The sequence below is a fragment of the Oncorhynchus clarkii genome, chromosome 1 (genome assembly GCF_045791955.1).
Source record: "Oncorhynchus clarkii lewisi isolate Uvic-CL-2024 chromosome 1, UVic_Ocla_1.0, whole genome shotgun sequence".
Lineage (NCBI taxonomy): Eukaryota > Metazoa > Chordata > Actinopteri > Salmoniformes > Salmonidae > Oncorhynchus > Oncorhynchus clarkii.
This window is the reverse complement of record NC_092147.1, coordinates 82,967,087-83,029,558: the sequence shown is the minus strand read 5'-3', so window position 1 is coordinate 83,029,558 and position 62,472 is coordinate 82,967,087. Positions and strand designations below refer to the sequence as shown.

At 43.4% G+C, this 62,472-nt stretch overlaps 1 protein-coding gene across 2 annotated transcripts; it reads right to left on the bottom strand.

The window, feature by feature from the left end:
* Positions 1-3,321: 3,321 nt before the first annotated feature.
* LOC139413404 (secreted frizzled-related protein 5-like) lies at positions 3,322-40,123 on the bottom strand. Of its 2 annotated transcripts, XR_011634795.1 has the most exons (4): positions 39,060-40,109; positions 11,831-11,908; positions 3,457-5,735; positions 3,322-3,382 (listed from the first exon to the last, which is right to left on the bottom strand). XR_011634795.1 is itself a non-coding variant. In XM_071160745.1 (3 exons), the coding sequence occupies exons 1-3, from the start codon at positions 39,643-39,645 to the stop codon at positions 5,407-5,409; spliced, it is 993 nt and encodes a 330-aa protein (XP_071016846.1). In that variant the 5' UTR covers positions 39,646-40,123; the 3' UTR covers positions 3,322-5,406. The 2 variants fall into 2 exon arrangements, 1 of the variants encoding a protein (XP_071016846.1); XM_071160745.1 differs by having other exon boundaries at positions 3,322-5,735; positions 39,060-40,123.
* Positions 40,124-62,472: the final 22,349 nt, after the last annotated feature.

Genomic DNA, 62,472 nt, shown 5'->3' with positions numbered 1-62,472 from the left:
ATTTTTAAGTAATTAATTTGCATTTTCTTGCATGACATAAGTATTTGATCACCTACCAACCAGTAAGAATTCCGGGCTCTCACAGACCTGTTAGTTTTTCTTTAAGAATCCCTCCTGTTCTCCACTCATTACCTGTATTAACTGCACCTGTTTGAACTCGTTACCTGTATAAAAGACACCTGTCCACACACTCAATCAAACAGACTCCAACCTCTCCACAATGGCCAAGACCTGAGAGCTGTGTAAGGACATCAGGTATAAGATTGTAGATCTGCACAAGGCTGGGATGGGCTACAGGACATAACTGTTGGCGCAAATATTAGAAAATGAAAGAAGTTCAAGATGACGATCAATCACCCTCGGTCTGGGGCTCCATGCAAGATCTCACCTCGTGGGGCATCAATGATCATGAGGAAGGTGAGGGATCAGCCCAGAACTACATGGCAGGACCTGGTCAATGACCTGAAGAGAGCTGGGACCACAGTCTCAAAGAAAACCATTAGTAACACACTACGCCGTCATGGATTAAAATCCTTGCAGCGAACGCAAGGTCCCCCTGCTCAAGCCAGCGCATGTCCAGGAATGAGGAATGGGAGAAGGTCATGTGGTCTGATGAGACAAAAATATAGCTTTTTGGTCTAAACTCCACTTACCGTGTTTGGAGGAAGAAGAAGGATGAGTACAACCCCAAGAACACCATCCCAACCGTGAAGAAGTGGCTCCGTGAGAAACATCTCAAGGTCTCAAGGTCAAGGTCCTAGCCAGTCTCCAGACCTGAACCCAATGGAAAATCTTTGGAGGGAGCTGAAAGTCCGTATTGCCCAGCGACAGCCCCGAAACCTGAAGGATCTGGAGAAGGTCTGTATGGAGGAGTGGGCCAAAATCCCTGCTGCAGTGTGTCCAAACCTTGTCAATAACTACAGGAAACGTATGATCTCTGTAATTTCAAACAAAGGTTTCTATACCAAATATTAAGTTCTGCTTTTCTGATGTATCAAATACTTATGTCATGCAATAAAATGCAAATTAATTACTTAAAAATCATACAATATGATTTTCTGGATTTTTACAGACCTCTACATGCTTTGTAAGTAGGAAAACCTGCAAAATCGGCAGTGTATCAAATACTTCTCCCCACTGTACATATTGTACAGTATCTTATCATGACAGTAAGTGTTTTACAAAGAGAAACAAACAAAAATGCCTTGGAGTTCCATAGAGTAAACAATCTTAGATAGTGAATGCCAAAATCCCATATATATTTTGGTTTGAAAATAAATGGCACCAATAAGATACTTATTTTAATATACATTTCTAGTATATTTTATTTATTTATTTCTTGCAAAACAATAAAAAGTGTTTCAGTAACAGAACTACTTATAGTTGTATTGGTTAAAAACATAACTGCAGAAGTAAAAAAAAATGAATATTTTTCTGATGAAAGGAAAAGTGAGTTCATGTGCTCTGTCTGCATGTACGATTCCTGGTGTACCATATCATACCATAAAGTATAATTGAAGCAAATTATAACAAATAAAACACTTTCCTTTTTAAAATGGAATTTTTTTTCACTACAGCCATTTTACCACCATTATTTTGTTCAATTATGTTAGATTTGAATACATAAGTAAATACCTGGTAACTAGGGAACCGTACTAAAAAGAGACATATTTCTAAGTGATAGTGAGAACCAGAGATTTTACCACCCGACGGGTAGTTTAGTCCATAGTGTGAGTCTCTCTCTCTGGCTGTTGTTGCGTCCTCAAAGTCCTTTTCCTTCTTGCTTTTCTAAGATGTAGTTTCCTTCTCTCTCTGTTTCTGGTTTTGAGCAGTAGGCTTATTGTCCCAATGCAGGCTGCGCTGTACCACAGTCAGTGGCAGCATCAATCCATCCATAAACATCTTCTTTCAATCAATTCATCCATCCATGTCTTCTTTTTTTATATTTTTCATATCAACAACCTATTTTTTTCCACAATGATTAAAAAATTTCCCCTTTAATCTACACAAAATAAGACGCATGAAAAGACCATGGTAAAGACCATGAAAAGACCATGGTAAAGACCACGAAAAGACCATGGTAAAGACCATGAAAAGACCATGGTAAAGACCATGGTAAAGACCATGGTAAAGACCATGAAAAGACCATGGTAAAGACCATGAAAAGACCATGGTAAAGACCATGGTAAAAACCATGAAAAGACCATGGTAAAGACCATGAAAAGACCATGGTAAAGACCATGAAAAGACCATGGTAAAGACCATGAAAAGACCATGGTAAAGACCACGAAAAGACCATGGTAAAGACCATGAAAAGACCATGGTAAAGACCATGAAAAGACCATGGTAAAGACCATGGTAAAGACCATGGTAAAGACCATGAAAAGACCATGGTAAAGACCACGAAAAGACCATGGTAAAGACCATGAAAAGACCATGGTAAAGACCATGAAAAGACCATGGTAAAGACCATGAAAAGACCATGGTAAAGACCACGAAAAGACCATGGTAAAGACCAGACCATGGTAAAGACCATGAAAAGACCATGGTAAAGACCATGGTAAAGAAAAGACCATGGTAAAGACCACCATGGTAAAGACCACGAAAAGACCATGGTAAAGATGGTAAAGACCATGGAAAAGACCATGGAAAAGACCATGGTAAAGACCATGAAAAGACCATGGTAAAGACCATGAAAAGACCATGGTAAAGACCATGAAAAGACCATGCTAAAGACCATGAAAAGACCATGGTAAAGACCATGAAAAGACCATGGTAAAGACCATGGTAAAGACCATGGTAAAGACCATGAAAAGACCATGGTAAAGACCATGGTAAAGACCATGAAAAGACCATGGTAAAGACCATGAAAAGACCATGGTAAAGACCATGAAAAGACCATGGTAAAGACCATGGTAAAGACCATGGTAAAGACCATGAAAAGACCATGAAAAGACCATGGTAAAGACCATGGTAAAGACCATGGTAAAGACCATGAAAAGACCATGGTAAAGACCATGAAAAGACCATGGTAAAGACCATGGTAAAGACCATGAAAAGACCATGGTAAAGACCATGGTAAAGACCATGAAAAGACCATGGTAAAGACCATGAAAAGACCAGCGTGAGGTGTCATTTGAATATTCCATAATGTTCCTGTGTAGGCTTGCAAAATTCTAGTAGGGCGATTCCATGCCAAGATTTTTGTTATCTCAGATTCTTCTGCCAATTCTCACATAGAAACATAATTTCTCACATAGAAACATCATTTCTCACATAGAAACATCATTGGGAAAATGGATGCTTCACAAGCTTTTCACATTTGTATCACAATTTATTTTTAGGCCATTAAAAAAAATATACATGCCTGTAATCTGTGAACCTTACATGGTCTTTGTGTCATTATCCTCCTTGTGTCTAAAACATAAAAAATATACATGCCTGTAATCTGTGAACCTTACATGGTCTTTGTGTCATTATCCTCCTTGTGTCTAAAACATAAAAAATATACATGTTAATATCTCAAAAGTTTATATCTTTTTATTTAAATTATTTTTTGCCATATAGTTTGGAACAATATACTTTTCAAACACGTGACATTTCCAGAGTGGCTTTCTGGTACTTTTGAAGATATGACCCATTTTATATATTTGAATTTGACATCATAGGTCATTAACCAATCATAGCCCTCCTTTAGGATTGCACATTCAGCAAATCACCAGCAGAATACATTTTCCCCTTCACTGTGTTGTTGATGCTCATAAAATATAGCAGAACTTAAACATTTGCAGAGAGCCCACTCTGGAAATGTGATGTACTTGTAGAGTATATTGTTCCAAACAATATGTCTTAAAATAAACAAAATCTAAAAGGATATTCATATGTTTAATGTTGAATAAATGAATGTGACAAATTGTATTTCAGAATCTAGACAACCTCTATATGCTACAGCACACTATGAGGAGTATGATGACACCAAGGTGTTGTCTGTATCGAGTGCGTTTCACAGGTCACAGGTCACAGGTCATAGTGTCATAGGTCTAAAAAGTTATTCAAATGATAAAAGCATGTCAAACATCCTCCCTCCAATTAAGTTTTTATTTGAGAATTGCAAGAACAATCTGAGAAGCCCAAAATATTTTTGGTCTATCCTGGCGTGAAATCTCCCAGTAACTCCCTAAATTCCCAGCATTTCTGGAAATCCTGGTAGGAAGATTCCTGGGATCAGAAGAAATTTGTGAATCCTCCGATCAGTATTTCTAGAAAACCTGAGATTATTGGGAAAGTTAAAATGATTTTGCAACCTCTGTGTTTTCAGAAAATACCTGATCTAGCTCAGTCATGATTATGAGCAGAATGGCAAACTGTTTTCTATATACACTCTGGACAGACGGAGTTTTCTATTTCAGTGTCTCCTGAATTTACAACCTTTTTTACACATGCTGTGTGGCAAATTTTATCTTACCCCCTTTTCTCACAATCATTCATTCATCACATCTTGAAGCTTGCTCTACTCTAATGGCCGCATCCTCTCGAAGATTTACAAAACTATTCAAAGCACCACACTGCAAGCACTACTGCCATCTGTGCGAAGTCATGCCATCATTTTTACTATGTTCCTCTGCTATCGTCATAATGATCAATTGATTGCTGTAAAATATACATGTGATTGTTTTGTTTATAGGATATAAGAATTGAATAGTGTCTTGGAGGATCCTGTCGCATCGTGTGTGATACACGCTGAGCACAATATGGCAGGGCAGTAACATCAGCACCCCTGTATCCAAAATCTGTAGTAACCATCTCAAAAACAGGAAAGAAAATTAGTAGAAATTATCAGCGAGTTATCTGTTATAAATTCTGAGATTCTTTGGGGCTCTCAGGGCAGGTATAACAGACAGAGAAGGTGCTACTGTAGGGTAGGGTTAGCTAGTGAGTTAGTGAGTTAACAGAATAGGCTACGGGGGGTGGGGTGGGGGGGAGGGAGAGACAACTGACTGGAGGGATAGAGGGGAGAGGGGGAGACAACTGACTGGAGGGATAGAGGGGAGAGGGAGAGACAACTGACTGGAGGGATAGAGGGGAGAGGGAGAGACAACTGACTGGAGGGATAGGGGAGGGGGAAAACAACTGACTGGAGGGATAGAGGGGAGAGGGAGAGACAACTGACTGGAGGGATAGAGGGGAGAGGGAAAGACAACTGACTGGAGGGATAGAGGGGAGGGGGGAGACAACTGACTGGAGGGATAGAGGGGAGGGGGAAAACAACTGACTGGAGGGATAGAGCGGAGGGGGAAAACAACTGACTGGAGGGATAGAGGGGAGACAACTGACTGGAGGGATAGAGGGGAGGGAGGGGGGAGACATTTGGGGAAGACTGGGGTTGTGATAGTTGTATCAGTAAGGTCACTGGAAGACGGTATGATAGGTGGGACACTGCTGACTCTTCATGTACTTGATGGCGAACTTCAACTCTGTACTCTTCTTCTCCCATTTGTGGATGGACATAAGCAGCAGCTGCTGGTCCACTTTCCGGCCCATGATGAGGAAGTTACTGCCAAGGTTGTCCAGCTGAGCACAGGGGCAGTTGGCTCCATTCTTTATGTACAGCGTCAGCTTCTTCAAGTCCTTCTTACGCAGGACACCCATCTTGAGCACCTTCTTCTTCTTCTGAGCGGCGATGAGTTTACGGTCGCCATTCTCTTTCTTCACTTCTTTGATCTTCATCTTGATAGCTATGGGAGAAGGGAGAGAGAGAGGAAGGAGAGAGTGAGAAAGGAGAGAAGAGGAGAGAGTGGGAGGAGAAAGTGATTGAGAGAGCGAGATGGAGAGACAGATTGAGATAAACATTTGGATCAGTGACTTGCATTATAATTTCAAATAGTTTTGCCTTTAAGATGGAATCTATGGCAGAGTAAACAAACATAACTTAAATCCATGCCCTAAACAACAACAAAACTCAGAAAAACATGCAACCCATCCCTTTAGCAAATGGAATCAGTCCAACATTGGACAAAAACATTCAAAAACTATATGAAAGCTACTCATGTGTTTTGTGTTGGGACCTGGACATTGCCTTGATGGCACACGCACACATACACAAAAGCACACACGTACACACAAACACGCAAGCACGCATTCACACACACACACACACACACACGCACACACACACGCACACACACGTACACACAAACATGCATGCACGCATTCACACACACACACACACACACACACACACACACACACACACACACACACACACACACACACACACACACACACACACACACACACACTTTTATTTTTTTATTTTTTATTTCACCTTTATTTAACCAGGTAGGCCAGTTGAGAACAAGTTCTCATTTACAACTGCGACCTGGCCAAGATAAAGCACAGCAGAACGACAAAAACAACAACAGCGTTACACACAAACAAACGCACAGTCAATAACACAGTAGAAAAAAAATCTGTATACATTGTGTGCAAATGAAGTAAGGAGGTAAGGCAATAAATAAGCCGTAGTGGCAAAGTAATTACAATTTAGCAATTAACACGGGAGTGATAGATGTGCAGATGAGGATGTGCAAGTAGAAATACTGGTGGGCAAAAGAGCAGAAAATCTAAAACTAATATGGGGATGAGGTAGGTAGTTGGTTGGATGGGCTATTTACAGATGGGCTGTGTACAGCTGCAGCGATCGGTAAGCTGCTCTGACAGCTGATGCTTAAAGTTAGTGAGGGAGATATAAGTCTCCAACTTCAGTGATTTTTGCAATTCGTTCCAGTCACTGGAAGGAAAGGTGGCCAAAAGAGGTGTTGGCTTTGGGGATGACCAATGAAATATACCTGCAGGAGCACGTGCTACTGGTGGGTGTTGCCATGGTGACCAGTGGGCTGAGATAAGGCGGAGCTTTACCTAGCAAAGACATATAGATGACCTGGAGCGAGTGGGTTTGGCGCCGAATATGTAGCGAGGACCAGCCAACGAGAGCATACAGGACGCAGTGGTGGGTAGTATATGGGGCTTTGGTGACAAAACGGATGGCACTGTGATAGACTACATCCAATTTGCTTAGAGTGTTGGAGGCCATTTTGAAAATGACATCGCCGCAGTCAAGGATCGGTAGGAGAGTCAGTTTTATGAGGGTATGTTTGGCAGCATGAGTGAAGGAGGATTTGTTGCGAAAAAGGAAGCCTATTCTAGGTTTGATTTTGGATTGGAGATATGAGTCTGGAAGGAAGGTTTACAGTCTAACCAGACAACTAGGTATTTATAGTTGTCCACATATTCTAAGTCAGAACCTTCCAGAGTAGTGATGCTAGTCGGGCGGGTGTTGGCAGCGATCGGTTGAAGAGCATGCATTTAGCTTTACTAGTATTTAAGAGCAGTTGGAGGCCACGGAAGGAGAGTTGTATGGAATTGAAGCTCGTTTGGAGGTTTATTAAGTCAGTGTCCAGAGAAGGGCCAGATGTATACCGAATGGTGTCGTCTGCGTAGAGGTGGATCAGAGTATCACCAGCAGCTAGAGCGACATCATTGATATATACAGAGAAAAGAGTCGGCCCGAGAATTGAACCCTGTGGCACCCCCAGAGAGACTGCCAAACACACATACACACACATACACGAACACACACACACACACGCACACACTCACTCACGCACGCACACACACACATACACAAACACGGGTAGACCCCGCCCCAAGCACAGGGGTACTTTACACCTCTCCAGAGGGTCATCATTTACCCTTACACAACTAATCACTATTACCTTGGGACTGCCACAAGACTACATCCTCTGTGTCTGTGTGTTTATGTGTGTCTGTGTTTGTTTCAGAGAGGAATTCTCCATGTAAGCAGACCAAAAGAATCATGTTGAGGATGAAGGACCAACGTTGGTATCAAACATAGTTATGTTCCCAACCACCTGGAATATTGACATGTTACTTCTGGCCTCCTTTCCTCCTGTTTTCTAATGTTTCTTACACACAGACACACACGGGGTCTTAATATGTTCAGGGGGGTATTTGTGTGGTGTGTGTGGGTCCCACCAGCCAGTATTTGACCTGAGACATTGTACAAAATAATGCAAGTAACAGAAAATAAAATTGGAATTGAAAGAGTTGTCTGACAGTTTTCAGAAAGGAAACAGCAGTTTGGATGACTTGGTGGACCTAGTACACGCACACACACGCACACACGCACGCACGCACGCACGCACGCACACACACACACACACACACACACACACACACACACACACACACACACACACACACACACAAAACCTCAGCTGTAGGTAAAATGATTTGCCCTTGCCCTGTGTGCCCACAGGGCACCATTGAGGAAGATAAGTTACTGAGTACCAGAGAGCCTAGAGATGCCTTTCTATCCAAGGTGAAACCCTTCCCATACTGGTCAAATATGTCTCCTCCTTACAGTGACAGGAAAGGAATTGAGTAAGAAACAGTAACAGAGACCCAGTCAATAACAGAGACCCAGTCAGTAACAGAGACCCAGTGATATTCAGGGAGTGGATGGAAGTGAAAGGAGAGGAAAAGAGGAGGACAGACAGACAGAGGCCAATAAAAGAGAGAGAGAGAGAGAGAGAGAGAGAGAGAGAGAGAGAGAGAGAGAGAGAGAGAGAGAGAGAGAGCCTGTCATTTTGAGCAGAAACAGCCCTTCCTGGGGTGAGCGCTTGTCAGCCTCACTAACATGCAGGTGTTGGGTATACAGATTTACACCCAGCAGGTTTACAGCCAGGCCTCTGCAAACAAGTCTCAGGCAAGGATAAGGATATACATCTCATAGATGTTCAGATGATATATTCAAGCCAAGTCATTTATAAATAGGTACAAATGAATTTAAATGTTGAGGCGTTACCAGAAGTTGACACCAAGTGTGAAAATCTTGTATAATAATGCTGTCTTTGCTGCTGAATATTTGCGTCATTCTTGGCTCAATCAAACAATCCAAGTCTCTAAAATCTTTACCTCTGTAATCATCTCTGGATTTCACTCAACTAACTACTAGACACTCAGCTAAAAGAGTTCATGCTTTGAAGTGAACAATGCTCTCCTATGCTTGTCGGTGTGTGTGTGTGCTTTGATTGGCTATCTGCCTTCATACGCAGTCAAATTGCATTCTGAGATAGTTATTGTGTCATGTTATTTCATGCTGTTTTCCACAACTATCCTATTTTATTCTCCTTGGACTATACAGCAGACTATTATTCAATCTCCCAATTAAACAGATGGATAAAAATCTAGATTACTATTGTCTTACCTCATGTTAGATGAAAAGGGAGTGTGTGTGTGTGTGTGTGTGTGTGTGTGTGTGTGTGTGTGTGTTTGTGACCAAGAACTGTGTGGCTGGCTGTTAGTCAGTGTTGGCTGCTTCTCTGAGTGTGAATAAGAATAAAGACACTGGATGTGTCCCAAATGTCACCCTATTAACAATTTGAAACACTCGTTTTGACCAGGACCCATAGGGTAGTGCACCTATGGCTGACGTAGTGCACTGTGCAGGGAATAGGGTTCCATTTGGGTCACGTGGCTTGTATTGTATTGCTCTTGGATTTGAATAATGCCAGTTCCACCATTCTTCAAGCAGAAATACATTCTCAGTAATATCAGTTCTGGCTGGTCTCATGTTAACTGAATGTAAGTTCTGGCTGCTATCATGTTAACTTAATGTAAGTTCTGGCTGGTATCATGTTAACTTAATGTATGTTCTGGCTGGTATCATGTTAACTTAATGTAAGTTCTGGCTGCTATCATGTTCACTTCTCAGTAATATCAGTTATGGCTGCTATCATGTTCACTTCTCAGTAATATCATTTATGGCTGCTATCATGTTCACTTCTCAGTAATATCAGTTATGGCTGCTATCATGTTCACTTCTCAGTAATATCAGTTATGGCTGCTATCATGTTCACTTCTCAGTAATATCAGTCATGGCTGCTATCATGTTCACTTCTCAGTAATATCAGTTATGGCTGCTATCATGTTCACTTCTCAGTAATATCATTTATGGCTGCTATCATGTTCACTTCTCAGTAATATCAGTTATGGCTGCTATCATGTTCACTTCTCAGTAATATCAGTTATGGCTGCTATCATGTTCACTTCTCAGTAATATCATTTATGGCTGCTATCATGTTCACTTCTCAGTAATATCAGTTATGGCTGCTATCATGTTCACTTCTCAATAATATCAGTTATGGCTGCTATCATGTTCACTTCTCAGTAATATCAGTTATGGCTGCTATCATGTTCACTTCTCAGTAATATCAGTTATGGCTGCTATCATGTTCACTTCTCAGTAATATCAGTTATGGCTGCTATCATGTTCACTTCTCAGTAATATCAGTTATGGCTGCTATCATGTTCACTTCTCAGTAATATCAGTTATGGCTGCTATCATGTTCACTTCTCAGTAATATCATTTATGGCTGCTATCATGTTCACTTCTCAGTAATATCAGTTATGGCTGCTATCATGTTCACTGGTGATAAAATGTCATCAAATATATATTGGATATATATTGGATATATACAGTATTGGATAATATCTTACATTTGGAGGTAAGTTTGACTGTGTTTGAACCTCTATTCTATGTGATCAAATGTACCAAAAAAGGAAAGACTGGTTGAATTGTGTTGCTACACTATGCTATTTGGAAAAATGTCTGCCACTAGGGATGTGGACAGCTTGGTCAGTATCCATGATTATCATAATAATTCAATGGAGAGTTTTACTCAATGCTCCAAAGACTGGCTGAGGCTTTTCTCTAAACTTACACCCACACAACAGGATTTCTACACACTACAGCCAATCCAGAACATGATCAACTCTGAAGACTCTGGCAACGTTCGAGGGAGTGTTAAATGTAGACGCTTTTCAGAGTTATAGTCTTACAGGGACCAGCTAAAAGACTTGGCGAACAGAGGACATTCAACTCAGTGTGTCCTGCTGGGACCATAATTACATTCAGGGAACGAGAGACGGAGACGTTACCTCAATGTTGTATGGACCTTATCATTGGGACATTGCCTGAACTGTAACATTCAAAACACGACATGGCACAAAATGAGTAAATAATTACATTGAATTGTTCCAAAATGCACTTAAACTGAGCTTGAACACAGCCTGCTAACTGGACTTCCTAACACAGGACATACTGTTGTCATTCTATCAGAGTTATTGTATGTATCCCACATTGTAATGGATTCTTTATCATGGTTCTCCTCACCAGTTACATGTGGTGGTGATGTGGCGGTTAGCTGATGTAGTCCTTAACAATTTCTGCTTGTCTATGCGTGAGGGAGTTTGCATATCTGTGTGTGTTTGTGTCGTCTCTGTGCATGCTTGCAGTTTGTGTGTGTGTCTGAGAGAGTGTGTGATGGAAAGTTTGTGTGTGTGTGTGAGGAGTACTGTTGTATTGTGGCTGTGAGCCCTCAACATTGTGTTTCTCATTACTGTCATCGTCTCTGGAGTGAGATTTGTGTGTGTGTGTGTGTGTGTGTGTGTGTCTGTTAGTGTGTGCATTAGTGTGTGTGTGTGTGTGTGTGTGTGTGTGTGTGTGTGTGTGTGTGTGTGTGTGTGTGTGTGTGTGTGTGTGTGTGTGTGTGTGTGTGTGTGTGTGTGTGTGTGTGCGTGTGTGTTAGTGTGTGAGAAGATAATCTACTGTACGTAGTCAAACTAGAACCATGGTCTCATTTAACTACACACATCACAAGGCTGCTCCTAGAAACTGACTAGCTCTGTCACATGTTTGAGTGTGTGTGTGTGTGTGTGTGTGTGTGTGTGTGTGTATAGCTCTTACCAAAGTCGCTGGCACAGTAATGCTCCATGATGTTGTCAGCTTTCAGTTGGTTATCACATGGAGGACAGACTTTAGATGCTGGGGAGAAAAGAGAGAGAGAGGAGAATGATTGATATTGTAGCAAAGTCAGAGTGCAGTACCACCTGGGGTTTGAGCCTTGGACCTTCGGACCGTCAACCCAACACCTCAGCTGTTACACCAAGAGATCCGAAGCTCTTGCCAATGACGGTAGGTGTTGGGTTTAGGAGCCTACAATACATGTCATAATTGTAGCTAGGTTAGACTACAGGTACAGTAGAGGATAATTAGATGGTTCATATAATCAGCAGCAAGAAGGGAGTAGAGTAGAGTAGAGTAGTGTATGGAGCAGAGTAGAGTATAGAGCAGAGTATAGTAGAGTATAGAGCAGAGTATAGTAGAGTATAGAGCAGAGTATAGCAGAGTATAGGGCAGAGTATAGCAGAGTATAGGGTATAGAATTGTTGTGTATCGAGTGGGGTAGAGCATAGAACAGTGTAGTAGAGTACAGTGCAGAGTATAGTAGAGTATAAAGCAGAGTACAGTAGAGTATAGAGCAGAGTATAGGGCATGTAATTGTGGTGTATCGGGCGGAGTAGAGCATAGAACAGAGTAGAGCAGAGTATACAGCAGATTAGAATGAAGAATATAGCAGAGTATAGTCGAGTATAGAGCAGAGAAAAGTAGCATATAGAGAGTAGAGCATAGAACAGACTAGAGCAGAGTATAGAGTAGAGTAGAGCATAGAGCTGAGTATAGTAGAGTAGAGTCGAGAAGTGCAGATTAGAACAGAGTAGAGTATAGAGCAGAGTAGAAGCAGAGTAGAGTCGAGTACAGCAGAGTAGAGTAGAGTTTCAAGCAGAGCAGAGCAGAGTAGAGTAGAGCAGAGCAGAGCAGAGTATAGTGTAGATTTTAGAGCAGAGAAGAGTAAAGGAAAGTAGAGTAGCGCAGAGTATAGAGCAGAGTAGACAAGAGTATTATGCAGAACAGAGTACAGAGTAGAGTATTTTGCCGAGTATAGAGCTAAGTAAAGCAGAGTAGAGTCGAGAAGTGCAGATTAGAACAGAGTAGAGTATAGAGCAGAGTAGAAGCAGAGTAGAGTCGAGTACAGCAGAGTAGAGTAGAGTTTCAAGCAGAGCAGAGCAGAGTAGAGTAGAGCAGAGTATAGAGTAGAGCAGAGCAGAGTATAGTGTAGATTTTAGGGCAGAGAAGAGTAAAGGAAAGTAGAGTAGCGCAGAGTATAGAGCAGAGTAGACAAGAGTATTATGCAGAACAGAGTAGAGCAGAATAGAGCAGAGAATAGAGTAGAGTAGAGTAGAGTAGAGAAGAGTATATTAGAGTATAGAGCAGAGTAAAGCAGAGTATAGAGCAGAGGAGAGCAGAGTATAGGGCATACTAGAGTAGAGTGGAGCAGAGCAGAGTAGAGTATAGAGCAGATTAGAGCAGAGCAGAGTATAGTATAGAGAAGATTAGAGCAGAGTATAGGGCAGACAACAGTAGAGTGGAGCAGAGCAGAATATAGCATAGAGCAGAGTAGAGTAGCATAGAGTATAGAGCAGAGTAGAGTAGAGTATATTGCAATATACATATAGCAGAGTATAGCAATAGGGTATAGTAAGGTAGAGTAAAACAGAGTATAGAACAGAGTAGAGCACAGTATAGGGCTAATTAGAGTATTGTAGAGCAGAGTAGAGCATAGAGCAGAGTAGAGCAGACAGCAGTAGAGTATAGAGCAGAGTAGAGTTGAGTAGAGCATAGAGCAGAGTAGAGCATAGAGCAGAGTAGATTATAGAGAAAATTATAGAGTAAAGGAGAGAAGAGTAGAGCAGAGTATAGAACAGAGTAGCGCCGAGTATAGTATAGTATAGAGCAGAGCATAGAGCAGATTAGAGCAGAGTATAGAGCAGCCAACAGTAAAGTGGCAGCAGAGCAGAGTACAGTAAAGTGGCAATAGAGCAGAACAGGATAGTAGAGTAGAGTAGAGTAGAGTAGTGTAGAGTAGAGTAGAGCAGAGGGGAGGTGAGTATTGGAGAGTAGAGTCGAGTAGAGCAGAGCAGAGTAGAGTAGCGAGCAGAGTAGGGTAGTAGAATTGAGTATAGACACGAGTAGAGTGGAGGAGAATATAGAGCAGAATGGGGTAGTAGAGTAGATTAGAGTAGAGTAGAGTAGAGTAGAGTAGAGTAGAGTAGAGTAGAGAAGAGTAGAGTAGAGTAGAGTATAGAGCAGATTTGGGTAGTAGAGTAGAGAACAGTATAGAGCAAGCTAGGGTAGTAAAGTAGAGTAGAGTAGAGTAGACCAGAGTAGAGCAGAGTATAGCACAGAGTGGAGAGCAGTTAAGGGTAATATAGTAGAGTAGAGCAGTGCAGAGTAGAGCAGAGCAGAGTAGAGTATAGAGCAGAGTAGAGCAGAATGCAGAGCAGAGTAGAGTAGAGTTTTGAACAGACTGGAGTAGAGTAGAGCAGAGTATAGGGCAGAGTAGAGTAGAGCAGAGTGTAGGGCAGAGTAGAGTAGAGCAAGCAGAGTAGAACAGGGCAGAGTAGAAAAGAGCAGAGCAGAGTAGAGTAGAGCCATGCAGAGCAGAGCAGAGCATAGAGTAGATAGTAGAGTAGAGCATAGAGTAGAGTAGAGTAGAGTATAGAGCAGAGCAGAGCAGAGTAGAGTGTAGAGTAGAGCAGACTAGAGTAGAGTAGAGCAGAGTACAGAGCAGAGTAGAGTAGAGTAGAGTGGAGTAGAGCAGAGTGGAGTAGATTGGAGTAGAGCAGAGTATAGGTGCAGAGTGGAAAGCAGAGTAGGGTAATAGAGTAGAGTAGAGAGCAGAACAGGATAGTAGAGTAGAGTAGACTGTAGAGCAGAGTAGGGTAGTATAGTAGAGTACAGTATAAAGTAAGCCAGGGTAGTAGAGTAGAGTAGAGTCGAGTAGAGTAGAGTAGAGTATAGAGCAGAGTGGATGAGAGTATAGGAGAGTAGAGTAGAGCAGAATAGACTAGAGTAGAGCATAGTAGAGTAGAGAGCAGAGTAGGGTAGTAAAGTTGAGTATAGACAATAGTAGAGTAGAGTAGAGTAGAGTATAGAGCAAATTTGGGTAGTAGAGTAGAGAACAGTATAGAGCAAGCTAGGGTAGTAGAGTAGAGTAGAGCAGAGTATAGCACAGAGTGGAGAGCAGTTAAGGGTAATAGAGTAGAGTAGAGCAGAGTGCTGAGTAGAGTAGAGTATAGAACAGACTAGAGTAAAGTAGAGTAGAGCAGAGTATATGGCAGAGTAGAGTAGAGCAGAGTGTAGGGCAGAGTAGAAAAGAGCAGAGTAGAGTAGAGTAGAGCAGTGCAAGCAGAGCAGAGCATAGAGTAGATTAGAGTAGAGCAGAGTATAGCGCAGAGTGGAGAGCAGAGTAGGGTAATAGAGTAGAGTAGAGTATAGAGCAGAGCAGGGTAGTAGAATAGAGTACTGTATAGAGCAAGCCAGGTTAGTGGAATAGAGCAGAGTAACTCTACTCTGGGTGTAGGGTAGGGTAGAGCAGAGTAGCAGAGTATAGAGCAGAATGGGAGAGTAGAGTGGAGTAGAGTAGTGTACACAGCAGAGTAGGATAGTAGAGTTGAGTAGAGAACAATATTGAGCAAACTAGGGTAGTAGAGTATATCACAGAGTAGAGAGCAGATTAGGGTAGTAGAGTAGAGTATAATATAGAGCAGAGCAGAGCAGAGTAGAGTAGAGCAGAGCAGAGTATAGCGCAGAGTAGAGAGCATAGTAGGGTAGTAGAGTAGAGTATAATATAGAGCAGAGTAGGGTCGTTGAGTAGAGTATAATATAGAGCAGAGTGGAGTATAGCGCAGAGTAGAGAGTAGGGTAGCAGAGTAGAGTATAATATACAGCAGAGTAGAGTATAGGAGAGCAGAATGGGGTAGTAGAGTACAGTAGAGTATAGACCAGAGTAGGGCAGCAGAGTAGAGTACAGTATAGAGCAAGCTAGGGTAGTAGAGTAGAGTAGAGTAGAGTAGAGTAGAGTAGAGCAGAGCAGAGTAGAGTAGAGTATAGGAGCACAGAGTAGAGTAGAGTAGAGTGGAGCAGAGTATAGCATAGAGTAGAGAGCAGCGAAGGGTAATATAGTAGAGTAGAGAGCAGAACAGGATAGTAGAGTATAGAGCGGGGATATGGTGGTGGAGTAGAGTAGAGTATAGAGCAGAGTAGGGTAGTAGAGTAGAGTATAGCGCAGAATAGAGTAGTGGAGTAGAGTAGAGTATAGAGCAGAATAGGGTAGTAGAGTAGAGTATAGGAGAGCAGAATGGGGTAGTAGAGTACAGTAGAGTATAGACCAGAGTAGGGCAGCAGAGTAGAGTACAGTATAGAGCAAGCTAGGGTAGTAGAGTAGAGTACAGAGCATAATAGAGTAGTAGAGTAGAGTAGAGTATAGAGCAGAATAGGGTAGTGGAGTAGAGTAGAGTATAGCGCAGAATAGAGTAGTGGAGTAGAGTAGAGTAGAGTATAGAGCAGAATAGAGTAGTAGAGTAGAGTAGAGTATAGAGCAGAATAGGGTAGTAGAGTAGAGTAGAGTATAGAGCAGAATAGGGTAGTAGAGTAGAGTAGAGTATAGAGCAGAATAGAGTAGTAGAGTAGAGTAGAGTATAGAGCAGAGTAGGGTAGTAGAGTAGAGTAGAGTATAGAGCATAATAGGGTAGTAGAGTAGAGTAGAGTATAGAGCAGAATAGGGTAGTAGAGTAGAGTAGAGTATAGAGCAGAATAGAGTAGTAGAGTAGAGTAGAGTATAGAGCAGAATAGGGTAGTAGAGTAGAGTATAGCGCAGAATAGAGTAGTGGAGTAGAGTAGAGTAGAGTATAGAGCAGAATAGGGTAGTAGAGTAGAGTATAGAGCAGAATAGGGTAGTAGAGTAGAGTATAGAGCAGAATAGAGTAGTAGAGTAGAGTAGAGTATAGAGCAGAATAGGGTAGTAGAGTAGAGTATAGCGCAGAATAGAGTAGTGGAGTAGAGTAGAGTATAGAGCAGAATAGGGTAGTAGAGTAGAGTATAGCGCAGAATAGAGTAGTGGAGTAGAGTAGAGTAGAGTATAGAGCAGAATAGGGTAGTAGAGTAGAGTATAGCGCAGAATAGAGTAGTGGAGTAGAGTAGAGTAGAGTATAGAGCAGAATAGCGTAGTAGAGTAGAGTATAGCGCAGAATAGGGTAGTAGAGTAGAGTATAGAGCAGAATAGAGTAGTAGAGTAGAGTAGAGTATAGAGCAGAATAGGGTAGTAGAGTAGAGTATAGCGCAGAATAGAGTAGTGGAGTAGAGTAGAGTAGAGTATAGAGCAGAATAGGGTAGTATAGTAGAGTAGAGTATAGAGCAGAGTAGGGTAGTAGAGTAGAGTATAGAGCAGAATATGGTAGTAGAGTAGAGTATAGAGCAGAATAGGGTAGTAGAGTAGAGTATAGAGCAGAATAGGGTAGTAGAGTAGAGAATCAATTGGTTCATTCAGTATACAGGACAGCCTGTTTGAGTCCCTGGTCTAGACTGTAACACTGTGCTGTTTGAATCCCTGGTCTAGACTGTAACACTGTGCTGTTTTAGTCCCTGGTCTAGACTGTAACACTGTGCTGTTTGAGTCCCTGGTCTAGACTGTAACACTGTGCTGTTTGAGTCCCTGGTCTGGTCTGTAGCATTTGTTTAGAAGCAGACTGTCAGAAGTTATTTGCTGTAGAGGGAATATATAGTGCATGATCCTGATTAATGTTTGCACTGCAATTACTCTGGAGAAAATGTTTTAATTTGAGAAGTTGTATATTTTGGTTTTGAGGCATGGTGTGTCTGTTTGTGCGTGTGTGTGTGTGTCTGTGCCTATGAGCATGTCTGTGTGCATGTGCGTGTGCGTGTGTGTGTGTGTGTTTGTGTGTGTGTGTGTCAGTTCATTGATCTACAGAACAAAGGTTTGGGAAAGAGAGAAAGAGAGCAGGAGGGGAGACAGCAGGGGGTAAGGATGTGGTTGTAGGTACGTCTACCAGTGTAACATATAGTATGTTCTTATGTTAGCGCATGGTTAGATATAGTTAGCTCATGGTTAGATATAGTTAGCTCATGGATAGAGTTAGTTAGCTCATGGTTAGATATAGTTAGCTCATGGTTAGATATAGTTAGCTCATGGTTAGATATAGTTAGCTCATGGTTAGATATAGTTAGCTCATGGATAGATTTAGTTAGCTCATGGTTAGATATAGTTAGCTCATGGTTAGATATAGTTAGCTCATGGTTAGATATAGTTAGCTCATGGTTAGATATAGTTAGCTCATGGTTAGATATAGTTAGCTCATGGTTAGATATAGTTAGCTCATGGTTAGATATAGTTAGCTCATGGTTAGATATAGTTAGCTCATGGTTAGATATAGTTAGCTCATGGTTAGATATAGTTAGCTCATGGTTAGATATAGTTAGCTCATGGTTAGATATAGTTAGCTCATGGTTATATATAGTTAGCTCATGGTTAGATATAGTTAGCTCATGGTTAGATATAGTTAGCTCATGGTTAGATATAGTTAGCTCATGGTTAGATATAGTTAGCTCATGGTTAGATATAATTAGCTCATGGTTAGATATAGTTAGCTCATGGTTAGCTCTGCTAGACTTGTGCTTAAAGTTGTGGTAAATACTTTACCATCCTCTCCCCACACAACATCCCTCAGTTGGTAACGTTGAGTTTAGACAACAGTCTTACATTTTTAAAGATAAATCTATGCGTTTGGTATATTTTATGACCTGATCGTTAATTTAAATTCAACTCTAAGAGAGCATCACAAATCAAAATGACAAAATCTTCAAATTCATGATTGCTACGGGAATATCTAAGTAAACGTAAACTTCTTCACTTCACTTACATCACAGTAAAAACAGGCCATGGTATACTGTGATCCCTCATAGACACTGATTGACTCCCAAAGGGCACCCTATTCCCTACATACAGTAGTGCACTATATAGGGAATAGGGTGCCATTGGGGACGCAGTCACTTACTGCAGCCAGCCCAGTCTAATGATTTCCCCTGTTAATGACTAAACGGGACAGAGCAGAGCAGAGTGTTGGTTGTGCTGCATAGAAGGAATACATTTTCTTGACACATACCCTGGCACTGAATAAGACATAACAAACAGCACAACACCACCCCAGTGAAACTATTACCCTACAGACTGAATAAGACATAACAGCCTTCAAGTGAATCATTCAAAACAGGCTGAGCCAAGAGGGAGAAAGAGAGAGTGTGTGTGTGTGTGTGTGTGTGTGTGTGTGTGTGTGTGTGTGTGTGTGTGTGTGTGTGTGTGTGTGTGTGTGTGTGTGTGTCTGAGAGAGATGAGAGAGAAAAGAGAGAGAGATATTAACTGTTGAGTTTTTCCACTGTGAGAGTTCCCATGCATTAACACAGTGAAGCCTGCTAGACAGAGAGGGTCAGGGCTTTAATTGTGTGGTGCTGACAATAAGGCATGAGCTGGACACACACACACACACACACACACACACACACACACACACACACACACACACACACTGAAGGTTTCTGTGTGACTAAGGGGTTCACCTCAATGCGACCCAGTGCAGTGAGGCACGTTGAACTCTGACCCCTGTCATTATCAGGCCAGACGGCTAGTTAGGACCAGGTGATAACCTTTTAACCCTGAGAGGAGAATGGGCTAAGAGCCGACCCTCTCTCTAACCCTCTCTACCCCACTCAATTCAAAGGACCCCCCTCTCTCTCTACCCATCTCTGTCTCTCTCTCTCTCTCTCTACCCCCCTCTCTCTCTCTACCCCTCTCTCTCTCTCTCCCTCTCTCTCTCACTCTCTCTCTCTCTCTCTGAGTACATGCATATATATCTGTACCCTGTAGTCATCCTGGATAGGGCTATGACTGGAGAAAATTATTTATGTTCTGTAGAGGACACACACACACACACACACACACACACACACACACACACACACACACACACACGCACACAGCGGGTATAGAAATCCTACAGATGTGAGAATCGTGTTGTGTTTTAGTGGTCCCGGGGGTCGGCACGCAGTGCGATGTTTAAGCGCTCCTCTGTCAGTGAGCATGCTGCATTTTAACAGATGTTAGCCTCGCTGACATAAATCACAAGCTGTATTTCATGTCTGTGTGTGTGTATATTTCATCCCCATTCACAGCAGCGTTTTATGTCAGAAGTGTCGCTGCTCGTAAATTAAAGGGCCTAAATGAACCATGAGATTATGACCTGTGCATAGTTTCAACTAGACATTCTACACATAAAAGCCTCTGTGATGCTCAGGAGTGTGCGTGTATTTGTGCAAGCATGTGTGTGGTCGTGCATGTGTGTGGTCGTGCATGTGTGTGTGTGTGTGTGAGTGTGTGTGTGAGTGTGTGTGTGTGTGTGTGTGTGTGTGTGCGCGCGTACGCGTGCGTGTGTGTGCGCGCGTGCGTGCGTGTGTGTGTGTGTGTGTGTGGTCGTGCGTGTGTAATATTGTACGGATCTGACAGTAGACAGCAGCCAGTCATCTAAACACACTACACAAGTGAAATAGATCATTAACAAAAGTGAAATAAACAATAAAATGTACGTAAACATTACAATAAACATCCCTCCTCCCTTCCTGTTCTCAGCTTTCACCTCTCTCTCTCTCACTCTCTCTCTCTCTCTCTCTCTCTCTCTCTCTCTCTCTCTCTCTCTCACTCCTTTCTCTCTTGTGTGTGTGTGTGTGTGTGTGTGTGTGTGTGTGTGTGTGTGTGTGTGTGTGTGTGTGTGTGTGTGTGTGTGTGTGTGTGTGTGTGTGTGTGTGTGTGTGCTTTGCTATATCATGTAATAGCAGAATAGCTGGTATCTGGTTCTTCCAGACAGAAAGGACAGAGATCCCTCTGAGTGATTCAGACCTCTGACAGACACTGCAGGGAGAGGAATGTTTTAATCTAGTAGTTTCTAAAGACCAACGATTTAATCGACTTCGATGTGATCTTAGAGCACATAATGAGGAAAAAGTTCAAAATAAACTCAAACGTAAAAATAAACACGTGCTTCGGTTTGTTCCATTTAGGCCAGACCAAGCAGGGTAGGAGTGGGAAACTTCCAGGCTGGTACTCTAGCCTGTTAAACAAAATGATGACTTTACCAGTGGGCAAATACTAAACACTCTTACAGATTGCAACTTTTAGAGGAGTTTGACAGCAGTTGTGTGTTAGAAGGAGTATTATGGTCTGTTTGGAATGCCAGTGTAGTGTAGTCAGCAAAATACATTTAGAAATCTATATTATTTAATTATTGCACCCACACAACGAGCGTCTGTATTGCCAAGGGCTAAAATAGAAGTCAGTTCTATTTCTGACGCAGATCACGCTGCAAGTCCTGCCTCTCCCATCTCCTCATTGGTTTATAGAAGCAGGAACCCACGTGCCATCTCCTCATTGGTTATACCCACGTGGGTGACTGAAAGACGAACGAGGTCAGTGGCAGTAATGTACCTAAATTATGAAAGTTGCCAATCGTAATATAAAGTCAAGAGAAGAAAAAGCCTAAGAGGAAAGATGACTAGAAACGATTCGGTTGACCGTTTATGTGTGGATTAATTGTCGGTGTAGAGGAACTTGTGTGTTTCAGGTAAAATAACAACTCAATGTTTATATCCCAGGACAAATTAGCTAGCAACAGCAAGCTAGCAAAATAGGACAAATAAGCTAGCAAGTGCAAGCTAGCATGCAAAATGACCATAAATGTTTGATGCTTTTCGACCTGTCCACAAATTAATGTAATTGATTACATTTGTTTTGATATTTTAACCTGCGTGTCGTGATCACATTTGGTGTGGGGGGACAAAATACATTTATGCACGATGGCGGACGTGCACAGCCGGTTTGGGATCCGTGTTAGGGTTAATATTATGGTCTGTCTGGAACACTACAGGGTTAGGGTTAATATTATGGTCTGGAACACTACAGGGTTAGGGTTAATATTATGGTCTGGAACACTACAGGGTTAGGGTTAATATTATGGTCTGTCTGGAACACTACGGGGTTAGGATTAGTATTATGGTCTGTCTGGAACACTACAGGGTTAGGGTTAGTGTTATGGTCTGGAACACTACAGGGTTAGAGTTAGTATTATGGTCTGTCTGGAACACTACAGGGTTAGAGTTAGTATTATGGTCTGGAACACTACAGGGTTAGGGTTAGTATTATGGTCTGGAACACTACAGGGTTAGGGTTAGTATTATGGTCTGGAACACTACAGGGTTAGAGTTAGTATTATGGTCTGGAACACTACAGGGTTAGGGTTAGTATTATGGTCTGGAACACTACAGGGTTAGAGTTAGTATTATGGTTTGGAACACTACTGGGTTAGGGTTAGTATTATGGTCTGGAACACTACAGGGTTAGGGTTATATCAGACTAGGAGGCTCTCAGGACATCAGAGAGGTTCTGGTTCATAACAGAATGTCAGAAGCCGCTAACCTGACTGGCTTACACTGATACGGGTTCACACTCAGTTTCATACTCAAGCTCACATGCACACTCACACGCACAGACACGTGCACGTTTACACGGATCAGAAGTGTAAATCACAAACACTCCAGCAGGATGGAGACACACAGGATGGTGCAAAGTTTAAACAAAAGCTTTAAACAGGTTTCCAGAAAAAGTTAACAATTACATTTTCTTTAAAAATTGACCTTGGTACCAGTGTTTTAGTAGATGTATGAATCCTAAAATAAAAGAGTAAATAATTTAAGAATACATTTATTTTAATTGTATGAATTCCACAATCTGGGAATTTCAGAATTCCGTGGTTATCATGGCACCGTTAGGTAGCCTATGCTGATGAGCTGAAATATTGGGTGTTGACCCATGGAATTGCAGGCCTGATTATGGCAGGTTGGTATTTGGCTTGGTTGGTTAGCTAGATCTGAACGATAAAACAACACCAAATCAACAACATTGTTTTTTGAGCCCCCAGACCCAGTTTCTACAGGAAGTGGACCTGTCTGTCTGTTGTCTCTACTTCCCTGTCTGTCTGATGTCTATACCTCCCTGTCTGTCTGATGTCTCTACTTCCCTGTCTGTCTGATGTCTATACCTCCCTGTCTGTCTGATGTCTCTCCCTCCCTGTCTGTCTGATGTCTCTACCTCGCTGTCCGTCTGATGTCTCTACTTCCCTGTCTGTCTGATGTATCTACCTCCCTGTCTGTCTGATGTATCTACCTCTCTGATGTATCTACCTCCCTGTCTGTCTGATGTATCTACCTCCCTGTCAGTCTGATGTATCTACCTCCCTGTCTGTCTGATGTCTCTACCTCCCTGTCTGATGTCTCTACCTCTCTGATGTATCTACCTCCCTGTCTATCTGATGTATCTACCTCCCTGTCAGTCTGATGTATCTACCTCTCTGATGTATCTACCTCCCTGTCTGTCTGATGTCTCTACCTCTCTGATGTATCTACCTCCCTGTCTGTCTGATGTATCTACCTCCCTGTCAGTCTGATGTATCCACCTCCCTGTCTGTCTGATGTCTCTACCTCCCTGTCAGTCTGATGTCTCTACCTCTCTGATGTATCTACCTCCCTGTCTGTCTGTTGTCTCTACCTCCCTGTCTGTCTGTTGTCTCTACCTCCCTGTCTGTCTGTTGTCTCCACCTCCCTGTCAGTCTGATGTATCTACCTCCCTGTCAGTCTGATGTATCTACCTCCCTGTCTGTCTGTTGTCTCTACCTCCCTGTCTGTCTGTTGTCTCTACCTCCCTGTCAGTCTGATGTATCTACCTCCCTGTCAGTCTGATGTATCTACCTCCCTGTCTGTCTGTTGTCTCTACCTCCCTGTCTGTCTGTTGTCTCTACCTCCCTGTCTGTCTGTTGTCTCTACCTCCCTGTCAGTCTGATGTATCTACCTCCCTGTCAGTCTGATGTATCTACCTCCCTGTCTGTCTGTTGTCTCTACCTCCCTGTCTGTCTGTTGTCTCTACCTCCCTGTCTGTCTGTTGTCTCTACCTCCCTGTCAGTCTGATGTATCTACCTCCCTGTCAGTCTGATGTATCTACCTCCCTGTCTGTCTGTTGTCTCTACCTCCCTGTCAGTCTGATGTATCTACCTCCCTGTCTGTCTGATGTATCTACCTCCCTGTCTGTCTGTTGTCTCTACTTCCCTGTCTGTCTGTTGTCTCTACCTCCCTGTCTGTCTGTTGTCTCTACCTCCCTGTCAGTCTGATGTATCTACCTCCCTGTCAGTCTGATGTATCCACCTCCCTGTCTGTCTGTTGTCTCCACCTCCCTGTCTGTCTGTTGTCTCCACCTCCCTGTCTGTCTGTTGTCTCCACCTCCCTGTCTGTCTGTTGTCTCTACCTCCCTGTCTGTCTGTTGTCTCTACCTCCCTGTCTGTCTGTTGTTTCTACCTCCCTGTCTGTCTGATGTATCTACCTCCCTGTCTGTCTGTTGTCTCTACCTCCCTGTCTGTCTGATGTATCTACCTCCCTGTCAGTCTGATGTATCTACCTCCCTGTCTGTCTGATGTATCTACCTCCCTGTCTGTCTGTTGTCTCTACCTCCCTGTCTGTCTGTTGTCTCCACCTCCCTGTCTGTCTGATGTATCTACCTCCCTGTCTGTCTGATGTCTATACCTCCCTGTCTGTCTGATGTCTATACCTCTGTAACGCCCTGACCATAGAAAGCCCTCGGTTCTCTATGGTGTTTAGGTCAGAGCGTGACTAGGGGGGAGTTCTAGTCATTTATTTTCTATGTTGCTGGTTTGTATGGTTCCCAATTAGAGGCAGCTGGTAATCGTTGCCTCTAATTGGGGATCATATTTAGGAAGCCCTTTCTCCCACCTGCTTTGTGGGATATTGTTTGTGTTTGTTGCACCACGTAAGTCACAGTTCGTTGCTTGTTTATTGTTTTATTGATGAGTTTCACTTAATAAAAGGATGTGGAACTCAAATCACGCTGCGCTTTGATCTGTCCATTTTCACGGATGTGACAGAATATCCCACCAAAAGAGGACCAAGCAGCCTGTTCATGAGGTAGAGGAGTTTTGGACATGGGAGGAGATCATGAGTGGATACCAGACCCTTCCTTGGCGGGAGTCGCAGAGGACTCAGGAACGACAGCAACGACGCCGGGGTCCGCGGCCACAGAAACCACAAGATATTTTTTGGGGGGGGCACGATGTGTGGCCGGCTGAGCAGCGGAGAGCGCCAGAGTCAGAATGGGAGTCGATGGAGGAATGCAATGAGGGATACCAGAGAGAAGAGTTAGCGAGGAGTATGCTGCAGTGCAGGCGTGCTGAAGAGCGGGTCATCAGTCCGGTGCCATCTGTGCCAGCTCCTCGCACTCGCCCTGAAGAGCCAGAGACCGTCAGGGAGGCGATGGAGAAGTTGGGAGAGAGAGAGAGAGGAGAGAGATGTTGTGCAGGTGTGTTCTGCTCAACATTCGACCTGAAGAGCCTGTCAGCAGTCTGGTGAAGTCTGTGCCGGCTTCACGCATCTGGCCTCCAGTGCGTGTCCCCAGCCCAGTACGTCCTGTGCCAGCTCCCTGCACTCGCCCTGAAGTGCGTGTCACCAGTGCGAGCCACCTGTGCCGGCTCCACGCATCAGGCCTCCAGTGCGTGTCCCCAGCCCAGTACGTCCTGTGCCAGCTCCCTGCACTCGCCCTGAAGTGCGTGTCACCAGTGCGAGCCACCTGTGCCGGCTCCACGCATCAGGCCTCCAGTGCGTGTCCCCAGCCCAGTACGTCCTGTGCCAGCTCCCTGCACTCGCCCTGAAGTGCGTGTCACCAGTGCGAGCCACCTGTGCCGGCTCCACGCATCAGGCCTCCAGTGCGCCTCCCCACGCCTCCAGGCACAGTGTCCAGTCCCGCTCCATGGCAGGAGCCTTCCTTGGCGCCGGTGCCCAGTCCAGCTCCAAGGCCGGAGCCTTCCTTGGCGCCGGTGCCCAGTCTGGGCGCAGCGTCCAACCCAGCTCCACGGCCGGAGCCTTCCTCTGCGCCGGTGCCCAGTCACAGCACGGCGGCCAACCCAGCTCCATGACCAGAGCCTTCCTCGGCGCCAGTGCCCAGTCCGGGCGCGGCTTCCAACCCAGCTCCATGGCCGGATCCGTGGTCGGGGCGGGGGCTACGACACACACCGGAGCCGCCACCGACACTAGTCACCCCATTTGGTTTCAGGTTTTGCGGCCAGAGTCCGCACCTTTGGGGAGGGGGGGGGGGGGGGGGGGGGGGGGGGTACTGTAACGCCCTGACCATAGAGAGCCCTCGGTTCTCTATGGTGTTTAGGTCAGAGTGTGACTAGGGGGGTGTTCTAGTCATTTATTTCTATGTTGCTGGTTTGTATGGTTCCCAATTAGAGGCAATTGGGGATCATATTTAAGAAGCCCTTTCTCCCACCTGCTTTGTGGGATAATGTTTGTGTTTGTGCTTGTTGCACCACGTAAGTCACGTTTCGTTGCTTGTTGATTGTTTCGTTAAGTTTCACTTAAAACTTCTTGATGCACCCATCCCGTTAGCGGGATCATTTTCGTCAACATCCGCTGAATTGCAGAGCGCCAAATTCAAATTAAATTACTAAAAATATTTAATTTTCTTGAAATCACAAGTGCAATATAGCAAAACACAGCTTAGCTTATTGTTAATCCACCTGGTGTGTCAGATTTCAAAAAAGCTTTACAGCAAAAGCTATCCAAGCGTTTTTGTTAGGACATCTCTCTCAGCAGACAAAACATTAAAAACAGCTGGCAGCAAAGTAGATTGGTCACGAAAGTCAGAAAAGCAATAAAATGAATCGCTTTCCTTTGATCTTCGGATGTTTGCACTCACGAGACTCCCAGTTACACAATAAATGTTCCTTTTGTTCGATAAAGATTCTCTTTATATCCAAAATACCTCCATTTGGTTGGCGCGTTATGTTCAGAAATCCATAGGCTCGAGCGGTCACGACGGGGCAGACAAATTCCAAATAGAATCCGTAAAGTTCAGAGAAACATGTCAAACGTTTTTTTATAATCAATCCTCAGGTTGTTTTTACAATAAATAATTTATATTTTTCAACCGGACCGTAGCTTTTTCAATAGGAGAAAGAGAGAAAATGTCTTCTCCAAGCTGTTGCGCATGCAAAACTCTGCTGGCACCCAGCCATCCACTGACGCAATGTGACCCTTCTCGCTCATTTTTCAGAATAAAAGCCTGAAACTATGTCTAAAGACTGTTCACACCATGTGGAAGCCATAGGGAAAGGAATCTGGTTGATATCCCTTTAAATGGAGGGAAGGCATGCCATGGAACAGGGAGATTTGTTTCTCTTAGGCACTTCCTGGTTGGATTTTCCTCAGGTTTTCGCCTGCAATATCAGTTCTGTTATAATCACAGACAATATTTTGACAGTTTTGGAAGCTTTAGTGTGTTTTCTATCCTAATCAAACAATTATATGCATATTCTAGAGTCTGGGCCTGAGAAATAGGCAGTTTCATTTGGGTACGTTTTTCACCCAAACATTCAACAGTCTGTCTGATGTCTCTACCTTCCTGTCTGTCTGTCTGTCTGTCTGTCTGTCTGTCTGTCTGCCTATCTGTCTGTCTGTCTGATGTATCTACCTCCCTGTCTGTCTGTCTGATGTCTCTACCTACATGTCTGTCTGTCTGATGTCTCTACCTCCCTGTCTGTCTGATGTCTCTACCTCCCTGATGTCTGTCTGTCTGTCTGTCTGATGTCTCTACCTACATGTCTGATATCTCTACCTACATGTCTGATGTCTCTACCTACATGTCTGATGTCTCGACCTACCTCCCTTTCTGATGTCTCTACCTACCTCCCTGTCTGATGTCTCTACCTACCTCCCTGTCTGATGTCTCTACCTACCTCCCTGTCTGATGTCTCTACCTACCTCTCTGTCTGATGTCTCTACCTACCTCCCTGTCTGATGTCTCTACCTCCCTGATGTCTCTACCTCGCTGTCTGTCTGATGTCTCTACCTCGCTGTCTGCCTGATGTCTCTACCTCTCTGATGTCTCTACCTCGCTGTCTGTCCGATGTCTCTACCTACCTACCTACCTGTCTGTCTGATGTCTCTACCTACCTGTCTGTCTGATGTCTCTACCTACCTCGTTGTCTGTCTGATGTCTCTACCTACCTACCTGTGTGTCTGATGTCTCTACCTACCTACCTACCTGTCTGTCTGATGTCTCTACCTCCCTGTCTGTCTGTACCATCTATGCTCCACCCTTTAAAGATCGTACCTTTCTGCCTATCATCTAAAGATGTGGAATACCGTTGCCTAAATACTGCCAGAGCCCTAGATTTGTTTTGTTAAGTAGTTTTAGGTTTATTTTGTTTTTAAAGCAACTTTGAGATTCTACTTGAAATGAAAAGTGCTATATAAAAAAAAATATACATGATATACTAAAATATCACATTTTAGGCTTGGACTTTGTAACTTTACTGTAACTATATGACCATGAACCAGTCCTGAAATCAAACGTACACTCTGCAGTGTATACCGTCATTTGAATATACATAGTTTTCCATAAAAAAAAAAAGAAGTTTGGGTTCAATTCATTCCGTTTGCTTTCCAACGACCATGTGAAACAGTGAGTTATGGGTTATGGCTCAGCGAAGTGAACATGTCGCATAGTTGTTTCTAGTCCCATAAAAACATAACATCCATTTTCATAATGGAATATGGTCTCCATCCAAAATGGCAACCTTTTCCCCAAGTAGTGAACTACATCAGCCCACATGTCTCTGGTCAAAAGTAGTGCACTACATCAGCCCACATGTCTCTGGTCAAAAGTAGTGCACTACATCAGCCCACATGTCTCTGGTCAAAAGTAGTGAACTTCATCAGCCCACATGTCTCTGGTCAAAAGTAGTGAACTTCATCAGCCCACATGTCTCTGGTCAAAAGTAGTGCACTACATCAGCCCACATGTCTCTGGTCAAAAGTAGTGCACTACATCAGCCCACATGTCTCTGGTCAAAAGTAGTGCACTACATCAGCCCACATGTCTCTGGTCAAAAGTCGTGCACTACATCAGCTCACATGTCTCTGGTCAAAAGTAGTGCACTACATCAGCCCACATGTCTCTGGTCAAAAGTAGTGCACTACATCAGCCCACATGTCTCTGGTCAAAAGTAGTGCACTACATCAGCCCACATGTCTCTGGTCAAAAGTAGTGCACTACATCAGCCCACATGTCTCTGGTCAAAAGTAGTGCACTACATCAGCCCACATGTCTCTGGTCAAAAGTAGTGCACTACATCAGCCCACATGTCTCTGGTCAAAAGTAGTGAACTTCATCAGCCCACATGTCTCTGGTCAAAAGTAGTGCACTACATCAGCCCACATGTCTCTGGTCAAAAGTAGTGCACTACATCAGCCCACATGTCTCTGGTCAAAAGTAGTGCACTACATCAGCCCACATGTCTCTGGTCAAAAGTAGTGCACTACATCAGCCCACATGTCTCTGGTCAAAAGTAGTGAACTTCATCAGCCCACATGTCTCTGGTCAAAAGTAGTGCACTACATCAGCCCACATGTCTCTGGTCAAAAGTAGTGCACTACATCAGCCCACATGTCTCTGGTCAAAAGTAGTGAACTTCATCAGCCCACATGTCTCTGGTCAAAAGTAGTGCACTACATCAGCCCACATGTCTCTGGTCAAAAGTAGTGCACTTCATCAGCCCACATGTCTCTGGTCAAAAGTAGTGAACTTCATCAGCCCACATGTCTCTGGTCAAAAGTAGTGCACTTCATCAGCCCACATGTCTCTGGTCAAAAGTAGTGAACTTCATCAGCCCACATGTCTCTGGTCAAAAGTAGTGCACTACATCAGCTCACATGTCTCTGGTCAAAAGTAGTGCACTTCATCAGCCCACATGTCTCTGGTCAAAAGTAGTGCACTACATCAGCCCACATGTCTCTGGTCAAAAGTAGTGAACTTCATCAGCCCACATGTCTCTGGTCAAAAGTAGTGCACTACATCAGCCCACATGTCTCTGGTCAAAAGTAGTGCACTTCATCAGCCCACATGTCTCTGGTCAAAAGTAGTGAACTTCATCAGCCCACATGTCTCTGGTCAAAAGTAGTGCACTTCATCAGCCCACATGTCTCTGGTCAAAAGTAGTGAACTTCATCAGCCCACTTGTCTCTGGTCAAAAGTAGTGCACTACATCAGCTCACATGTCTCTGGTCAAAAGTAGTGAACTTCATCAGCCCACATGTCTCTGGTCAAAAGTAGTGCACTACATCAGCTCACATGTCTCTGGTCAAAAGTAGTGCACTTCATCAGCCCACATGTCTCTGGTCAAAAGTAGTGCACTACATCAGCCCACATGTCTCTGGTCAAAAGTAGTGAACTTCATCAGCCCACATGTCTCTGGTCAAAAGTAGTGCACTACATCAGCCCACATGTCTCTGGTCAAAAGTAGTGCACTTCATCAGCCCACATGTCTCTGGTCAAAAGTAGTGAACTTCATCAGCCCACATGTCTCTGGTCAAAAGTAGTGCACTTCATCAGCCCACATGTCTCTGGTCAAAAGTAGTGAACTTCATCAGCCCACATGTCTCTTGTCAAAAGTAGTGCACTACATCAGCTCACATGTCTCTGGTCAAAAGTAGTGCACTTCATCAGCCCACATGTCTCTGGTCAAAAGTAGTGCACTACATCAGCCCACATGTCTCTGGTCAAAAGTAGTGCACTACATCAGCCCACATGTCTCTGGTCAAAAGTAGTGCACTACATCAGCCCACATGTCTCTGGTCAAAAGTAGTGCACTACATCAGCCCACATGTCTCTGGTCAAAAGTAGTGCACTACATCAGCCCACATGTCTCTGGTCAAAAGTAGTGCACTACATCAGCCCACATGTCTCTGGTCAAAAGTAGTGCACTACATCAGCCCACATGTCTCTGGTCAAAAGTAGTGAACTTCATCAGCCCACATGTCTCTGGTCAAAAGTAGTGCACTACATCAGCCCACATGTCTCTGGTCAAAAGTAGTGAACTTCATCAGCCCACATGTCTCTGGTCAAAAGTAGTGCACTACATCAGCCCACATGTCTCTGGTCAAAAGTAGTGCACTTCATCAGCCCACATGTCTCTGGTCAAAAGTAGTTAACTTCATCAGCCCACATGTCTCTGGTCAAAAGTAGTGCACTTCATCAGCCCACATGTCTCTGGTCAAAAGTAGTGAACTTCATCAGCCCACATGTCTCTGGTCAAAAGTAGTGCACTACATCAGCTCACATGTCTCTGGTCAAAAGTAGTGCACTTCATCAGCCCACATGTCTCTGGTCAAAAGTAGTGCACTACATCAGCCCACATGTCTCTGGTCAAAAGTAGTGCACTACATCAGCCCACATGTCTCTGGTCAAAAGTAGTGCACTTCATCAGCCCACATGTCTCTGGTCAAAAGTAGTGAACTTCATCAGCCCACATGTCTCTGGTCAAAAGTAGTGAACTTCATCAGCCCACATGTCTCTGGTCAAAAGTAGTGCACTACATCAGCCCACATGTCTCTGGTCAAAAGTAGTGCACTTCATCAGCCCACATGTCTCTGGTCAAAAGTAGTGAACTTCATCAGCCCACTTGTCTCTGGTCAAAAGTAGTGCACTACATCAGCTCACATGTCTCTGGTCAAAAGTAGTGCACTTCATCAGCCCACATGTCTCTGGTCAAAAGTAGTGCACTACATCAGCCCACATGTCTCTGGTCAAAAGTAGTGCACTACATCAGCCCACATGTCTCTGGTCAAAAGTAGTGAACTTCATCAGCCCACATGTCTCTGGTCAAAAGTAGTGCACTACATCAGCTCACATGTCTCTGGTCAAAAGTAGTGCACTTCATCAGCCCACATGTCTCTGGTCAAAAGTAGTGCACTACATCAGCCCACATGTCTCTGGTCAAAAGTAGTGCACTTCATCAGCCCACATGTCTCTGGTCAAAAGTAGTGCACTACATCAGCCCACATGTCTCTGGTCAAAAGTAGTGCACTTCATCAGCCCACATGTCTCTGGTCAAAAGTAGTGAACTTCATCAGCCCACATGTCTCTGGTCAAAAGTAGTGCACTTCATCAGCCCACATGTCTCTGGTCAAAAGTAGTGAACTTCATCAGCCCACATGTCTCTTGTCAAAAGTATTGCACTACATCAGCTCACATGTCTCTGGTCAAAAGTACTGCACTTCATCAGCCCACATGTCTCTGGTCAAAAGTAGTGCACTACATCAGCCCACATGTCTCTGGTCAAAAGTAGTGCACTACATCAGCCCACATGTCTCTGGTCAAAAGTAGTGCACTACATCAGCCCACATGTCTCTGGTCAAAAGTAGTGCACTACATCAGCCCACATGTCTCTGGTCAAAAGTAGTGCACTACATCAGCCCACATGTCTCTGGTCAAAAGTAGTGAACTTCATCAGCCCACATGTCTCTGGTCAAAAGTAGTGCACTACATCAGCCCACATGTCTCTGGTCAAAAGTAGTGCACTACATCAGCCCACATGTCTCTGGTCAAAAGTAGTGAACTTCATCAGCCCACATGTCTCTGGTCAAAAGTAGTGCACTACATCAGCCCACATGTCTCTGGTCAAAAGTAGTGCACTACATCAGCCCACATGTCTCTGGTCAAAAGTAGTGAACTTCATCAGCCCACATGTCTCTGGTCAAAAGTAGTGAACTACATCAGCCCACATGTCTCTGGTCAAAAGTAGTGAACTTCATCAGCCCACATGTCTCTGGTCAAAAGTAGTGCACTACATCAGCCCACATGTCTCTGGTCAAAAGTAGTGCACTACATCAGCTCACATGTCTCTGGTCAAAAGTAGTGAACTTCATCAGCCCACATGTCTCTGGTCAAAAGTAGTGAACTTCATCAGCCCACATGTCTCTGGTAAAAAGTAGTGAACTTCATCAGCCCACATGTCTCTGGTCAAAAGTAGTGCACTACATCAGCCCACATGTCTCTTGTCAAAAGTAGTGCACTTCATCAGCCCACATGTCTCTGGTCAAAAGTAGTGAACTTCATCAGCCCACATGTCTCTGGTCAAAAGTAGTGCACTACATCAGCTCACATGTCTCTGGTCAAAAGTAGTGAACTTCATCAGCCCACATGTCTCTGGTCAAAAGTAGTGCACTACATCAGCCCACATGTCTCTGGTCAAAAGTAGTGCACTACATCAGCCCACATGTCTCTGGTCAAAAGTAGTGCACTACATCAGCCCACATGTCTCTGGTCAAAAGTAGTGCACTACATCAGCCCACATGTCTCTGGTCAAAAGTAGTGCACTACATCAGCCCACATGTCTCTGGTCAAAAGTAGTGAACTTCATCAGCCCACATGTCTCTGGTCAAAAGTAGTGCACTTCATCAGCCCACATGTCTCTGGTCAAAAGTAGTGAACTTCATCAGCCCACATGTCTCTGGTCAAAAGTAGTGCACTACATCAGCTCACATGTCTCTGGTCAAAAGTAGTGCACTTCATCAGCCCACATGTCTCTGGTCAAAAGTAGTGCACTACATCAGCCCACATGTCTCTGGTCAAAAGTAGTGCACTACATCAGCCCACATGTCTCTGGTCAAAAGTAGTGAACTTCATCAGCTCACATGTCTCTGGTCAAAAGTAGTGCACTTCATCAGCCCACATGTCTCTGGTCAAAAGTAGTGCACTACATCAGCCCACATGTCTCTGGTCAAAAGTAGTGCACTACTACATCAGCCCACATGTCTCTGGTCAAAAGTAGTGCACTACATCAGCCCACATGTCTCTGGTCAAAAGTAGTGCACTACATCAGCCCACATGTCTCTGGTCAAAAGTAGTGCACTACATCAGCCCACATGTCTCTGGTCAAAAGTAGTGCACTACATCAGCCCACATGTCTCTGGTCAAAAGTAGTGAACTTCATCAGCCCACATGTCTCTGGTCAAAAGTAGTGCACTACATCAGCCCACATGTCTCTGGTCAAAAGTAGTGCACTACATCAGCCCACATGTCTCTGGTAAAAAGTAGTGAACTTCATCAGCCCACATGTCTCTGGTTAAAAGTAGTGCACTACATCAGCCCACATGTCTCTGGTCAAAAGTAGTGCACTACATCAGCTCACATGTCTCTGGTCAAAAGTAGTGAACTTCATCAGCCCACATGTCTCTGGTCAAAAGTAGTGCACTACATCAGCCCACATGTCTCTGGTCAAAAGTAGTGCACTACATCAGCCCACATGTCTCTGGTCAAAAGTAGTGCACTACATCAGCCCACATGTCTCTGGTCAAAAGTAGTGCACTACATCAGCCCACATGTCTCTGGTCAAAAGTAGTGCACTACATCAGCCCACATGTCTCTGGTCAAAAGTAGTGAACTTCATCAGCCCACATGTCTCTGGTCAAAAGTAGTGCACTACATCAGCCCACATGTCTCTGGTCAAAAGTAGTGCACTACATCAGCCCACATGTCTCTGGTCAAAAGTAGTGCACTACATCAGCCCACATGTCTCTGGTCAAAAGTAGTGCACTACATCAGCCCACATGTCTCTGGTCAAAAGTAGTGAACTTCATCAGCCCACATGTCTCTGGTCAAAAGTAGTGCACTACATCAGCCCACATGTCTCTGGTCAAAAGTAGTGCACTACATCAGCCCACATGTCTCTGGTCAAAAGTAGTGAACTTCATCAGCCCACATGTCTCTGGTCAAAAGTAGTGCACTACATCAGCCCACATGTCTCTGGTCAAAAGTAGTGCACTACATCAGCCCACATGTCTCTGGTCAAAAGTAGTGCACTACATCAGCCCACATGTCTCTGGTCAAAAGTAGTGCACTACATCAGCCCACATGTCTCTGGTCAAAAGTAGTGAACTTCATCAGCCCACATGTCTCTGGTCAAAAGTAGTGCACTTCATCAGCCCACATGTCTCTGGTCAAAAGTAGTGCACTACATCAGCCCACATGTCTCTGGTCAAAAGTAGTGAACTTCATCAGCCCACATGTCTCTGGTCAAAAGTAGTGCACTACATCAGCCCACATGTCTCTGGTCAAAAGTAGTGCACTACATCAGCCCACATGTCTCTGGTCAAAAGTAGTGCACTACATCAGCCCACATGTCTCTGGTCAAAAGTAGTGCACTATATAGGGAATAGGGTGTCATTTTGGACACGTCGATGCTCTACATGAGCTCAGTGTGACAGCTTCTATCCTCCTATATCATCAGCGTAGACACCGGCACACTTTCTGAATGGGCTCGCTGAGTGTGTGCGTGTGTCTGAGTGTGTCTGGTGTGTGTGTGCATGCTTGTGTGTGTGTTCGTTGACACTTGTTGAATGAGTTTCCCTGAAGCGTTTGCAGACTGTTGTCGTTCAGGGTGTCTGATTAAAACAGATTAAGTCGCTCATGTGTCTTCTTTCAAAAGTCACATGTGATTTAATTCAGTGTGCTTTTTTTCTTCACATAAATGTTTCATATATTTTTGTGTGATTATGGTGTGATATCCAGAACATCAGAGATGTAGGATCTCAGTGCATTTGAGGTTTTAAAACGCTTCTGCAGTTTGTAATTTCCAATTTGAAATTTTACGGAAAATGTATCAACCAATACCAAAATAGCCATTGATTATAATCCATATGATAATTCATATTTCCAGGGCCTCCCGAGTGGCACAGCTGTCTAAGGCCCTCATTTCAGTGCTTGCTGTGTCACTATAGATCCTGGTTTGATCCCAGGCTGTGTCACAGCCGGCCCTGAATGGGAGACACATGAGTCGGCACACAATTGGCCCAGCATCGTGTGGGTTAGGGGAGGTAGCAATGTCCTTGTCCCATCGCGCTCTAGCGACTCCTGTAGTGGGCCGTGCGCAATGCACGCTGACACGGTCGCCAGGTGTTTCCTCCGACACATTGGTGCGGCTGGCTTCCGGCTTAAGTGGCCATTGTGTCAAGAAGTGGTGCGGCTTGGTTGGGTTATGTTTCGGAGGACACACGGCTCTCGACCTTCGCCTCTCCCGAGTCCGTACAGGAGTTGCAGAGATGGGACAAGACTGTAACTACCAATTGGGTAACAAAAATTATAAATATCAAAATGTCCTTTTGCTGCAGGATTAGTGGCTGCTGTAGTGGCTCAAATTAAGATCCTACGTTTCTGCTCTTTCTTTGTCACTTTTAACATTTACTTTTGGCCCCTCCTCCTTAACACTTTACATTGTCTTCCAGTCCTTCTCAGACAAGTTTGTGTGAGTCTCTGCAGTCAGTTTCTAGACTTTGTTTTAAATAGAAGGATCAGTCTGGAGTATAAAACCAGAAGGATTCTAGAATTACAGTACATAGACAGATTCTATTCATATTGCCTGAGATGGTGCACTGTCGATGAAATCCTGGTTCTTAATCGACTAACCTGGCTAGCAAAGAGTTAAAACATATATTAAGGAATTAATTAATTCAACATTCTCTTTCCCATTCTAACTGAAACTGGAAGGGAACCAGTCTCTTCTCTTGATTTTTTTTATTTAACTTTACTTCCTCACAACCTCCCCTCTCTCTGTCTCTCTCTCTGTCCCTCTCTCTGTCCCTCTCTATGTCCCTCTCTCTGCCCCTCTCTCTGCCCCTCTCTCCCTAAACTCTCTTTCCCCTACCTCTCGACCCAGCTCTTTCATTCTCTCTCTCAAGCCCACTCGGTCTCTTCTTCTCACCCTCATTTTCTCCCCCTTCTTTTTCTCTCCCCCTAATTTTCCCTCTTACACCCCAGTCTCTCTCTTACCCCCTCTCTCTAACTGACACCCCTCCCTCCCTCCCTACCTCCCTCCCTACCTCCCTACCTCCCTACCTCCTTTTCTCTCGTTAGACTAATTCACCCTCAGTAATTAGTAAGCTAGTTAATTGGCTGTCTAACAGGCTGATCAGACAAAAGACAGAGCAGGCCTGGACACAGCAGAGACACAGCAGAGTGTGCCCTTCACTTTCTATAGACTCTAAACTCACATTGACTCTCTCAAACACTGTCTTTCTCTCTCTCGGTAGTTGCCATGCACACACACACACACACACACACACACACACACACACACACACACACACACACACTAGTTGATTTGGGAAAAGTGTGTAATCGTTCTGTCCTGCACTGGAGACCTAGCTGCCCTCCATGCATCCGATTTCTTATAGAATAGCTCTGTAAAAAAAATACATCTGATTTTGATATATCTTTGTCTTATTTGTATGGAAGCCGAGTGAAGTTTAAGGTCTGTTTTCCCTGACCTAGAATAAATCTAATCCTAGAGTTAAAAGCATGCTGCATCTCTAAAAGTGTTTTGTAGTCCAGGAATAGTCGTTGTGTCTGGGTTTATCTGAAAAGCTGGGGTTCCTTAGATCCGTCTTATCGTACAGTCATTGTTATTTCTATTATTTAATGCACACTAGCAGTTCCACAGTCTGACAGTTGAATTGAGAATGTTTTCCTGGTCTACATTAAATTTTATTTTCATCTCTGCAATTAGAATAAATCATTGCAATATTTGACATGAAAATGTCCCCTTGGTCTTTTTTTTATGTCACACTGTTTTATAGTAGTAGTTACATTGAACACATGGACATTTCACTGTGGTGGTCTGTATTATTTACAGCTCTTTCATACACTAGGAGAAACACTGACTTTTCTAGAGAGCATGTTATCTGTGCTATGGGAATATAATGCATTCTGATATCTAACCTGGAACGTTATCTGTGCTATGGGAATATAATGCATTCTGATATCTAACCTGGAACGTTATCTGTGCTATGGGAATATAATGCATTCTGATATCTAACCTGGAACGTTATCTGTGCTATGAGAATATAATGCATTCTGATATCTAACCTGGAACGTTATCTGTGCTATGGGAATATAATACATTCTGATATCTAACCTGGAACGTTATCTGTGCTATGGGAATATAATGCATTCTGATATCTAACCTGGAACGTTATCTGTGCTATGGGAATATAATGCATTCTGATATCTAACCTGGAACGTTATCTGTGCTATGGGAATATAATGCATTCTGATATCTAACCTGGAATGTTCCCATCTTTTCTTCTCCAGATATATCTTATGGCAGTTGCATGGACTTAAAATGTTTATATTTGTATCTATAACTCTCAAAAATAGTTTGAGTGGTTTGTTCTTTCCTATCCAAAAGTTATACACACCTATAACAAAAATGTTACGGAAATATTGTTCTAGAATATCTTCTGTTCCAAGGTCTGGAGCAGGAGTAAGACTGAGTTGTTCAAAACTCTGGGGCAGGAGTAAGACTGAGTTGTTCCAAGCTCTGGGGGAGGAGTAAGACTGAGTTGTTCCAAGCTCTGGGGCAGGAGTAAGACTGAGTTGTTCCAAGCTCTGGGGCAGGAGTAAGACTGAGTTGTTCCAAGCTCTGGAGCAGGAATAAGACTGAGTTGTTCCAAGCTCTGGAGCAGAAGTAAGACTGAGTTGTTCCAAGCTCTGGGGCAGGAGTAAGACTGAGTTGTTCCAAGCTCTGGGGCAGGAGTAAGACTGAGTTGTTCCAAGCTCTGGAGCAGGAGTAAGACTGAGTTGTTCCAAGGTCTGGAGCAGGAATAAGACTGAGTTGTTCCAAGCTCTGGGGAAGGAGTAAGACTGAGTTGTTCCAAGCTCTGGAGCAGGAATAAGACTGAGTTGTTCCAAGCTCTGGAGCAGGAGTAAGACTGAGTTGTTCCAAGCTCTGGGGCAGGAGTAAGACTGAGTTGTTCCAAGCTCTGGAGCAGGAGTAAGACTGAGTTGTTCCAAGGTCTGGAGCAGGAGTAAGACTGAGTTGTTCCAAGATCTGGAGCAGGAGAAAGACTGAGTTGTTCCAAGCTCTGGGGAAGGAGAAAGACTGAGTTGTTCCAAGGTCTGGAGCAGGAGTAAGACTGAGTTGTTCCAAGCTCTGGAGCAGGAGTAAGACTGAGTTGTTCCAAGGTCTGGAGCAGGAGTAAGACTGAGTTGTTCCAAGCTCTGGAGCAGGAGTAAGACTGAGTTGTTCCAAGGTCTGGAGCAGGAGAAAGACTGAGTTGTTCCAAGCTCTGGGGCAGGAGTAAGACTGAGTTTCCTGCATGGGGGCTGGGGCTCTCTCGTCTACAACCAGTGTGGTGTGAAGGCACCGACCATATTCAACCTGACGCTCAACTAAACTAGTTGCAGGGACCGTTATCATGTCATATAGTGGCCCTCTTTCACAGTTAGTATACAGTCTCAGAATAGGGTTGTGAATACATGTGTGTGTGGTCTTACCTGGCGCTGGGGTGGCCTGGTTCCCAGCAAACTGTATGGGGATACACAGATCATTATCAATAGGAAACTTATCGCAGGTCAACATCTCCGGCCAGGGAAACCCGTATGTCTCCATAACGGGGGCACAGCTGTCCCTCACAGCCTCACACAGCGAGCGACACGGGTAGATGGGCCTGTCCAGACACACAGGGGCAAACAGGGAACACAGGAACACCTGTGTATCCGCGTGGCATCGCTTGGCGAGGAGCGGCACCCAGCTACCCGCCTGCTGTTTGACCTCGGGCATGGTCTCGTGGTCCAGCAGGTTGGGCAGGCGCATCTTCTTGTAGCCCACGTTGTGGCAGAGGCGTAAATCGGCAGGGATGTCCACACACTGCGGCTCCTTGGTGTAGAAGCGACCGTTGTGGAAGTTGTCCGACTGCCAGCTGTAGTAGTCGTATTCATCAGCGGCCGAGGCGGGGGAGGTGAGAAGGAGGAGGAGGAGGGACAGTGAGAGGGATAGTGCCACGGTGGAGAAGGGGTTAGTGAGTAGTGGTCCCCTCCGCTGCTGCCTGCTGTGGCTGTGGTTCTTTTGTCCCTGTGCCATGTTGCTCTGAGCTCTCAGAGGGAGAAAGAAAGGAGGCCCAACGTGACTCAGGACTTCTGGAGGATAAAGGAAAAGTCTTTGTGCTGAAGAAACAAACTGAAATCCTTTTTTCCTGTCCAAGAACGAGAGTAGAAGCGGAGACAGAAAACAAAAAGAAAGTGTGTATTCCTGTCTTCTTTCAGCAGAGAGAAAATGAGTGTGTGTTAGTGTGTGTCCAGTCCTCTCCCCCCTGCGCTGGTAGAGCTGTGTGTCTCTGCCTCAGGTGGTCGTAAGAAGGGAGACAAGGGTCGAGGGTAAGACGAGGGGTGAGTGGAGGGGGAGTGCTGTGTGTGCCTCTTTTCCGTCTCTCTAACTCTCTGTCAAACTCTATCTCTCTATTGCTCTCTCCTTTCAGTTCTGTGTATCTCACTCCACAGCTGTCTCTTCCTCTGTCTCTACCTCTACCTCTCCCCTGCTCTCTCTGTGTCTAGCAGTGTGTGTGGAGCAGCTACAGTATATCAGCTAGAGGGATAGTTTTTCCCTGTCTGCTGTCAGGCCTCCTAGTAGACTGCCTTCCACTGGCCCCACACAGCTCTACCTCAGCCAATCCGAGACCAGGGGGAGGTCCAGAGAGGGGGGAAGAGAACCCCCCCTCCACCTCACCATCTCTGGTAGACACTCCCTGAGGCAGAGAGAGGCAGGCTGAGAAGGAGAGAGAGAGATAGAGGGACATATCCTCCAAACCCAAAAGGCCTGTGGTGTTGATGGTATAATAAAGAAAATGATAAAATATACAAATAAAATTCCTCTACAGTATCATTAATAGCAGACTCCAACATTTCTTCAGTGGCAATAAACACACAGATTTCTTTCCTCAGGGCCGCAGAGTGAGCGACATGCAGCTTGAGCCCCACCCTCTTCAACATTTATATCAATGAATTGGCGAGGGCACTAAAACAGTCTGCAGCACCCGGCCTCACCCTACTCGACTCGGAAATCAAATGTCTGCTGTTTGCTGATGATCTGGTGCTTCTGTCACCAACCTACAGCAGCACCTAGATCATCTGCACAGATTCTGTCAGACCTGGGCCCTGACAGTAAATCTCAGTAAGACCAAAGTAAAGGTGTTCCAAAAAAGGTCCAGTTGCCAGGACACCACAGGTAACTTCCACAAAGCTGAGAGAGAGAGAGAGAGAGAGAGAGAGAGAGAGAGAGAGAGAGAGAGAGAGAGAGAGAGAGAGAGAGAGAGAGAGAGAGAGAGAGAGAGGTGTGTAATGTTTACTGTTCATTTGTATTGTTTTTTATTATCTACTTCACTTGCTTTGGCAATGTTAACATATGTTTCCCATGCCAATAAAGCTCCTAAATTGAATTGAAGGCAAAGCACAATGTGTTTTCTCCCTGTTTGTTCTACCTCTCTGCTCTTTTTTGTCACACAACTCTCTCTCTCACTCTAACACACACACACACACACACACACACACACACACACACACACACACACACACACATACACACACACACACACACACACACACACACACACACACACAACAGGAGGCTGCTGAGTGGAGGACGGTTTATAATAATGTCTGGACCGGAGCGAATGGAATGGTATCGAAATTGATTTATTTGATACAATACCGCTCATTCCACTCCAGCCATTACCACGTGTCCGTCTTCCTCGATGAAGGTGCCACCAACTCAATGTAGCGCACAAACCTTTCACTGCCACCACGCTCTGTCTGTGTGTGTGGGGGTCCTGTGGTTGAGTCAAGCAGGCTATAGCAGCTACAGGTGGCTAGGTTGTTTGGTGACCCTCTGTGAGATATGCTAATGTCTATGGTGGTGTTGAATAGAGGCGTACTGCTTGTCTGTCTCTTTCCATCAGTAACACTGAACCACACAGACACACAGAGGGGCCCAGACATAGCATCAAAATGAATCAAATTCTCATTCAATGCTCATTCATTCGCATTCAAAGCACTGCGACTTAGTGAGTGGACTGGTGGCCACAACCATTCACTTGGATGTATCACATGGATGGTCACAGTTAGGTGTTTCCTCAGTGTTCTAAACATGCAGCCGATTCTGTTGTGTCACCATATTGGGTGGACAAACAAAGTACTAATAGATTTAGGAGCCATTTCCTCTCTAATTAGAGGAGGTGGGGGTCAAACACACACATCATTCAGCCCACTGACCATGCAGCTTTGCTGAAACCCATGGACGTATGCCACTATCCAGACATTCACATCAGTACCACAAGATAGCAGGGTTAGAGATTGGGAATTTGGCAAATGATTTACTTGACTTATTCATTTAAGCTATTAGTCGAGCAAAGACACCCTCAATCAGACAATGTTTTGTGGATTTGTTTTGGTATGTTTTCTTTCATGCTAAAGCAGGTGGAAACATTATAATTAGGATGAGCATTTTACAGCATTTGTCTGGTATGACTTCCACTATGAACAAATCAACATGTCTCCCTTTTCAAGGAGAGATTAAACAAGAATCCATTTGTTGATGTGATGATCACAGGGGAAATTGACTAAGACTACTGTCACCTTCTGCACTGCTCTCCCCACAGACCAAAACGATCAAACAGGGCAATCTAGATGGTTTTTCCCACCTTTATTTTAGCAGAGAGTCCCATTGAGACAAATGCCTCTTTTCCAAGGGAGCCCTGCATGGACACAATTTATAAAAATGTCCACATATACAATACTACAGGCAAACACATTCATCAACAACGAGCTCCTTCACGAACAACTTGAGCTGCCCTGGAGGCACCAGAGCATCAAGGTGCAGAGTGCTCTGCAGATCATTCCACAAACGGGGCGCAAACAATCTGAATGCAGATTGACCTAATTCTGTAGAGATCAACTGGACCTCTAGAGTTAACCATGCATGTGATCGGGTATGGTGACTCATATGTCGGTAATTTAACAATGAAGTAAAGTATGGAGGAAGTTTGCAGCAACCCTGTATGATTGTTGATGTGTGACAGATATTATAATTGAGCATTATTATTGTTGTAATATTGCCGGAGTAGATTGTAAGAATAGAAGTGGCCGGACGGCACTGACTTGATGGAATCTCATGATTAGGTCATAGTGCAGTGGCTTGATGGAATCTCATGATTATAATGCAGTGTCTTGCATAAGTTTTCACCCACCTTGGCAATTTTCCTATTTTGTTGCATTACAACCTGGAATTAAAATAGATTTTGGGGGGGATTTATAATTTGATTTACACAACATGCCTACCACTTTGAAGATGCAAAATAATTTTTATTGTGAAACAAACAAGAAATAAGACAAAAAACTGAACTTGAGCAAGCATAACTATTCACGCCTAAGTCAATACTTTGTAGAGCTACCTTTGGCAGCAATTACAGCTGCAAGTCTCTTGGGGTATGTCTCTATAAGCTTGGCACATCTAGCCACTGGGAGTTTTGTCCATTCTTCAAGGAAAAACTCCTTCAAGTATGGATGGGTTCTGCTGGTGTACAGCAATCTTTAAGTCATTCCACAGATTCTCAATTGGATTGAGGTCTGGGCTTTGACTAAGCCATCCCAAGATATTTAAATGTTTTCCCTTAAACCACTGAAGTGTTGCTTTAGCAGTATGCTTCGGGTCATTGTCCTGCTGGAAGATGAACCTCCGTCCCAGTAGCAAATGTCTTGAAGACTGACACAGGTTTCTCTCAAGAATTTGCCCATATTTAGCGCCATCCATCATTCCTTCAAGTCTGACCGGTTTCCCAGTCCCTGCCGATGAAAGACATCCCCACAGCATGATGCTGTCACCACCATGCTTCACTGTGGGGATGGACTTCTCGGTGTGATGAGAGGTGTCAGTGACAAGCAATGTCTTTTTTCTGGCCACTCTTCCATAAAGCCCAGCTCTGTGGAGTGTACGGCTTAAAGTTGTCCTATGGACAGATACTCCAATTTCTGCTGTGGAGCTTTGCAGATCCTTCAGGGTTATCTTTGGTGTCTTTGTTGCCTCTCTGATTAATACCCTCCTTTCATGGTCCGTGAGTTTTGGTGGGTGGCACTCTCTTGGCAGGTTGTTGTGGTGCTATATTCTTTCCATTTTTTAAATCATGGATTTAATGGTGCTTTGTGGGATGTTTAAAGTTTCAGATATTTTTTTATAATCCAACCCTGATCTGTACTTCTCCACAACTTTGTCCCTGACCTGTTTGGAGAGCTCCTTGGTCTTCCTGGTGCTGCTTGCTTGGTGGTGCCTCTTGCTTAGTGGTGTTGCAGACTCTGGGGCCTTTCAGAACAGGTGTATATATACTGAGATCATGTGACACTTAGATTGCAAACAGGTGGACTTTATTTAACTATTTATGTGACTTCTGAAGGTAATTGGTTGCACCAGATCTTATTTAGGGACTTCATAGCAAAGGGGGTGAAGACATGCACAAACCACTTTTCCGTTTTTTATTTTTTATAATTTTTTGAAACAAGTTAGATTTTACATTTCACTTCACCAATTTGGACTATTTTGTGTATGTCCATTACACGAAATCCAAATAAAAATATATTTAAATGACAGGTTGTAATGCAACAAAATAGGAAAAACGCCAAAGGGGATGAATACTTTTTGGAAGGCACTGTATTGAGGTAATGATGGCTAATGTTTATCACACTCCATTAAGTAAGAGGTGAGAGTATGGACCTTTTTTGTTAATATCTCCAGTTTATTATCGGATTTCCTGTGATTATAACACATAACACTCCTTTGACAATCATTTATTTGTAGAAAATAGAGTTGAGCCCGCTCCAGATTCCACCCTTATCTGAGGAGTATTGATTGGCAGCAGAGTAAACAGTCACTTAGCTCTATGAGGATTATTTCTCTGCACCTATCTGATTCAATCTTGTCGTGAATTTTTTTTGACCTGAAACTCCTTGATAAGTGGGACTCAGTTTAGCTCCCAAAGCTACCTTTACAAAAAAATCACGTGAAAACAACTTGTGAAAAAACACCCGAATCACAGAAATAACATGTGAACAAATCACATCTGCAAAATGTCACGTGAAAACGTATGAAGTTTCACATTCTTCTTTTTCCACATGACTCAGACAGATGTGGTTTCCCCAACATTTCACATGTGATATTATACATTTCACGTTCGCATGTGTAACTGCCAAGAGTACAACCCAGGTGTCCCACAGGAGAAGCCAACATCGTATCCCTTTCCTGCAGTCAAAGGACCTAGTGGCCTGATGGATAAAATGTTCTTAACATTTTCATAATTTCTATCATTAATAAACATAAAACAATTTAAGCCGCTGACAATTCAGTGTTTCTATGCCAAACGGTTTTATTATATTTCAGTCTTCTGTGATGTATATAAAGTGCAATATTGAGATGCAAACACAACACTTAATACATTTAAACTCTATATCTGACATGGTACAGGTGTCTTCTTCTTTTTTAAGAGCATTACCATGTGTGTGAGGTGTATACTTTTGTTTCAAAGTAGATTTGTTTAAGACTAACAAGAAACACTCTGTGTGACCCTGATTTAGCCCACTGCAGTGAAAGGTTACGCATTAGACAAAACTCATTTTGAAGTCGCAGGCGGGGCTACCTCATCATGTGACCATGAGCAACCATGACCGACTTATATCTGCTACACCTTCACATGTGCATTTTCACAATGTAATGTCAACTAGGACTGTCAAACGATTCAAACTTTGTTTTGACTTTATCACAGGATTTGCTGCATAATTTGCTGTAATTGTAATTTTTTTTTATTATACAAAAAGCTTTACAAGAATATAGTCGTCTTGATTTTGTCCAAAATAACAGTCAACAATATCAGGTACATTGATAAAGCACACTTTCTTTAACCTCAGTCAACTTGTTTTTAGCTGTACACGTTATGTATTTGGGATGTTTTCAGTGCATTTTGACCACTTTCAGAAAATGCGATTAAAATAAATGTCCTACACTAAAATGACTAAAAAGTTAACTTGAGTTACATGTTAAACAGGATCAATAAGAACACTTGGAGAACACTTAGAGAGCACTTAGACAACACTTGAAGAACACTTAGAGAGCACTTAGAGAGCACTTGGAGAGCACTTAGAGAGCACTTGGAGAGCACTTAGAGAACACTTGGAGAGCACTTAGAGAACATTTGGAGAGCACTTCGAGAACACTTGGAGAGCACTTAGAGAACACTTAGAGAGCACTTGGAGAGCACTTGGAGAGCACTTAGAGAACACTTAGAGAGCACTTGGAGAGCACTTAGAGAACACTTGGAGAGCACTTGGAGAGCACTTAGAGATCACTTAGAGAGCACTTAGAGAACACTTAGAGAGCACTTAGAGAGCACTTAGAGAACACTTAGAGAGCACTTAGAGAACACTTGGAGAGCACTTAGAGAACACTTAGAGAGCACTTAGAGAACACTTGAGAGCACTTAGAGAACACTTAGATAGCACTTAGAGAACACTTAGAGAACACTTAGAGAACACTTAGAGAACACTTAGAGAACACTTAGAGAGCTTCTCTGTTCTTTTCACTTGACTTCTTCCAACGGTCACTGACCAACGAATGAAGAAGGGAGGCCTGCGCCTGCAGCAGTAACACTCTGAATGGATGGCTCAGAAATAAGAAATTGTCATTTTTAACACACTTTAATTATTATACGCAGGTTGGTTAAGTTACATTTTTACAAAATTGCATTACATCATTTGCAATTCCATATGTGGAAAGAAAAACTGCTACTGCAACATGTTAATTAACACAATTAACACAATTAACACAATTCATGCGGAGCTTTTCTAACATGATATAGGTTTTACTGTCACATACACCAGACAGGTACAGTGTAATGTGTTGTTTTACAGGGTCAGTCATAGTAGTATGATAGGTGTTGTTTTACAGGGTCAGTCATAGTAGTATAATAGGTGTTGTTTTACAGGGTCAGTCATAGTAGTATGATAGGTGCAGTGTAATGTGTTGTTTTACAGGGTCAGTCATAGTAGTATGATAGGTACAGTGTAATGTGTTGTTTTACAGGGTCAGTCATAGTAGTATGATAGGTACAGTGTAATGTGTTGTTTTACAGGGTCAGTCATAGTAGTATGATAGGTGTTGTTTTACAGGGTCAGCCATAGTAGTATGATAGGTGTTGTTTTACAGGGTCAGCCATAGTAGTATGATAGGTGTTGTTTTACAGGGTCAGCCATAGTAGTATGATAGGTGCAGTGTAATGTGTTGTTTTACAGGGTCAGTCATAGTAGTATGATAGGTGTTGTTTTACAGGGTCAGTCATAGTAGTATGATAGGTGTTGTTTTACAGGGTCAGTCATAGTAGTATGATAGGTGCAGTGTAATGTGTTGTTTTACAGGGTCAGTCATAGTAGTATGATAGGTGTTGTTTTACAGGGTCAGTCATAGTAGTATGATAGGTGTTGTTTTACAGGGTCAGTCATAGTAGTGTGATAGGTGTTGTTTTACAGGGTCAGTCATAGTAGTATGATAGGTGTTGTTTTACAGGGTCAGCCATAGTAGTGTGATAGGTGTTGTTTTACAGGGTCAGTCATAGTAGTATGATAGGTGTTGTTTTACAGGGTCAGTCATAGTAGTATGATAGGTGTTGTTTTACAGGGTCAGTCATAGTAGTATGATAGGTGTTGTTTTACAGGGTCAGTCATAGTAGTATGATAGGTGTTGTTTTACAGGGTCAGTCATAGTAGTATGATAGGTGTTGTTTTACAGGGTCAGTCATAGTAGTATGATAGGTGCAGTGTAATGTGTTGTTTTACAGGGTCAGTCATAGTAATATGATAGCTGCAGTGAAATGTGTTGCCATAGTAGTACAGCAACCCTGGAGCAAATTAGGGTTAAGTGCCTTGATCAAGGGCACATAGGCAGATTTTTCACCTTATCGGCTCAGGTATTTGAACCAGCAACCTTTCAGTTATTGGCCCAACAGTTTAACCGCTAGTCTACCTGCCGTCCTATGTGAAACTGTAAATGTGTTTTTAACATGTGATAATAAAATTCCATATATGAAAGAGAAATTTTCACATGGGGATCTGATTTTTTCTTAAGGTTATAGTCTAGGCTTTAGCCCAGAGGGATAATGCAGTCTTGAGTTAAACACAGGACCTTGCTGCGATACTTAGTGATTCTAGTTGCTCTACTCCTCTCTCCTCCTCCACCCCTTCATCCCTCCCTCTCTCCTCCTCCACCCCTTCATCCCTCCCTCTCTCCTCCTCCACCCCTTCATTCCCCCCTCTCTCCACTCCCACCCCTTCATTCCTCTGTCCCTTCACTCCTCTGTCCAGATTGGCTCATTATACTGACTGAGTGAGGCCTCCGGATCTTTGAACCAGAGCTAATCAATATTAGGAGCCAGTATTGGAGCTAATGATTGGGGGACTTTAATCTCCACTGATAAGGTATGTAGATGGTGACAAAAAAAAAAACTTAGACATGCTGGCACACACACACACACGCACACACACACGCACACGCACACGCACACGCACACACACACACACACACACACACACACACACACACACACACACACACACACACACACACACACACACACACACACACACAAACATGATAAATGTCAATGTGTTACAGCAGTCCTGATACAGGAAACTACCAAAGTAAAGGAAACACCAACATAAAGTGTCTTAATAGGGTGTTGGGCCACAACAAGCCACCAGAAATGACATAATTTGGTGTTTTGTTAATGGTGGTGGAAAATGTCACAGCTCCAGAATCACCCATAAGTGTTCAGTTGGGTTGAAATCTGGTGACTGAGATGGCCATGGCATGTGGTTTACATAAACGATACATACAAAAGTATGTGGACACCCCTTCAAATTAGTGGATTTGGCTATTTCAACCACACCCGTTGCTGACTGGTGTATAAAATTGAGCACACAGCCATGCGATCTCCATAGACAAACATTGGATGGCCTTACTGAAGAGCTTAGTGACTTTCAACGTGGTACCGCCATAGGGTGCCAACTTTCCAACATGTCAGTTCGTCAAATTTATGCCCTGCTAGAGCTGCCCCGGTCAACTGTAAGTGTTGTTATTGTGAAGTGGAAACATCTAGGAGCAACAACGGCTCAGCCGCGAAGTGACAAGCCACACAAGGGCACAGAATGGGACTGCCAATGTCATCACAAGAACTGTTCATCGGGAGCTTCATGAAATGGGTTTCCATGGCCGAGCAGCTGCACACAAGCCTAAGATCACCATGCGCAATGACAAGCGGTGGCTGGAGTGGTGTAAAGCTCGCCGCGATTGGACTCTGGAGAAATGGAAATACATTCTCTGGAGTGATGAATGACACTTCACCATCTGGCAGTCCGATGGACAAATCTGTGTTTGGCGGATGCCAAGAGAACGCTACTGGCCCAAATGTTATTTTATTTATATTTTTATTTCACCTTTATTTAACCAGGGAGGCTAGTTGAGAACAAGTTCTCCTTTACAACTGCGACCTGGCCCATATAAAGCAAAGCAGTGCGACAGAAACAACAACACAGAGTTACACATGGAATAAACAAGCGTACAGTCAATAACCCAATAGAAAAAAAGGAAAGTCTATATACATTGTGTGCAAATGGAGTAAGAAGGTAAGGCAATAAATAGGTCATAGTAGCAAAGTAATTTTAATTTAGCAGATTAACACTGGAGTGATAGATGAGCAGATGATGATGAGCAGATGGTGGTGTGTAAGTAGTGATACTGGTGTGCAAAAGAGAAGCAAAGTAAATAAAAATGATATGGGGATGAGGTAGTAAGATTGGGTGGGCTATTTACAGATGGACTATGTACAGCTGCAACGATCGGTTAGCTGCTCAGATATTTGATGTTTAAAGTTAGTGAGGGAAATGAGGGAAATGCATAGTGTCAACTGTAACGTTTGGTGGAATAATGGTCTGGCGCTGTTTTTCATGGTTCGGGTTAGGCCCCTTAGTTCCAGCAAAAGGAGGTCTTAACGCTACAGCATACAATGACATTCTAAACAATTCTGTGCTTCCAACTTTGTGGCAAGAGTTTGAGGAAGGAACTTTCCTGTTTCAGGAAGTTGCCCCTGTGCATAAAGCGAGGTCCAAACAGAATTGGTTTGTTGAGATCAGTGTGGAAGAAATTGACTGGCCTGCATAGAACCCTGACCTCAACACCATCAAACACCTTTGGGATGAATTGGAACGTTGACTGCGAGCCAGCCCTAATCGCCCAACATCAGTGCCAGACCTCACTAATGCTCTTGTAACTGAATGGAAGCAAGTCCCTGCAGTAATGTTCCAACATCTAGTGGAAAGCCTTCCCAGAAGGGTGGAGGCTGTTACAGCAGCAAAGGGTGGACAAACTCCATATTGATGCCCATGATTTTGGGATGATTTTCGGGATAGTGCAGTTACCTGTATAGTGCAGTAACCTGTATAGTGCAGTTACCTGTATAGTGCAGTAACCTGTATAGTGCAGTTACCTGTACAGTGCAGTAACCTGTACAGTGCAGTTACCTGTATAGTGCAGTAACCTGTACAGTGCAGTAACCTGTACAGTGCAGTTACCTGTACAGTGCAGTTACCTGTATAGTGCAGTAACCTGTACAGTGCAGTTACCTGTACAGTGCAGTTACCTGTACAGTGCAGTTACCTGTACAGTGCACTTACCTGTACAGTGCACTTACCCTTGAGATTTGTGATTGTATGTTTAATTTCTAATCCAGCATCTCTGAAAAAGTATTTTTAGAAAACACCGTGGATCACTTTCAAGTATTTGGACATTTCCTGTGCATTGTACAGTGAATAGCTGTGTCTTGTAATTTGTCCACAACTCTGTCTCTCTCTCTGCTATTGGCCACTCAGTCACATCTCTCCTGGTTTGTGATTGGAGGAAGGATTAAGATTAGGTCCAGGCTGCATTGAAAAGCACAGAGGTTCAGCTTTGTTTGAAAAGTCCCCCCCCCCCCCCATGCGCACACACACACACACACACACACACACACACACACACACACACACACACACACACACACACACACACACACACACACACACTAACAGCCCCCAGCCTTCCACCTCAAACAGATAGAATAGGGATTAGCTAGCAGAGATTTCGAAACAAGAGTAACGGCTTTTCCACTAGTCTCACACTGCAAAACAATATTCAGCTCAAATATCCCTTCGAAAATACGAAATATCCGTTTAGCGCAACGCCTAGAAAAATACATTGATGCAACCTTGAGTGCTGTAGCCCCAAGAGCATAGTCTATTTAATCATTTGAAAGAAATAACTTTGTCTCCTTAGAAATGTGCCAATTGGTCATTTGATATATCATGTGGTCAAAGAAAACAAAGTTAGAAGCAAGAATTAGTCTCTATAAAATCATGCATGTAGGATCCATGAACATGTATTTGTTTTGTGTTAAAACCTGCAGTAATCTGTGTATGGGATATTCAATCAACTGTAAGAACTGTAAACTAGGACAGTAGGCTTCCTAGAATCTGGTTTATGTAGTCGGGTACTTTGGTAATTAATGGCAGAAACAGCAGGATAGTTTAGTACCTTGGTACCTACTGGTAGAAGCAGCAGGATAGTTTAGCGCCTTGGTACCTACTGGTAGAAACAGCAGGACAGCTTGGTAGCTTGGTACCTACTGGTAGAAACAGCAGGATAGTTTAGTACCTTGGTACCTACTGGTAGAAACAGCAGGATAGTTTAGTACCTTGGTACCTACTGGTAGAAACAGCAGGATAGTTTAGTACCTTGGTACCTACTGGTAGAAACAGCAGGACAGGTTGGTACCTTGGTACCTACTGGTAGAAACAGCAGGATAGTTTAGTACCTTGGTACCTACTGGTAGAAACAGCAGGATAGTTTAGTACCTTGGTACCTACTGGTAGAAACAGCAGGACAGGTTGGTACCTTGGTACCTACTGGTAGAAACAGCAAGATGGTTTAGTACCTTGGTACCTACTGGTAGAAACAGCAGGATAGTTTAGTACCTTGGTATCTACTGGTAGAAAGAGCAGGATAGTTTAGTACCTTGGTACCTACTAGTAGAAACAGCAGGACAGTTTGGTACCTTGGTACCTACTGGTAGAAACAGCACGATAGTTTAGTACCTTGGTACCTACTGTTAGAAACAGTAAGATGGTTTAGTACCTTGGTACCTAAAGGTAGAAACAGCAGGATAGTTTAGTACCTTGGTACCTACAGGTAGAAATAGCAGGATAGTTTAGTACATTGGCAGCTACTGGTAGAATGAGCAAGACAGTTTGGTAACTTGGTACCTACTGGTAGAAACAGCAAGATAGTTTAGTACCTTGGTACCTACTGGTAGAAACAGCAAGATGGTTTAGTACCTTGGTACCTACTGGTAGAAACAGCAGGATAGTTTATTACCTTGGTACCTACTAGTAGAAACAGCAGGATAGTTTAGTGCCTTGGTACCTACTGGTAGAAACAGCAGGATAGTTTAGTATCGTGGTACCTACTGGTAGAAACAGCAGGATAGTTTAGTTTCTTGGTACCTACTGGTAGAAACAGCAGGATAGTTTAGTACCTTGGTACCTACTGGTAGAAACAGCAGGATAGTTTAGTTTCTTGGTACCTACTGGTAGAAACAGCAGGATAGTTTAGTACCTTGGTACCTACTGGTAGAAACAGCAGGATAGTTTAGTACCTTGGTACCTACTGGTAGAAACAGCAGGATAGTTTAGTACCTTGGTACCTACTGGTAGAAACAGCAGGATAGTTTAGTACCTTGGTACCTACTGGTAGAAACAGCAGGATAGTTTAGTACCTTGGTACCTACTGGTAGAAACAGCAGGATAGTTTAGTACATTGGTACCTACTGGTAGAAACAGCAGGACAGTTTGGGTACTTGGTACCTACTGGTAGAAACATCAAGATAGTTTAGTACCTTGGTACCTACAGGTAGAAACAGCAGGATAGTTTGTGTACTTGGTACCTACTGGTAGAAACAGCAGGACAGTTTGGTACCTTGGTACCTACTGGTAGAAACAGCAGGATAGTTTAGTACCTTGGTATCTACTGGTACAAACAGCAAGATAGTTAGTGCCTTGGTACCTACTGGTAGAAACAGCAAGATAGTTTAGTACCATGGTACCTACTGGTAGAAACAGCAGGATAGTTTAGTACCTTGTTACCTACTGGTAGAAACAGCAGGATAGTTTAGTACCTTGGTACCTACTGGTAGAAACAGCAACATAGTTTAGTACCTTGGTACCTACTGGTTGAAACAGCAAGATAGTTTGGGTACTTGGTACCTACTGGTAGAAACAGCAGGACAGTTTGGGTACTTGGTACCTACTGGTAGAAACAGCAGGATAGTTTGGGTACTTGGTACCTACTGGTAGAAACAGCAGGATAGTTTGGGTACTTGGTACCTACTGGTAGAAACAGCAAGATAGTTTGGGTTCTTGGTACCTACTGGTAGAAAGAGCAGAACAGTTTGGTACCTTGGTACCTACTGGTAGAAACAGCAGGATAGTTTAGTACCTTGGTACCTACTGGTAGAAACAGCAGGATAGTTTAGTTTCTTGGTACCTACTGGTAGAAACAGCAGGACAGTTTGGGTACTTGGTACCTACTGGTATAAACAACAGGTTAGTTTAGTACCTTGGTACCTACTGGTAGAAACAGCAGGTTAGTTTGGTACCTTGGTACCTACTGGTAGGAACAGCAGGATAGTTTAGTACCTTGGTACCTACTGGTAGAAACAGCAGGATAGTTTAGTACCTTGGTACCTACTGGTAGAAACAACAGGTTAGTTTGGTACCTTGGTACCTACTGGTAGAAACAACAGGATAGTTTAGTACCTTGGTACCTACTTGTAGAAACAGCAGGATAGTTTAGTACCTTGGTACCTACTGGTAGAAACAACAGGATAGTTTAGTACCTTGGTACCTGCTGGTAGAAACAGCAGGATGGTTTAGTACCTTGGTACCTACTGGTAGAAACAGCAGGATAGTTTAGTATCTTGGTACCTACTGGTAGAAACAGCAGGTTAGTTTGGTTGTTTGGTACCTACTGGTAGAAACAACAGGTTTGTTTTGTACCTTGGTACCTACTGGTAGAAACAGCAGGTTAGTTTAGTACCTTGGTAACTACTGGTAGAAACAACAGGTTAGTTTAGTACCTTGGTACCTACTGGTAGAAACAGCAGGTTAGTTTAGTACCTTGGTACCTACTGGTAGAAACAGCAGGTTAGTTTAGTACCTTGGTACCTACTGGTAGAAAGAACAGGTTAGTTTAGTACCTTCGTACCTACTGGTAGAAACAGCAGGTTCGTTTAGTACTTTGGTACCTACTGGTAGAAACAGCAGGTTAGTTTGGTACCTTGGTACCTACTGGTAGAAACAGCAGGTTAGTTTCGTACCTTGGTACCTACTGGTAGAAACAGCAGGTTAGTTTGGTACCTTGGTACCTACTGGTAGAAACAGCAGGTTAGTTTAGTACCTTGGTACCTACTGGTAGAAACAGCAGGTTAGTTTAGTACCTTGGTACATACTGGTAGAAACAGCAGGATAGTTTGGTACTTTGATACCTAATGGTAGAAACAGCAGGATAGTTTGGTACCTTGGTACCTACTGGTAGAAACAACAGGTTAGTTTGGTACTTTGATACCTACTGGTAGAAACAACAGGTTAGTTTGGTACTTTGATACCTACTGGTAGAAACAGCAGGATAGTTTGGTACTTTGATACCTACTGGTAGAAACAGCAGGTTAGTTTGGTACTTTGATACCTAATGGTAGAAATTGGTAGATTGACCTACAGTTCCGGCCAAATGTATTGGCACCATTGCACTTTTCTGAAGTAATTCCCTATTTCTTCTCAAATAAGATTTTACTTTGGGTCTCCACACATTGTTATGGTCCTTTCAAAATTTCAGATCCATTTTTGTTTTTGGAAACTTGTGTTATTAACAATTTTAATTTAGAAAATACTTTTTCCCACTCTTCAGCTGAAACATGCTCCAATTCTACAATGTTAGAGAGGTGCCTTCGACCAGCTGCTGTTTTCAGACCTTGTCATAGGTTTTTCATTGGACTCTGGGCTCAACGATGGCCACTCCTAAACCGTCCAGAATTTCTTCTTGAACCATCCCTGGGTGTTTTTTGTTTGGTGTTTGGTGTAGTTGTCCTGATGGAAGACCCACGACCTTCGAGGGATACCCATTTTTTGGACAATACTAAACATTCCATGATGCCCTGCCCATGTTCAAGGTCCCCAGTAGCAGAGGCAGCAAAGCAACCCCACAGCGTTATTTAAACCTCCCCCATCATTATTTAAACCATCTTTGATTGTAGGGTGTTCTTTCCTTTCAACTCTTCATTTGGGCGTCAGTAAATATAATAAATATAAATATAGCGAAGCTTTTTATTGCCAAAAGGGCTGTTTTTTTTTGTTCAAATGAATTCATTGTGAATTATTTAAGAAAAGTGCAGTGGTGCCAATACATGGCAGGAACTGTAGCTCTGTGTTTAATATTATAATCAGTGGCCACTGTTATGGAGTGAGAAGCTGGCATGTTCATCAGCAGTCCCCAGCAAACAGAATAAAAAGATAGCAGGAGAAATGCACCAGGACAATTAGAATATGATGATGGTAATGAAACACCCTTCCCAAAGCTACTCCTCGTACATATAGTACATCATTTGGGAGGCCCATGGATCAATCAGACCAACAACTCTGATGTAAACAACAGCGTATCCCTTAATGGTCACTCTAAGGGCTTCTGGAAAGTAAGCTGATCCTAGATCTGTGCCAATGGGAAAGTCATAGTGACGTTTATATTGTTTTTCTGTAGACTTTAACCTCATTAGCAGACTAATCTGCATCTTAACTCCGGTTGTTTGCCAACAGTGTTAGAGGTTAGTCAGTTCACTCCACACAGAGAGAGGGTATATAATCCTGAAACACACACATGCAAGCACACACACGTTCGCAAGCACGCAAGCACACACACACACACACACTCCACCAACGGTGTGAAAAATATATGTTTTTACTTGAGTTGATTCAACATTTCAATGTTCTCCACTCAAGGCTCTGACTCTTTATGCTGAAGTCTCTCTCGATGAGTGACTGTTGCACGTACTTGTTGAAATGTGATGAAATCATGTAGGAGAATTTTCTCACCACACATTGAGATGGTCATAAACTCTGCTAGCTGTCACACTGGACAGCAGACAGAGGAGCTGGCAGCCAACCGTTTACACTGCTTTTCACACGCTCTCTTTCCTTGCCTCTCTCTATCTCACTCAATTCAATTAATTTTAAGGGGCTTTATTGGCCTGGGAAACATATGTTTACATTGTCAAAGTAAGTGAAATGGGAAATAAACAAAAGTTAAATAAACAATAAAAAATTAGCAGTAAACATTACACTCACAGAAGTTCCAAAATAAAGACGTTTCAAATGTCGTGTTATTGTAAAGGGTCGATATGCAGCAGGTGGGACGGAGTCAGGCGCAGGACACCGAGGATGAGTAATAACGGACTTTTACTCAAAACGTCAACAAAATAAGTTCCACGCAGGGAAAACAATCCAGCTTACAAAATAGTAGCGACAGCTAAACACAGAACAAACACGCACAAAACCACGTGGGAACCAGAGGGTTAAATAGGAAATAAATAATAATGTCATGGAAACCAGGTGTGTACAATAAAGACAAAACAAATGGACAATGAGACGTAGATCGGTGGCGGCTAGAAAACCGGTGACGTCGACCGCCGAACGCCGCCCGAACAAGGAGAGGCACCAACTTCGGCGGAAGTCGTGACAATTATGTCCTTATACAGTGTAACGATGTGCAAATAGGGAAAAAAGGGAAAATCAATAAAAAATAAATATGAGTTGTGTTTATAATGGTGTTTGTTCTTCACTGGTTGCCCTTTTCTTGTGGCAACAGCTCACAAATCTTGCTGCTGTGATGGCACACTGTGTTATTTCACCCAGTAGATATGGGAGTTTATCAATATTTGATTTGCTTTCAAATTCTTTGTGGGTCTGTGTAATCTGAGGGAAATATGTGTCTCTAATATGGTCACATATTTGGCAGAAGGTTAGGAAGTGCATATCAGTCTACATCTCATTTTGTGGGCAGTGTGCACATAGCCTGTCTTCTCTTGAGAGCCACGTCTGCCTACGGCGGCTTTTCTCAATAGCAAGGCTTCGCTCACTGAGTCTATATATATAGTCAAAGCTTTCCTTAAGTTTGGGTCAGTCACAGTGGTCAGGTATTCTGCCGCTGTCTACTCTCTGTTTAGGGCCAAATAGCATTCTAGATTGCTCTGTGTTCTTGTTGATTCTTTCCAATGTGTTAGGTAATTATAAATTAAATAAAAAAAATTTAAAAAATTAAATATAAATAAAATAATATAAATATTAGCTTTTAGTTTTTCTCATGATTTGGTTGGGTCTAATTGTGTTGCTGTCCTGGGGCTCTGTGAGGTGGGTTTGTATTTGTGAACAGAGCCCCAGGACCAGCTTGCTTAGAGGAATCTTCCCCAGGATCATCTCTCTGTAGGTGATGGCTTTGTTAAGGAAGGTTTGGGAATCGCTTCCTTTTAGATGGTTGTAGAATTGAATGGGTTTTTCTGGATTTGGATAATTAGTGGGTATCGGCCTAATTCTGCTCTGCATGTGTTATTTGGTGTTTAACATTGTACACAGAGGATTTTTTTTTGCAGAAATCTTCATGCAGAGTCTCAATTTGGTGTTTGTCCCATTTTGTGAATTATTGGTTGGTGAGCGGTGAGCAGACCCCAGACTTCTCTCACTCTCTTTTTCTCATACGCTCTCTCTCTCTCACTCTCTGCTCTTTGTCTCTGTCTCTTTCTATTTCCCCCTCTCTCTCTATCTCTCTCTCCCTCTTATCTCCCTTTCTGCTCTCTCTGTCTCTCTCTGCTCTCTCTGTCTCTCTCACTATCTCCCTCTTCTCTCCCTATCTCTCTCTGTCTCTCTCGGTCTCTCTCTGCTCTCTCTCTCTGTCTCTCTCTGTCGCTCTCACTATCTCCCTCTTCTCTCCCTCTCTCTCTCTGTCTCTCTCCTCTCTATCTGTCTCTCTCTCTCTCTGCTCTCTCTGTCACTCTCTGTCTCTCTGTCTCTCTGTCTCTCTCACTATCTCCCTCTTCTCTCCCTATCTCTCCCTGTCTCTCTCTGCTCTCTCTGTCTCGCTCACTATCTCCCTCTTCTCTCCCTATCTCTCTCTGCTCTCTCTGCTCTCTCTGTCTCTCTCTGTCTCTCACTATCTCCCTCTCAATTCAATTCAATTCAAGGGGCTTTATTGGCATGGGAAACATGTGTTAACATTGCCAAAGCAAGTGAGGTAGATAATGTACAAAAGTGAAATAAACAATAAAAATTAACAGTAAACATTACACATACAGATATTTCAAAACAATAAAGACATTTTAAAATGTTATATTATACATATATATATATATATATATATTGTTACAACACTGTGTATATATATACAGTGTTGTAACAATGTACAAATAGTTAAAGAACACAAGAGAAAATAAATAAGCATAAATATGGGTTGTATTTACAATGGTGTTTGTTCTTCACTGGTTGTCCTTTTCTTGTTGCAACAGGTCACAAATCTTGCTGCTGTGATGACACACTGTGGTATTTCACCCAGTAGATATGGGAGTTTATCAAAATTGGATTTGTTTTCGAATTATTTGTGGATCTGTGTAATCTGAGGGAAATATGTATCTCTAATATGGTCATACGTTGGACAGGAGGTTAGGAAGTGCAGCTCAGTTTCCACCTCATTTTGTGGGCACTGTGCACATAGCCTGTCTTCTCTTGAGAGCCAGGTCTGTCTACGGCGGCCTTTCTCAATAGCAAGGCTATGCTCACTAAGTCTGTACATAGTCAAAGCTTTCCTTAAGTTTGGGTCAGTCACAGTGGTCAGGTATTCTGCCACTGTGTACTCTCTGTGTAGGGCCAAATAGCATTCTAGTTTGCTCTGTTTTTTTGTTAATTCTTTCCAATGTGTCAAGCATTTATCTTTTTGTTTTCTCATGATTTGGTTGAGTCTAATTGTGCTGCTGTCCTGGGGCTCTGTGAGGTGTGTTTGTGTTTGTGAACAGAGCCCCAGGACCAGCTTGCTAAGGGGACTCTTCTCCAGGTTCATCTCTCTGTAGGTGATGGCTTTGTTATGGAAGGTTTGGGAATCGCTTCCTTTTAGGTGGTTATAGAATTTAACTGCTCTTTTCTGGATTTTGATAATTAGTGGGTATCAATCTCTCTCCCCCCTCTCTCTCTGCTCTCTGTCTCTTCTCTCTGTCTCATTCTATTACCCTCTCTCTCGCTCTCTCCTCTCTCTCCCTCTCTCTCCTTCTATCTCCCTCTGCCTCTCTCTCTGCTCTCTCTGTCTCTCTGTCTCTTTCACTATCTCCCTCTTCTCTCCCTCTCTCTCTGCTCTCTGTCTCTGTCTCTTTTCTCTGTCTCATTATATTACCCTCTCTCTCTCGCTCTCTCTCTCTCTTTCTCTCTCTCTCTCTCTCTCTCGCTCTCTCTCTCTCTCTCTCTCTCTCTCTCTCTCTCTCTCTCTCTCTCTCTCTCTCTCTCTCTCTCTCTCTCTCACTCTCTCTCTCACTCTCTCTCTCTGCACTGTGAGTTGAAGCCACCAAGGAGGGGTCAAAAGGTACACACACTATCGTGGACCTGTGCACTGGAGGCTCTGCACGCACGTTTGGCTCCAGTTTGTCCAATCAGACGGTCGCTTTGTGAAAAGGCCATTGAATGGATCAGCGTCATGGAGCCCAATGCAAAGAGACAGATCAGAGAAAGAGAGAGAACCTAAACCCAGCCATGGATGTGTGTGTGTGTGTGTGTGTGTGTGTGTGTGTGTGTGTGTGTGTGTGTGTGTGTGTGTGTGTGTGTGTCAGCATGTGGTCCACTTCCAGTAAGTAGCTGTGGATTACGTGACACTTCCTCTGACGTGTTGACACCACCACATAGCACATCCTGACACATCCTGACACACACACACACACACACACGCACACACACACACACACACACACACACACACACACACACACACACACACACACACACAAGCACACCTCCAGCACCACTGAGCGCTGCCGCAAGGAACAAAATGGCAAAAACAAACATGCACGCAAGCATACTGTGTACACACAAAGTCCCTGTTTGCCTTTAATAAGACGGTGACATGGAAAGAGACAGCTGGTCAAAATAGAGAGACCAGGCAGGTGGCTTGTTTACTAAGAGCTGTGACTATCTGTCAACCTTTTATCTCAGAATTTAACCATGGTGATAAAATTCACACGGCTGGTATTTTTGCACGTGTCTGTCTACCAGAAAGTGTGCATCCTTTCTATATACGGTGCATTCGGAAAGTATTCAGACCCCTTGACTTTTCCCACATTTTGTTATCTTACTGTCTTATTTTAATATATTTATATATATATATATATATATTTTATCCCCTGATCAATCTATACACAATACCTCATAATGACAAAGCAAAAACAGTTTTTAGACATTTTTGCAAATGTATAAAAAGTTAAAAACAGAAATACCTTATTTACATAAGTATTCAGACCCTTTGCTATGAGACTCGAAATTGAGCTCAGGTGCATCCTGTTTCCATTGATCATCCTTGATATGTTTCTACAACTTGATTGGAGTCCACCTGTGGTAAATTCTATTGATTGGACATGATTTGGAAAGGCACACACCTGTCTATATAAGGTCCCGCAGTTGACTGTGTACGTCAGAGCAAAAACCAAGCCATGAGGTCGAAGGAATTGTCCATAGAGCTCAGAGACCGGATGTTGTCGAGGCACGGATCTGGAGAAGGGTACCAAAACATTTCTGCAGCAACGCAGGTCCCCAAGAACACAGTGGCCTCAAACATTCTTAAATGGAAGAAGTTTGGAACCACCAAGACTCTTCCTGGAGCTGACCGCCCGGCCAAACTCAGCAATCGAGGGAGAAGGGCCTTGGTCAGGGAGGTGACCTAGAACCCAATGGTCACGCTGACAGAGCTCCAGAGTTCCTCTGTGTAGATGGGAGGACCTTCCAGAAGGAAAACCATCTCTACACCACCAATCAGGTCTTTATGGTAGAGTGTCCCCCCCCCAAAAAAATCAACAAATTAACTGAAAATTCATTGAATACTGTAGTATGAATCAATAATATTCCAAGCTCTATACTACTCGTCAAACATAGAGAACTGATACTGCATACTGGTCATTGAGGTGGGCTTGGTGTGCGGTTAGGGGTATACTGGTCATTGAGGTGGGCTTGGTGTGGGGTTAGGGGTGTATTGGTCATTGAGGTGGGCTTGGTGTGGGGTTAGGGGTATACTGGTCATTGAGGTGGGCTTGGTGTGGGGTTAGGGGTATACTGGTCATTGAGGTGGGCTTGGTGTGGAGTTAGGGGTATACTGGTCATTGAGGTGGACTTGGTGTGGAGTTAGGGGTATACTGGTCATTGAGGTGGACTTGGTGTGGAGTTAGGGGTATACTGGTCATTGAGGTGGACTTGGTGTGGAGTTAGGGGTCTGTGGGTGGATTTGGACCAGCTCCAAATCGTATGGGAAATGTTATTTCATGAATATTATGTAAATCCAATACATTGAAATGGGTAATTTGGGTGCAATCAGCTTAATGTATCAGACTTCAACTTGTCTTTCAACAAAGAAAAAGTAGATATAATCTGTTTCTAACTACAGACACCATTTCAGAACAATCTGAGATGGTGGGTGTCATGACTTGCTGAAATGAAATGGAATGACCCGTCTGTTATCTCTGTCTCTCCAGCAAACTCAGATGTGTCTTAAGCTACAATAAAAAACTTAAAGGCACAGACCATACACTCATTCCCCATTTCAGACAACTCTGAGGCACACACGTAGAGACACACTTTGGCTCATCATGACTGGCTCAAACTACATATTATCTGCCAAGTGTTTCACCACAGGGACGCCATGTCTCCCTCGCTCCCTCCCTCTTTCCCTCCTTCTTTCTCTCTCTCTTTCTCTCCTTCTGTTTGGTGTTGTGTTATAGGAGATGTAAAGCAGCTGTGATGTTTTACAGTATCATTCATCTTCTCACTTAACTCCTAGTTTTCCCAGTACAGTAACACAGTTACAATGCACAGGGGGGGAAATATACACATTATATCTGTGAACCTTTAGCCGATCTCTCTCTCTCTCTCTCACCCCCCTCGCTCCCACTTTTATGTATCAGTCTTTCTCTCTCTCTCTCCCCCCTCTCTCCCACTTTTATGTATCAGTCTTTCTCTCTCTCTCTCCCCCCTCTCTCCCACTTTTATGTATCAGTCTTTCTCTCTCTCTCTCCCCCCTCTCTCCCACTTTTATGTATCAGTCTTTCTCTCTCTCTCTCTCTCTTTCTCTCTTTCTCTCTTTCTCTCTCTCTCTCCCCCCTCTCTCCCACTTTTATGTATCAGTCTTTCTCTCTCTCTCTCCCCCCTCTCTCCCACTTTTATGTATCAGTCTTTCTCTCTCTCTCTCCCCCCTCTCTCCCACTTTTACGTATCAGTCTCTCTCTCTCTCTCTCTCTCTCGCTCTCTTTCTATGTCTCGTGCAATCTCTGAACTATTGCACAATTAATCATGTAGGTCTAATTAAAGTTAGTGTCGGTATGCACAGAACTCTCTTTGGAAAGGCTCTCAGTAGGAATCTGAATAGCTGAACTCCTTTTGCCAAAATTCCCTTTTTAGGAAGAAAAGTTCTCTTTCAATTCCCTTTCTCCCTTTCTTTGTCTGTTGTGCTTCCGATGTC

Excerpts from the sequence above, each read along its gene's own strand:
- LOC139413404 (XM_071160745.1), bottom strand. The coding sequence starts at position 39,645 with ATGGCACAGGGACAAAAGAACCACAGCCACAGCAGGCAGCAGCGGAGG. Across the intron at positions 11,909-39,059 it reads CCAGGCCACCCCAGCGCCAG|CATCTAAAGTCTGTCCTCCA; the intron begins GTAAGACCACAC and ends TTTTCTCCCCAG. Across the intron at positions 5,736-11,830 it reads TTACTGTGCCAGCGACTTTG|CTATCAAGATGAAGATCAAA; the intron begins GTAAGAGCTATA and ends CTTCTCCCATAG.